Source organism: Cupressus sempervirens, chromosome 7 (genome assembly GCF_028749045.1).
Source record: "Cupressus sempervirens isolate cs-2001-9-10 chromosome 7, ASM2874904v1, whole genome shotgun sequence".
NCBI lineage: Eukaryota > Viridiplantae > Streptophyta > Pinopsida > Cupressales > Cupressaceae > Cupressus > Cupressus sempervirens.
The window spans coordinates 617,225,297-617,297,385 of record NC_143124.1 but is presented as its reverse complement, the minus strand read 5'-3'; positions in this window follow the sequence as shown (position 1 = coordinate 617,297,385).

Sequence of the window (72,089 nt, the reverse complement as noted above, 5' to 3'; positions counted from 1 at the left end):
AGAAAACTTAGTTAGTCTATCCACCACCACAAAAATGTAATCTCTATCTTGGACCATAGGCAACCCTATGTTAAAATCCATGGAGATACTCTTCCACCTCTGAGCTAGAATAAGGAGAGGCTAAAGTAAACTTTCTAGAAAGCCCTATTCTAACTTGTTCTACTGACAAGTCTGGCACTCTCTAACATGCTGCAATACATCATCCTTTAACCCCTTCCAAGAGAATCTCTCCCTAATCTATCTATAAGTTTTGAAAAAACTTGGATGCCCTACTAATGGTGCATCATGTATGGTGTGCATAATATCCCCCTTTAGTTTAGATTCAGGTACTAGGTAGATTCTATTTTTATAATATATAATATCATTCATTACCTTGTACTACTCATCCTAAAGTATACCATCCATAATCTAACATGCATGAGTATTTTTAGAATACTCCACTAATAGTTGAAATCTTAGAAATAGCATAGCACTCTAGCACTGGGGGTCTTTAGGAAAGAGCATTAGTAACTATATTATTTTTTCCTTTGACATACTCAATCTCAAAATCATATTCTTGGATCTTGCTAACCATTTCTACTATCTTTCATTCAATTCCTCCTATTCTAGGAAGTAACATAAACTATTATGATTGATCTTCATTATAAATTTACTTCCCACCAAGTATTGCCTAAACTTGGCTAAGGCATAAATTATGGCTAGCATCTCCTTATCATAAATAGAAGATAGTAGTTCACTACCCCTAAGTTTCTTACTTTCAAAAGTGATGGGACGATGATCCTAAATAAATATTGCCCTAATTTTGCTTCTCGAGGCATCATACTCCAAAACAAAGGGTCTTGAAAAATTTGTAAGTGCTAGAACTAGACATGCACTCATCACCTATTTCAGTCTATCAAAGGCTACCTCTAAATCTTCTATCCACCTAAATGCCCATTTCTATGTTAGATCTATAAGGGATGCTACTACCTGAGAAAAACCTTTGGCGAATCACCAGTAATAGAAACAAAGACCAAGGAAACCTCGCAACTCAGATACATCTCTTGGTAGTGGCTAATCCAAAATTTTCTTGTATCTTTTCCTAATGCACCTTAAATCCCTTGACACCAATCACATGACCCAAATAGAGAATCTTAGTTAACAAAAATTTGCACTTAAACTCTTTTGTGAATAAAAAGTGTCCTTTGATGAGGCTAAGAATCTCATCTAGGTGCTAAAAATGTTCTTCCCAAGTCCTACTAAATATTAATATGTCATAAAAGAAAACCAACACACTCTTCCTTAGCTATTTTTAGAAGATATGGTTCATGCATGACTAGAAAGTGGGTGGTGCATTAATGAGTCCAAATGACATCACCAAGAACTCATAGTGTCCGTAGTGGCATCTAAAAGCTATCTTTTACACATCCTCCTCTCAAACTCATATCTGGTGGTATCCTAATCAAAGATCTATCTTTGAGAAATAAATAGCCCCATAAAACTCATCAATGTGAGGAGTCAGATACCTATTTTTAATGGTTCTCTTGTTCAAGGTGCGATAATCTATACAATCCAAAGGGTGCCATCCTTCTTCTTAACCAACACCACTGAAGAGGAAAAGGGGCTAGAACTGGTTCTGATATGTCCCATATCTAGGAGTTCCTTTATTGTCTTCTCTATCTCTTTCTTGTAGTGCCTAGAGTGATGATAAGGAGTGGTAATGATGGGTTTGGTGCACTCCTCTAGCTCAATAATATGCTCAAACCCTCTATTTGGTAGAATACCTAGGGGAAAATCCTCAAATACCCTTCTGTGCTTGTTTAGGTCCATCTAAATGTCACAATGGTACTGCTGTCTTGTATCTTGTGTCTCTTTGGAAGAGATGGAGCATCGTGTTGCCCATTCTATATCATCATGCCTCAAAATGGCTTCCATCTTGTGAGCTATTATTACCCTGGGTCCACTATCTGGTATGGCTTTTAGGACTACCAACCGATCACCCTATGAGAACTCCAACTATATGGTCTCATGATCAAAGGTGTACCTACAAAGAGTCCTTAACCACTATCTACCTAGAATGGCATCCAACCCATCCAAATCAACAACATAAAAGTTAGTCTCTAAAAGGTAATCATCAAATTGTATCTAAAGACTAGGTACTTTCTTTGTGCAACTCAAAACCTCACCACTTTCTACCTTTACTTTGAACTCAAGTATGTCAATTGTTTGTAACCTTCTCTTAGATACCATCTCTATGCTAATGAATTTATGAGATGCTCTTGTAGCTAAAAGACAAACAATGATCTATCCCCTAACCACACCCTTTACTCTGAAAGGATGACATGTTGGATCACTAGAAAGAGTGGCTATAACAGGAGGTTGTTCTGTAGTGACCTTCTTCTTTTTTTCTTTAAGGGGCTACTCTTTGAATTCTTCCTCCTTGTTGTCCTCAACATCATCACCTTCTTTTTTTGCTCCTTCATCCTTGGAAAAAACCTTAGCATAGTGAATCTTTCCTTTAGCAAGGCATTTGTGATAAGGGGTCCAAGGTTCCCTACAAGTGAAGCACAATTTCTTCCTCCTGAGTTCATTATGAGTCTCAAAATCCAATCTGGAAGGATTTCATTTTTGTTGGATTTTATTTCCTTGGATTGATGTAGACCCTCTATAGGGTTTCTTCAGAGGCTGCAATAGGGATTAAGGTGAATCCAAATCATGGGTGATCTTAATTGCATCATCTAGGGTGTTTAGTTTAAGCACCTTAACCAAACTGTTAAATCTATCCTATAACCCCTCTATGAATAAAATTACCTTGTGTTGCTTTGACATATCTAACACCACAACTAATATACATTGGAACTCATCAATGAACTTACCCACAGATCTACTCTGACATAACTGAGCCAAATCTTTGTAATAAACTTCAATATCTTTCCTATCAAAGTGAGTAACCAACTTGGAACTAAAAATATCATATGAAGTTATGAGGTCATGATCTTGGGTGACTAATCCATGATGCCACCAATCATACATAGATCCTTCTAGGTGCATTGTTGCAAATCTGATGGCTTCTGCTTTAGCCATGGGCTTAACTGTCAAATAAATATCAAGCTTGTGAATCCAAGCTCTAGTGGATGTGTGACCTCTGCCATAAAAGGTGGGGAGAGTTAATTTGTTCATAGCATGTTTTAGGTCCCTATTAGGTGCCCTCAGTCTTCAATCCTACTGCTATCTATCAACCTCTCTTTTTTGATTTAAATACTAGACAAAGGTCAAATTATTTTTAATTGGGTCTAAAAAAAAATTCCATTCATCAAACATTTCCATAACATTATCTAGTAATAAATTTGGAGCTACTAGTGGTACTACTTCTTCTTCTACATTAAACACTAGCATCAAGGGCTTATTAGTGTTATGTGTGGGAGCTCTAGTGGCTTAGGGAGACCCAACTATACTATTGCCTCCACTATGATGGCTTAGAGCTCTTCTATGGATCAGGGCCAACTACTGCATAGTACCTACTAGTTATTAAAGAGCATTAGCAATGTTGTTTTGTCCATCTTTGATAGCTTGCAATGTTTCCCTTACTTCATGTTCCTATTCCATCTCATTATGTACCATTTGAACATTGTTTTCTAGTCCAGCCTGTCCCAATTGATCAACTTGTTGAGTAATATCAGTTTGTTCAACTATTCCAAATGTTATTTCCTCATCCACTATAAAACTATCTTCAATCTCATTTTTATCTAAAGAGTTGTTCTAATTGTAGGTGACTAAATTTATGTTGTCTTTTACTCATTCTTGTCTGTCATTTTGGATAAAAATTGGTTGGCAAGTTTTTTTTAATTTCCCACAAGATGGTAGGTCTTGTGGCTCTGATATCACTATAATAACACTTCTTAATTTGACAAGGAAATTAGAATGTGACTAAAGGAATTTTGTCAAATAGTATGCATTCATCCTAAACTAGAAAGTCATGTCTTCTCATAATCACTTACTAATAGAAGGAGACACCAGATATTTAATAAATGGCTATGCTAGTAATTTGATAGTGTTAAGGCTATTTGAATCCTACTTATTGAATGATAGAATACTATGAATGGAAAATAATACACTTCAGCTATTATAGTCAACATTTTGAATGAAAGAAAGAGTTTGTATTGATGCACCTTAAATGTACCACGATAGTCTTATGTCTTTGTGCTGATGCCTTACACCTGTAGTAGTCAACCAACAATGTTATGTTGGAGTGGAGATGGGTGGCTTGCTATATGACCATGCACGACTGAGAACTCCAACATAAGAGGACTACTAGCCTGCAATATTACTCTACTGGATATTGTATGTTGCAAGACTATGGCATATAATTTTTACTCAAAACATCCTCCCACAACTCGTCTACCTACCAAACTTGAGACTGAGTCTATTGTAGTAATCACACACTACCGGCTACCTTCAACTAGGTTGTTGTAATGTTCAGGTTGTCCTTACAATCTCCCATGCAAACACATTTTGTGAATCCTCTTGCTATTGGCTCGGAGACTCTTGTTATCACTAACAACTAGGAAACTCAATCACATGTAGGGATTTGATATGATAACCCAACAAATTGGAATAACTTGCAGTTAAAATTCCATCCAATTATCCCACTTGGAAATGACTAAGCTTCAAATAATTTAAACTTGGAAATTATGCAACTACTTTATTTGTACTTACTTCCAAGAAATGACATGATTTGCAACAAAATCTCCATTCAATCTATCCATAAAATGAAGTGACCAAAGAGAAGCTAGGGCTACATCTAATGTCTCACATTTACTTCAAGGATTTCCATCCTCAAAGTGACCAGTCACATTTAAGCAACCAAAAATGCCAATATGCCAAGTTCATAAATTTCTTGTGTGTGAATCCCAAGGCAAAATCCCTTATTTATAACCTCAAAGTAAGGCAAAGATATTGAAATAAGGGATGTGGGATAAAACAACAATTTTGTCCTGTAGTCATTTAAGTCATTTTATAAAGTATGCCTTTATAACATAAATTAACTTTATCTACACACTTTAATATTATAACCGATGTACTTAAGATAAAAATTTTGACGTGACTGGTAGGCATCCTAATAGTTAATTCCATTAATCTATCTGGATGTGAAGATAGATTAACTTGGTGCCATAACTCTAGTGCGGAGAAGGGGACATGACAAAGATAAATTATAATAAATTAAAAGAATAATTAATGCTATAAAGCTTGCTATTTTTCCAAAAGATATAACACGTAATCTTGATAGGGTAACACCTCTTGTAATATTTTCTTATGCATGTGAAACAATTCCTTCTAAATTAAAGTGATAAAGGAATATATACTTTTCAAATTTCACCATATAGAAAATATATAAATTTTAAAATATTTTAATTTCAAATAATGCTTTAACCCCAGGGCAATTCAAATATTTTGGGAAAATAATTAAATGAATAAGGTTTCACTATCCCAAGTATAAGACTAAAGAATTCAATTATTAATTACAATAAAAGATAATATTTAAAATTGAAATAAAAATAATACTCTCCCTTCTTCTTACCTCGAAATGACATACTTCACATTTTAAGAATTTTCCAAAATAGGCCTCCTGATTAGGTGATAGATCATTGAATAAATCATTTCCCTTAATATATTTAATGTATCATTTATGCTTAAATATTTACTACTAAAAATATAAGACATAAATATCAAATTAAAGCATTACATGGAACATAGGTTTAGGGATTTGAGAGATTATCACTCCACCATTTCTATTTGTTCACTTAAGTGGATATGTATCATTTGGATGATTTAAAACAAATCTCTTAGGGCCCATTTGGATCACGAGTTTGAGCAGGAATTGGAATTCAGAATTCTTAAAAATTTCAAATCCATTGTTTGGGTTTGCAAAATGAGAATTAGAATTTTGGAAAATGTGGATTTAGTATCCCCATTTGACCCCCAAAATAAGAATTCTATCTCCCTTAAAAATACTTGTTACTTGGAATTCTCATTTTAATTCCCATTTTTTGAAAATGAGGATTTCAGCTAAAGTGAAATTTGATTGGGTTTGACATTTGGATGCCCATTTAGGAGCATCTATTTTTGCACATATTTTTGAAATTTAATTGAGTTGTAACCAAGAGAGTGAGGTGTTTCAAGAAATGACACCCTTTGCATCTACATTGGGCAACCTTTGAATGCTATTTTGTAAAAATTATCAGGTGCCGCTTGAAGAAATTAGAAAGATTATTGCATAAATTTGTACAAATGCAATTTTTTTAGATTGGGGGAAATTTTTGGCTCTTGTCGCACATGCTCATATGTTTGGATTAAATAAAATTACTATAAAATTACTAATGCCTCACATATCCAATTTCTTTCATCTTTCTTTTTAATTTTTCTTTCTTTTTTATTTTGTAATGAACATCGACATTTTTGACATGTGTGGAGTTGGAAGCACCATGAAGAGGTCCTTGAAAAAATTGGAGATAGGAATTGTGTTTCTCACTATAACTTTTGTATTCATTTTTTGAACCACATATTCATATTTTGAACCAAACTGGCTTGGAACAAAAAATTTCAAATATCAAATATGTTTTTGGTTTGAACCAAACAGATTCAAAATAAATTCTAGAAATCGTAATATAGATTTCAAGTTCCACAATCCCAAATCAAGAATTTTAAATTCTAATTCTTTAATCATATTCTAGAAAAAAATGAGCCCTTAATTGATCTCTTTTATTGGTATAAACACTTTTAGTGGAAAATAATCACAAGGATCAATATATATCATGTTCTATCAATGAGAAGTCTGAACTCAACAAGACATTCATAAGAGTGGGTATGACCACTGGCTTGATCATTGAATATGTGCCTCTCCATACCATTTGATATTTGTCAAATGATTTTATATTTTTCCAATGCCTCATTGTTTAATCTAAGTCACTCTTTTAGAGACCTCGACTTAAAGTCCCTGTGATATGGTGAAAAAAGTATATTTAAACTTAAAGATTGAAGTATCATCAAATATAGCATAATGTTATTGATATTTATAAAGTGAGGCACAATATATATAGACATATATACATACACATACACACACACAAAATCAAAAAATGTTTCAATATTCTATGACCATGTAATAAATGTATTGCAATATTTATAATAATAAAGTTTCCAATAATACATGAAGCTAGATAAATAAATCTATATCCTTTTGGATTATAATGGAATAGTGGTACAAGATGAATAAATTAAAATTCATTTCATATATCCACTTATCAACACAATGTATTAACATAATCAATTTATTTGAAAACTAAAATTATGTTTTTATACTTTTTGGAAAAATGGAGCATAATACTTATATGGTGCACACAAGGGTGAAATTAACTTTCAAATATGACCAAATTGAAAATATATTAATGTTCGGGGAAACTAGGGTTCAAGAGAGCATACATGAGATAGATTTGAGTTTTGGAAATGTATACATACTTAGAGTTTGATTTCCTAAGATATGCATTCATGACTGATATGCCTACATATGATTAAGTGCAAAATTTTTTCTTCAAGGTTTTAATAGTGAACGACTTAATATTACAAAAAATTAAGTGTTCCAACAATAGGCATAGAGGTGTCAACACTAGTAGTAGGTGGAACAAGCCTAGATCAAGAGGAAATATGTAGGAGGCTTGACATGAGTATCAATGAGATAAGCAATAGTACACAAAATGTTAATGTCATGTTCATAATTTTTAGCAAATTTCCTTAACCATTCTACAAGACAAATAATCTCAAGATTTTTTATTTTCTTGACCTAATTATTGTCCAAATTTATCAAAGTCATGAGAAAGATTTTGGACTTTTATATGAGGAACCCTTCAGGATTCATCTTCATAATGAGAATAATGAGAAGCATTATTCTCCATGGTAGGATTAATTTAATCAAGATTCATATTTCTCTTGTCAAGATTCCTAGGAAAGAAGGAAGTCTTGGGATTAAAGGAACCCATAAATCTACGAATTCTTCTAACTTGATGCAATAGGCCAAACTTAAAATGATAAAGCTCATGCATAAGGAAAATAAAGGAAATATAAATATAATTCAATTATGGGATTTGAAGGAATTATTTTGTGGGATTTGAAGAAATTATTTTATGAAATGCACATTTAACTATCAAATTGAAACATGCAATGTAAAGTATACAAGTAGAATTAGAAATGTGAAGAATGAATCTATGGATCTAATTGCATATAATCTAAAAAAGGTATAATGCATCCAAGTTAGATCTAGATAGAGAGAAATATAAAACCAAAAAAATAAGAATGAAAATGTTATAAGTTAGGTTCATCAAAATGCATAATATGAAGTGGTGAACAATGCTAGGAATAAATATCACTCACCAAATCATATTACAACATTAGGGAATATCCATAAAAGTTACCCTAGAGAAAACATGATTCGCACAACCCAAAAAGGATGAAGGGATGTGTAATGTAATCTCTAGGTGAGAGAAGGAATTATGATGCAATAAAAAATTAATTATTTTATGAAAAGCACATTTAACTATCAAATTGAAACATGCAATGTAAAGTATACAAGTAGAATTAAAAATGCAATGAATGAATCTATGGATCTAAATACATATAATCTAAAAAATGTATAATGCATACAAGTTAGATCTAGATAGAGAGAAATAGAACACCAAAAAAAAAGAATGTAATGTTATAAGTTAGGTTCATCAAAATGCATAATATAAAATGGTGAACAATGCTAGGAATAAATATCACTCACCAAATCAAATTACAACATTAGGGAACGTAACCAAAAGTTAACCTAGAGAAAATATGATTAGCACAACCCAAAAAGGATGAAGGGATGCATAATGTAATCTCTAAGTGAGAGAAGGAATTATGATTTATCCCTTTAGTCTTAATTTTAACATGATATGTAAAATGATAAATGATAATGTATGATATTAGATGAAAATAGAGGAATGAACTTACCTTGAAGGTTAGAAGAGGAAAAGTGAACTCTATATCTAAATTTTACTATTGTTAGAATGTTAGAATTAGGTGTATGATTGTCCAAGTCAACCTAATCCTAGGAAAGCTCTTCCAATTCTACCTAAGAAAAAAACCCAGTAGCTTCCCAAGATAACTTTTCACACATAGAAATCCTAAACATAAGTTAAATTTCAACTAATTATTTGATGCATCTTTGTATGTGAGTTAATAGCTTAAAGATAAGGTTTATGTTAGGCCCAAAAGGAGTTAAGTGCAGATGGGGGGGGGGGGGGGGTGAATAAGTTGTATATTAACAATTAAAATTTCAAACCACTTAAAAAAAATATAAATTAAAAAATAATGTAAGATCCACACCACATAACATATAACACAATATATATTTTTCAAGGAAACCTAGTTAAGGTTGAAATATTCCTAAATAACTCTCTAGCCTCTCTATCATTGACATTAATCACATTACCTACATTTTTGTCACCCATAGTGCCAAATTGAATTCCTTATTAACCTTCACTAGGGGGTGAATCTCTACCTATTTAGGTAAAAAATGGGGGTTAATGGATTTAACAATATAAACTATATGAGATGGATTCATTAACTAACCACTTTGGCAACAAATACAAGAGAAAGAGGGTCTTCCAAACATAATTCTCAATATAACTCAAGTTAGATTAAAAAACCCCAAATGGATAAAGTGATGCCAATGTCCCAAATTACATCAATAAAGTACACAAGAAAGTCCCTTTTCATGCAATGTTAAGTTTCAATTACAAATATGTAAATGTAAAAATGAAATTGAGCTAATTGATTAGATGAGAAGTGTAAGATATATCCAAGTGCTAAATATATGAATTCAACCCAATTAAGATATGGAAATAGGTCTAGACTAAAATTTGAAATGAATGATAAAGTACTCACCTCAAAATGTGCAATGGAATATGCCCCTTTTCTTTGAAAATTATGGATCTGAATTTGTAATAGAATTTTTGACTACAAATTTCAATCATAATAAAAAGTAGAAATTGTTACTTTTCTAAGGTCTCTAAAAATATTTTGAACTAGTAGTAAAGTGTTTGGACACTTTACATGAATATTGACATGTTCTTGAGATAGAGTAGAAAATTCTACCCAACCTCTTCTAAAATGTTTAAGCAAGTACTCTCTAGATCTATGGTCCCAATTCAGATATCCTACTCTTAGACAATAAAAACTAGTTTTTGTTTTGGTTTGATGAGGGAATATATTAGTGAAGCCATAGATTAAGGAATCAACCTTGAAATTAAAATGTAAAACATGTAAGGAAAGGAAGACATTGTTGAGATATGATTGAAAAGATCATTATTGAGAGATATTATTGAAAGAAGGAGATTGTTGAAGAAGACTAAGTGTTTCAATCATTGTTTTGTCACTAATGTCAAACCTGCTATTTGATGGTAAGACAACTACTTATAAGATTCAAGTACTATCACTTAGTTGATTGATGAAGAGGATTTGATCAATAAGAGGTAACAAAATTAGCTAGAGGAAAGGTTGAATTATAATTATGTAATGAAGTACAATGATCAATTAAGTCAGTGATGACATGATGTATTGATAATCTACTTAAGGTTACAAATGTTGGCTACAATAAGAAAGTTTAGAAGAACAAGTTGCACAAAGTTTATTTGCCAAGCTTGACCGAGTGGATAGTAGGTGCTGACAAAAGTTAGTGCAAGCCGAGCAGAAAGTCAGTTAGAGTTGAGTGTAAGAAAATTCTAGTGGCTGCCAAACAAGATAGTTGATGCCGAGTAAAGTTTAGTTGATGCCAAGCATTAGTAAACTTTAGTTGATGCCGAGTAATTTTACAGTTGATGTTGAGCAACACAATATGTGCTGAGCATCAAAGTATTGATAATGCTGAGCTACTGCATTATGTTAAAGATCAAAGATTCACTGAATCTAAGCTGAGAAGTTTGCTTTCTTGAAACTTGTGAACCAAGAGAAAGATAAGGTTGATGAGATGGTGGCACATAAATTAATGTAAACAATTTTTGAGGTGAACTCAAATGGATTCTAGGAGAAGTTTCTAGAGGAGACAAGATATGGGGTAGATACATTGTATCCTACCTAATCTATCCAAAACCCTAAATTGGATGATGGAAATTGAGAAGGAAAATATCCTAATTTCCTATTTGTAGGAATGTCTGGTCATGAAGAAAAAGAGTCATGTGTGAGAACCAAAGGAAGAGAAGGAGCAAAGGGTTTTACTTCATCAAGTGACCCAAGAGGAGAGTTTGCAATGGCATGTTAAGCAAGAAGGATTAAGGAGATATGTGCTTGAGGGGTGAACAAGCTATCAGAGCAATAAAGGATGAAAGCCAAGTAGAATGTAGGACTGAATAGAGATCTGTAATCTAAAAGAGAAGTTGTAAGTTGTATAAGATCAAAGCTCTACTATAACTCTCTGATAATTGTATCAGTCTAGGGTAAATCCTTTGGATTAAGGTTGACCTAACAATCATTTGTAAATCTTTTAATTGGGTGGTATTCCAAGTGAATGGCCTAAAGTCCTCTAACAAGGCTCACTTCTAATAGGGTGATTGAAATCCCTTAACCAGGTCACATTTAACAGTGTGTATTGTAACCTTTAATAGGGTTGGCCTTTCATAGGGCATCACTTTAGAAGAGTGAAAAGGAGTAGCATGTTACTAGTGGTTTTTTCCAAATTGGGTTTCCATGTAAATCATTGTGTTAAGTATGCTGAAGAATCTATTGTGTTTCATGCTTTACTTTTCCACAAGATTGATTTGACAATAACATACAAGTTTTTAGGGATTGCATAATCTAGTAAGTTGCATGCATGGGTATGAATGTTTTATGGGTCCACTAAGTTTTGAAAAGTTTTATTTGTACATCTAGACCTTGAATAACTGATTCATCCCCCCTCTTAGTTATTCTAAAAAATCCCAAAAGACATATGTAAATATTGACCTTATTTGTAGAAAACCTTTATAATAAGGATTTGTAATGTTTGTGTGTTGCAGATGTTGAATTTTTAATGAAGGATGTAAAAAATCTCCACAAATTCTATGGATATATCAAAAATTCATCATAGAGCCATGGATGTAAATGTGCATCAATGAATAAGATGATGAAATCCTCAATGTAGATCTCCTCACTTGATGGCTAACAAAACAATAGATCTTGAAGAGAAAATATTGACAAAGGATCCTTGAATTTTTGAATGACTTCAATGCTTTATGAAAATATTCTTGCTTGAATGATTGAACCTACACATTTGATTTCTATAATAATTTTGAATTTTTCATGGATGTGAAAATGAGGTGCCTAGGCTTCCTTTTAAGTAGGTTTTAGGTGCAAAAACAAAGAAAGATGATCTAGTCACTCAATTTTCTAATTTGCAACCTTGAAACAAAATTAGCCCTAAGATTCAAAATCCAAAAAGATCAATTTTTTTCAACCTAGTCTAGAATAGGCTAAATTGTGTCAACCTAATCTGGAGTTGTCCAAAAGGAGATAAATATGAGGTTTCAAATATTGCATTGATAAAAATGGAAGATGCATGACAAAATAAGAAAAAGAGCTAATTGAGCACAAGTTCATCCATGGTACATAAGGTCACTAAATGTAGGGGTGTAGATAGTCTTAAATGATGGGTTATTCCATTTTAATATTATACATTTATCTACCACTTTAGTGGGTGTATAAGTTACCTCAAACTCAAGTTAAAGTATATCAAAAGAAAATGATGATCTCATCATGACTAAGGAGATGAATAAACTATCAAACACCTAAATGACTTGGGCCTTCATAACATCCAAAATCAAAAAAAGAGATATGTCACTAACAAGATAAAAAGTGTATTCAATGTTCCAATAAGGTTTGTGTTCCTTATTTTTAGCTATATGAAATATAAATGTGTGTTGTGATAAAATATGACATTGAATGGTCTATCAAGTGTGTGTGGCATGCTAGTTAACCCATCAAAGATAAATTGAATGGCCTAGCATGGGTGGTAAAAAGATTCAATCTCAAGGAAAATTCATGTCCCAAAAGAAGAATAAAAAATAGCTAGGCATAAGGATGTGTGTGTCCTTAAAAGATCAAAAACAAGACTAGGCTCCCTAGACTGTCAATAGTCCAAAGAAGGATCAAATAATGATCAAGACTTATAGACTATTAGTAATACAAAGAAAAAAAGGATTAGGCCTCCTAGGATATGTTAGAATATTTAGGAAAGGTAGGATACTTGGGGTTGAGGGGGTGAATCAATATCCTTTAAAACTTTTATTCTCTTTCAAATTTGACTAGCCCTTAACAATTTGCCCACTTGGTAAACACACACATACATTACTTCAATATTGAAATGAATGTAAATGTAACTAATATAATTCAATATATGCATGCAAACATTAATCATAACACATGACACACAATAAAATGATTTGGTCACACAAAAACCCTTGGTTAGAGGGAAAACTATGGTGGGGATGGTATCCACAAATCCCTCACTATTGTAGTAAGAGATTGCCTTGTTAGGGCTACAATATTTTGTCACTTCTAGTGACTTACTTTTTTAGGAGTAATATGACTAGTTCTACAAGGATCTACCTTTTTCAAGGAATATATCACATAATTACAATGTGTGTACTATGTTAAGATATTTATTGTTGGATACAATTAAATAATTGTGTATTGTCTTTGATGTTACACAAATGTCATATCAGTTATCAGACAGAGTCTACCGAGTTCTATCAACCAAGAAAATAATTTACAGAGTCTACCGAGCTCAGTCGGTCAGTAAAAGCCTTTTGCAGTGTATACCGAGCATTCCTGTATGTCACACGGTGAGTTAGTGTTAACTGAGTTCACTCGGTAAGCTAAGGAAAGTTTAGTTCTTACCGAGATCACTCGGGTATCAAAGGATTTTGTAGCGAACGGTTAGTGTTAACCGAGTTCGCACGGTAAGCTAAGGAAAGCTGAGTTTTCACCGAGCTCACTCGATAGTCGAAGACAACTTTTACCGAGTCCAGTCAGTTTCCAAAGGAAGTGGCAGGTTTACCGAATTCCCCGGTAATTGTAGTTTTTACCGAGTTCTGCCGGTTAACATAGGAAGGAAGTTTTTGTTCTGTATTGATCGAGTAGCGTCGGCCAGTGAAGAATTTTGTTTTTTAGTTCAAGCCGACTTTGGAATATGTTTCGTCAAGTTGGTTGGGCAAGCCGACTTTGGAATTGTTTTGACAAGTTGGTTGGGCCGACCTAGTATTATGAATAATATATAAAGAGGTCCTCAAGATGCGAAAAAATGAGGATAGAAAGTATGTACGGATAGTGCAAGGAAGTGCAAGGAAGAGACTTGCGTGTGCCTAAGCAGAATTGAGCAGAGGGAAATCTTGGAGCTGCAGAGATATATTTGATCAGTAAGGATCTTGTGGAGCTAAACTGAGATCTGTATTCAGCAAGATAAGTTGCATGTATTTTCAGATCATTCATTGTTTCTTTCTAACCATTGTAATAGTGATTCCAAAATCTCCTAACAGAGTTGGTTTAACAGCCATTTCATAAATCCTTTAACAGGGTGGCAATTCAGTTGAATTGTTCAAAAGACCTCTTACAAGGCCACTCCTAACAGGGTGATTAAATCCTCTAACAGGGTCACACCTAATAGTGTGTTTTGTAACCTTTAACAGGGTTGGCTCCTAACAGGGCTCACTTTAGAAGAGTGAAAATTGGTGACTAGTTGCTGGTGGTTTTTCCCATATTGGGTTTCCACGTAAATCTGGTGTCTACTGTGTTAATGATTACTTTCTTTTGCATAGTCGCTTATTTCAGTAAATGCTTCATAAATTAACTAAACATCTATCAAGTTTTAAGCAGTAATTTTTTGAGTAGCAACAGCAACTAAGTTTAAGGCATCTTTGGGACTTTTGAAAATGTTTTTGTGGTAACTGATTCACCCCTCCCCTCTCAGTTACCCCATCTTCATTTTCCAACAATTTATAACGGCTAGAGTGTCAAGTCTATCCTGTTAAAGGATTTAATTGTTAAAATGATAAAAAAATAGTTATGAAATTGATATGTGAATTTATAAATTACTTTGTTGTTTAGATCCCCTTTTTGTTCAATGATTTATCACCTCTAGTGATTGATGTAACAAATCCTTTCTTATGCTACTCAAAACTCAAGTCTACTATAGAACTACCTTCTTAATCCTCTAGTGCAACCATCTCATAACTTCACAATAGCAACAAAAACTTTATCTACAACAATATCAATAGTAGAAACAATATTAAATTGTACAATATAGGTCCTTAAGTAGGTATCTTTTACCTCTTTTGATTATTGACCTAATTAGGATTTGGGAATAATCTCGAATATGCCATAGAGCAAAATCAATAATCTAAAATCATCCTTAACTCTCCATATTCATTTCTTTAATTTTATTGGCCTACTTTCTACCTTGGAATCATAAAAAATCAAATTACATTTATCAATGAATCTTACCAAATCCTTTCCCTAGTCCATGTAAAAATAGTTTCCCACTTAGTAGAATCATTACACATAAGATTTTGTGCCATTCCAAATATTTATGTACTTCCTATATAACTTAGAGTATGCTTTATTCACACTCAGTGGTTATGTTGTCACTTGATGTCCTTCTAACTTGGTGGAACTTGAATTGCTTGGTAAGGTCTATTCTTAGTGTGTATAGAACTACTCAATGTATGTTGTCCTCTAGTATAATTGTTTCATACTTACACTTATGTCTTATATTTTCTTAAGCAATATATTATGGCTCAATAACAATGTTTATCAATCAATAACTCATGTTCTTGTCAGTTACCTATTTGACGCTAATGAAAATATGAATATTCATAGGAGTAACAATCTCCCCCTTTGGTGTTAGTGGAAAAAATATATGCATGATAGCTCAAACTTGACTTAGAAAAAATTGTAGAACTCCTACATACATACTTCCTTCTCATAAAAAATTCATTCTTGGTATAACATGTTTTTTCAATTTTTTTTTCAAAACTCTTTTTATGCATAGTTTCCTTATGACTCCATCATTACATAGACTAAAAAATATATATAAAATGTTCCCCCTATCCATATTCATTGAATATAGACATATATTCATATACATACATACATAATCCCCCTTTTCTGACACTTATGCCAAAAAATTCAAAAATTTGAAATAGTTATCTAAGACGCATGCCGAAGTGATCAAAAAATACTTTATGGTTCTTCATTGTGATGGTCATAGTGGTATGCTAATTTAATTATCTTCAACATCTTTAGATTTTTCTTCTCCACTTTCATATATTCTACAAGATCAATCATACTATTTGTAATTAGCAACCTTGGTGCAATAATTAGGTCATTATCGCTTTGAATATAATGTTTCATGACCTTGAGATGAGGTAGCAACAATTCTTGCATCACATTTATTTATTCGCTTTTTCTAGTTTCTTCATCTAATAATTCTTGTTGTACCCCTATGTAAAATTTCATTTTTGGATAATGAACCATATAAGATTATGGGTCAATGTTTAACCTATCTACACATGACTTCACATCTTATCCAATTGTATACAACTTACCTTTGATGTCTTGTGTGAGTTTGGGGAATCTTATAATTTCTTAAATAAAAAGAGAGGATTTTGAACAATAGTTTCCAATTTAGTGAGTAAAGTGGAAATTTCCATTTATTATAAGGAATTTTTTTGAGCAATCTTCTCTATGTTGATCTTAGATTAGTTTTGACAATTGAGTGTCAACACACTTAACCAATTCTCAAGATGATGTTGAGTATAATATAGAAGCTGAGCTATAGTGTGTGCTGAGCCAGAGAATTCAATATGTGCTGAGTGAACTTAGGTGTTGTTGCCCCACTTTTCACCATATACAAATTTTGCAAAGTGGAAAATGCACTAATGTCATGTTTTGTCAAAGTCTGGTCAATAGGTCTTTCTTCTTCAACACTGAGTTTCTCCATTGGGTTTTCATCTTTTCCCTTCTCCCGTGTCACATATAGCCCGAGTGGGTGTTTCTTGATTGTTGTGAGCCTTAAAGGGTAGTTTAGAACCATACTCAATGGGGATTCTCAAATTATGCTTCATCAATTGATTTTCTTGCAGCTCATTTGATCCGGAAATAGAGAAATTGAATTGGCAGAAAAATAGGTTTCGACTTCTCCTTAGCAAGATTTTTGCACCCCAAAGGTGAAATTCCACAAATACTAGCAAATTCTATTGGTTAGCTTTATTGAAGTAAGAATAACAATTGGTGAAAAATCAAGAAAGAGCTTCTCTGTGGCAGACTCCAAAGTCAGAAGTTAATTTTTTGAAGAGGTGTATGTAAAGGAATTAAGAGAGCCATGGGTCCCACCTCTCACTTGTGAAGTTGGTTTCAATTTTTTTGGAGGCTCAAAATAAAGTGAATAGGGTAGAAGAAGTAAAACAATGGGACTGGGCAAAAAACAAAGTTTCTTCTTCTCCATAGCGGGTTTTCGCACACAGAAGGTGAAACTCCGCAACGATCCATAAATGCTATTTGTAGGCTAAAACAAGGAAAGGTAAGCCATATTATGGTCAAATCATTCAAAATTATCATGTTTTCATAGCAAAAATTACTCAGAACTTATTAAGATGATCAGGATAAACATCATTGAAAAACTCAGAAGTAGCTGCTCCTCTAACAGACTTCAACCCAAGAGGTAAATTTTACGCAAAGGCCTAAATAGAAAGCTAAAGTTACTAGTGGGCCCCATTTTTCACTTGTGAAGCATCTTTTATGTTTCTCAAAGGTTTTTAGTAAAGTACTTAAGGTAGAAAGGTAAAAGTAGAAGCTTAAGAGGAAAATCGAAAATCTGCTTCTTCGCTGCGGGTTTTCTACCCTCGAAGGTCATTTTCTACATTTGAAGGAAAATCATTCCTACAAGCGTGGTAAGTATGTGAATTGATTGAAGATTATTTTGGGCAAGTAAATAGAAGAAAATCAGTGAATTGATAAGGCTTTTGCAAGAAGAATTGAGTTAAGCAAATTTTTCCCTAGGAAGTTCTTCATTCTTAGTTTTTCAGAAGATAGGTGAAAACGAAAAGTAAACTAGTAATTAATGAGAGTTATCATTGAGCCAACAGAAATAGTGAAAAGACAAAGATAAATCTATTAGAACCTTTACATCCACCAATCTAATGGATCTACCCTTAATTTTTCTCGTGTGACACAATTTATGAAATTCAATGGGCAAATCTAGGGTTATTTTATAAAGAGGGAAGTAACAATTTTTTTGAACTACCATTTTACTGTTATACTGTTGTACTGGATAATGCTTTCAAGTAATTTTCAAAGTTACAGAGTTGCTTCTTGTATCATCTACAATTTTTTGAATTTTTTCTATCATACATCAAATAAAATGGCAACAAGATTCACGGGTTTTGATGGATTGGGTGGAGTTAAGTCAGCATGGTCGACTATCACAGATACTTCACTCCATTTTTATGATATGCAAGATTTTCAAAGGAGATTAAGAGCAGAGCTAGTTCATTTCATAATAGAGAAACTTTTGGGAAATGGATCAATGGAAGCAGCTGGGTTCCTTGTAGCAATACAAGCCCTAGAGTTGATTTTAGAATGCATCAATCATTATAACCCGGATACAAAGCAGATTCTATTGCTTGAAAAAATAGTGTTGATTTCAATTAATCGTCAAGCAGTAGTGAATTGCTTGCTAATTCCAAAATGGAAAGATTTCTTTGATTTAATGATGAGTGGAGCCATGTCTGAGTACTCTTTGAAGAATATGGCTTGGAGGAGGGGGATCATGCAGTCCTGGTTTCAAAAGCCAAGGGGAGCTAAGAATAAAGTCCCTAAAAATCTTTTTGGCATAGACCTCAAACCAAAAATTGTTGACATTTTGGTTCTATTGCATCGAATCAAAGGTGAGGTAGAAGCTTTTAATTTTGTAGAGCAGTACTTCTTTTTGGTGCAAGTTATTTGCTCAGGCACACAGTATATTGACTGGGCGTATGAGGTCAGTGAGCATCTTTCTAGGGCTCTTAATGCAACCAAGTTTTATAATTCATTATATATGTCCTCTTTCTTGATATACATGTTGGCTTCTCTTCAATTATGGCTGGGACTCCCTAGAATTGAGAATTTTCTTGATAATGTAAAAAGTTATGAGTTCTATTGATGCTTGCAATTACATAATAGATATGTAGAATACATCCGGGTAAATGATGCATTCACCATGAGGATTTGTAGGGAGCTTTGAGGGTGTCCAGAGCAGAGATTTAGTCCAAAAGCGATGGCGATCATTGGTCAATTTGGTAGTTATTTCATTCAGTTCTCATCATTTTCTTATTTGCATCTTATAGCGTTTGATGGTTTTCCAATGAAGCTTCCCAGGTATCCAGATGATATGATTGTGCTCATAGAGATAGTGAGGCAAGCAATTCAAGTGAACGTGCTGAGCACCAGCTTGAGGAAGAAAGGGTATGAATTCCCTATAAGAGTTGGAGCATACAATTGTGAAACCAGGTCAGATGCAAAGAATATACTCAAAGCATTTGAGAGTAAATACAAATTGAAAGAGAATGAAGTAGTAAGCCCCCTATTTGATCGTAATGGATATGCCAGAGATGTGCTCCAAATTGGAAGCGTAATCAAACATGTGAAAACCATGGAGGATTATTTGGCAGATTGTAAAAATGAACTGGAGAGTTGAGATCATGCCTTTGCCAGATTTACAATTGATTAGGTAAAGACATGGTATAAATTTAGATGTGGAGGGATTGGAAGATGATGGTCAAAATATGTATAGTAATATATATTTGACTAAGTTGAGGAATACTCTCATTAGTTCCAAACCATATGTTGACATAGAAGAAAACTTCGATGTCATGATGGTAAGAATTATCAAAAGGACTGGGAAGTGGGTTGAGTGGACAACTAAGAAAAGCCAAAGCAAGAGAAAAACTACTCAAGCTTCTCCAACTGTAGCTACTCCCGCTTCATCTCAAAGTGCCACACCCTGTGCTACTACTGCACCTGCTCAAGGCCCAACTCAATCTGCAGGTAGAGGTGATCAACCCCTAGAGAAGAATGTTCCAAGAGCCCCAACCTATCAAGGTGGATTACTACTAGTCATTAGAGCTGAAGCTGAAGCTAAAAAAGAAACGAAAAAATAGAAAGATGGATCTCCTACTCTAGTCTCACCTCCACATGTCACTCCAACTCTATCTCCTCATGTTGCCCCTATCTTATTCCCTCATCATAGCCCTACTCCATTTGTAAGTGCTCCTATTCTTAAGCTCACTAGTTCTCCTATTCAAATAGTGGAGATCAGAGATGATAAAAGTAGTAGTAGAGAATCCACTGAGTTTGATGAAGTTGCAAAGAAAACTCAAGAAGAGAAGAAAGCTCCAGGTTCATCCAAGCTTCTTTCTTGATATCCAAAGACCCCCTTTTTTGCAACTACAGTGACAATGACTCCAGTGAAGAAGAAAATGTTTAGCATTGAATCACTTGGAATAGTCTCCAAAGTGATTAGTACAGAGTCTTGGCTCAAAGATACTTTGGAGAAGAAGAGGAAAAGAAAAGATGAAAGTTTTCCTTCAAAGGATGTTGTATCTCAAGCAATTCACTCAGGATCTTCCATAGTAAAAGCTAAAAAGCAGAAGACCTTGTCAATATTGGAAGATCTAGAAATAGGGCACTTAATTATGGAGGTAGCAAAACCAAACAAGGTAGGGAGAATTGAAGATATGACACCAAAGGACTTCACTCTACATTAAATTGATCTCAGGGAAGCTAGGCATGATACAAAAGAGGGCCTATGGAGATCAAGTAATGAGGTGATAGAAGAATAATTGGAGAACCTCAAATTGTCAAAAATTAGAATGAAAGCAGAGATTGAAGAGTTGAAAAGATTTATCAGGCAACTAGTTGTTCCATTGGCAACCATTGCTGGCATACCTACTACTGAGAACCCTATTGTAGAAGAAGTGCAAGCCTTCATCTCGCAGCTCCAAAAAGATAGACATTTTGGCCAGATCAAAAAAGAATGGATTGAGAAGCTCAGTACAGATGGAACCATTTTGATTGATCAAATTGGAAATGTTATCCTTCGACTAGAAATTGAGAAGGATAATATCACTTCTAATCACAACACTTTGGCCACAGAAAAGGCAAGGTGTGATGAATGCATTTCTCTCCTAAATATGGTCATCCAAATGAAGGCAAAAGAGGTAGCTGAAGTGAATATTTTGAAGAAGGGAACTGAGCCTTTGTTCGAATGGCTTCAAAACACGCAATTCAAGCAGGAGATGACTCAAGAGGCAGACAAAGGACTCAAAGAAAGAACGGAAATGGTGAAGAAGATCCAAGATAGAGAATTTGAGCTCATGCAAGGATTACACACTAATCCACAAAATAGTGGGCAAGGAAAGGCTCTCATTGGGGTGGAAGTAATGAAAAATAACTTCTCCACATACTTGAGTAATCTATCTGGGATGACTTCAAGTAGTCCAAACAGAGTGGTAGAGTTGTAGACACTTGGTGGATACGTAAATGTGGCATCTGAAGAGTTGACAAGTTAACTAAATGCAGTAAAGGAGTTGGCTCGAGAGCATTCAAAGTGGCTCTTAAGATTCACCAATGTACATGTGCCTAGTCATGAAGAAATGATCCCAATTATAGTGGCTGCTAGAACATATAGGGAAAAAATTGAAAAAGGAAAGAAATCTAAGTGATTTATTTATCACTCCCTTTTTGTTTCTTGATATAAATTTTGAAAATTTTGTAAATTTTTGTAATTTGACAAATTGGCATCTTGCCATTTGTCATATTTAGAAGATGAACCAATTTAAATTCCTATTGTAATAGTCATTTCTGAACCCTATATGTATGAAGTTAAATGATTAATTAAAGGTTGGAATTTTTTTGGTGTGAAGTACTATTTGTTGTAGAGACAATTGAATGGCACTTTGTTTCAATCATTTTCCATTATAGTAGGCATTGTGATTAGTTAGTATTTCATTTTTGTGTTGCAGAGGACTGATGAAGAACAGAGTTTCATTTCCCCTATTTTACAGAACATGAATGAATGTAATAAGTATTGTTACAATTCATTTGATGAAAGAATGCTGTTAGTTTCTCTTTTTCTGATTCATTAGTTGTAGTTTAGATTTGATTTTCAACTTATTTTAGTTTTGTACGAGTGGATTTATGAATTCATAAGAAATGTGGATGTGTGAATCTATTTCAGTATTGTGAAGTATTCTTGCCTGAATTAAGTTCTAGTTAGGCTTAATTTGGTTTGCCTCTTCTGCTCTCGAGTTAAGAGCATACCCCACATTAGTCTTAGGAATAAAACATAATTCCTTGAACATCATTCACATAGGGAGCTATACCTCAATTCAGAGGGAAACTAGATATTCTTAGAAATGGTTTCCCAACTATTGTGTAAAGTTGTTCTTCATTATAAGTTTGGGCACATAAAAAGAGGAAAAGAAGAAGAACAAATCTGTTTACCAATAGATTTTTGGTGACTCTGTTGGGGAGACAAATAGTCACTTGATCAAAAAGCCTATGTCATGAGGAAAGATGGTACTACCTCATGGAAACATAATCCTAGTGCTCCAACCTAACCTTGGTTTTCAAGATGACCAAGAGGACATAATTTCATCTCTTAACACATTTGTTTGGAGGCACAAAAGGAACACTGAACATTATCAGAATGCTAGCCAGATATTAGAGGAAGAAGAAAGAAGAGCTAAAGCTTTTGAAAGAGCTATTCAAAGGAGAGATATCTAGAGAGAAAAAAGATAATTAAGACAGTAAGCTTAGAGTTAAATCAGACCTAGCATCTTGGAAAAATTTAGGTTCCTCTAAAGTACCAAGAAATAAGGTGGGTAAGATTCCACTTTTGATAAATTAACAGAGCTCAGTTTTCCTATCTTAGAAGTTCCAAAATGGAAAGGTGAAGGTAAAAGTCAGAGTAGACCCCCTTCCCCTATTAGAAGTCAAGACACTAGCACTTCGCATTCCACTTGTCAGGTGTTAGCACTTCACGAAGTTACTGCACCTCTAGTTGTTAAATTTCTGCCATATATTGCTAGAAAAATCATGGCTGCTCCATTGGCCATGACAACAGGGCCATTAGCACTAAATGCTTATCATCCACTTCTAGCTGGTTCAAGGAAGAAATGCCCTAAATTCTTAGGTGATGGGAAAGTCACTACAGATGAACACATTAAAGCATTCTTTGTGGCTACCCATATATTGGGGGTGGGACATGAAGATATCACTGTAAGATTGTTTGTAGAAACCCTTATAGATAATGCAACAGATTGGTTTTATCATTTAGTTGATGGTTCAATAATGGATTGGGACACGATGAGAATTGAATTTGAAGCCAGATTCAAAACTATAGAAGATGAACACACCTTTCTAACACAGTTGACTTCAATTAAGAAGCAACCAACTATGAGCATGAGGGATTTTGTTGCCAACTTCAATAAGATTAATAGCAGAATTCTTATTGCTAATAAACCCATGCCCAGCAATTTAAAAACTTTCTTTATTAGTGCTATTCCTCCAAATATCAACTATGATATGAGAAGAGCATGCCCTATTGATCTAGTTGACACACAAAAGAAAGCTATTGAATGTGAGGATGAATTAATTTCTACAAGAAAATGGAAATGAGAACTTCAAACTAAAGGGAGTTCTAGTAATACCACATCATTAGAAGAAATAATTCAGAAGTTGTCTAATGAATTAGTTGCAATGAAAAAAAAATTACTTAGATTCAATAACTCTTATCAATGAAATTACCAAAACTCACTTAGAAGAAGCAATGAAAGTAGATTTCTGCAGCTTATAGGTTCACAACCTAGGTTGCAAATTAAAGCAACATCGAAAAAGAGAAATATGTGCATCTTTCATTTAACCACGAATCATGACAGCAAAAATTGTTTGGAGACTATTCATATGATGTAATTGCTATCTACAAATAATTAAATATTGTAGTCCCATGTTCAGAACCTGATTCTTGTTCAAATGGGGACTCTGGAAATTTATTTTTTGAATATGAATTGGATTCTAAATCAAAAGGTGAGTGTTATGCAACTATTGATGAAATGTCATACATAGTACTTACCCATGGAAAAAGGATGAAGAATCAAGCCTCAGGTCCTACTCACAAAGACAACTCTAGTCCTTCTATGAGTAAGGTACATACTGATCAAGAAACATCCACTTCACAAATAGGTAAGGACCATACATCTTTTGATTTCATTCAATTTTGTGAAGAGTCAAAGGTTCAAATTTCCACTATTGATCATTTAAAGTCACATCCTTCTGAGCTAACGAGATTAGTGGATAAATGTAAAGGAGGTACCTCAGACTTGAATCATAATGTGATTATTGAAATTGAAGATGAAACCATAACATCTAGCTTGTTTAATCAAGAAGATTCTACTATTTTATCAACCTTCCCTAGGTAGAAGCCTAAACCTTTTTATATTTCATTGTATATTAATGGATGTAATTTCAGTAATTGTATAATAGATTCAAGTGCATCAGATAATGTTATGCCATATTCTGTAGCTAAAGCCTTGGGATTGAATCTTACTAAAGTGTATGGGAGATGTTATTCTATGGATGCAAAACAAGTCCCTTTGCTTGGACAAATTAAAGATGCACAAGTAGCTCTAGCCTCAGATCCAGAAAAGAAACTCAGGACTATTAACCATTCTGGTAGCTGATATTCCTGCAAGTTATGGACTCCTTCTAAGTAGAAGTTTCTACTAAGACTTAGGAGGAGAAATTAAGCTAGACTGGTCCCAAGTTGTGATACCCATTGGTAATAAGAAGGTCAAGTTAGAACCTGAAGAAAAAGAAAAATTCACAGTCTTGAAATTGGATGATCCCAAAGCTCAAATTTTATATCAGAAATTGGAATTCAATAATTATATGTTATTTACTAAAGAAGATTCAGGTAAAAAAAAGAACAAGAATTAGGTTGAGAAGGTTCTTGATGAAAAAAAAGGGGCTTCAAACATCTAGACACTCAAATTTGATGGAAGTTGTGCTTCCTTAGGTTTGGGAACTGGCATAGTATTGATATCTCTAGAACAAAATGCTAAGCCCTTAGATTTCAAATTAGAATTTGGTAACACAAAAAATACAACAGAATATGAAGTTTTAATCTTGGGGATAGTTATTGCAAAAGAAAGAGGGATAAAAGTCTTAAAGGTACAAGGTGAGGCAAAGCTTATTGTGAGACAAATCAAAGGATAATACTTAGTAAAGAATCATAAACTAAAGAATTATAGGAACAAGGTGTGGGATGAGATAGAAAGTTTAGATGCCTTCTCCATTAGAGTTGTGCCAAGAGAAATGAATACAAAGGCTGACTCACTTGCAGTCTCTGCTTTCTTGTTACTCCCACATCCAGATTTTAAGGATAAGAAATATCAAATTGAAATTATATTTCGATCTGCCGTCCCAGTTAATGTAGAATCCTGGTAAGTCTTTAATGATGATAAGAGTTTGTAGTTGTTTCTTGAAAATGATAAAGCTAGCTTTGAACCTGAGTCTCGTGAGGATGATGATCATAAAAAAAGTGGTGAGGTTCAACTGAAAAGCAATATTATTCCTCCATATTTTATAGCTTTGGAAAAGTTATTTAATAGACATGATGCTTATGTTAAGCAAAAAAGAACATAAAAGGGACCTACCACAGGTGAATATGAAGGATTGAACATTGGGGATGTCCACGGTCCCAAAATGATTAATATTGGAAAATGTTGTACTCTCAAAGAGAGAGAAATTGCAAAGAAATTGTTCGAAGAATATAGTGATGTCTTTGCTTGGAGCTATGTAGACTTGAAGAGCTACATAGGAGGAGAGGTGAAACATTAGATTCCCCTCAAACCAGATGCAGTACCTTTCTAGCAAAAGAAAAGAAACTATAATCCAAAGGTTGCAGATGCCATTTTTTGAGAAGTTGATAAAATGTTAAAAGCAAGGATCATTTATCCTATCCATCACTCTACTTGTATAGCCAACATAGCTCCTGTCAGGAAGAAGAATGGAGAGATAAGGATTTGTGTAGATTTTTGTAATTTGAACTAGACATCTCTCAAAGATAATTTTTCTCTCCCAAACATGGACCATTTGTTACAAACAGTTGCTGGATCTGAGATGATGTCTATGCTTGATGACTTTTTAAGATATAACCAGGTCAAAGTAGAAAAGAAAGATCAACATAAAATAGTGCTCACAACTCCTTGGGGTGCATTTACATATCACAAGATGCCTTTTAGACTGATCAATGCTGGGGCTACATTCCAAAGATGTATGAGTGAGGGCTTCATCAATATGAAAGATCGAATAATAGTCATATACCTAGATGATCTCACTGTGTTCTCAAAGAAAAGAAAAGACCATATGGAAGATCTGAGAATAGTGTTACAAAGATGTAGAGAGCATGGGATTTCTCTCAATCCAAAGAAGTCAGTTTTCTATGTAACTGAAGGAAAACTACTTGGACATATAGTGTCACAGGAAGGCATTAAAATTGATCCTGATAGAGTAGAGGCCATCCAAAGACTAAGCCTACCTATAAACAAAATGGGAGTTAAATCTTTCTTTGGCCAGGTGAATTTTCTTAGAAGGTTTGTTCTCGATTTTGCAGAAACTACTAAGCATATAATAGATATGATGAAGGGAAATCCAAGTTTCAAATGGAGTGAGGAGGGAAAGTGAGCTTTTCAGAATATAAAAACTGTTGTTGCTAATGCCCATGTGCTATGTCATCCAAATTACAAGCAAGATTTTATTATTTATTGCTATGCTTTAGAACATACATTATCAGCTATTCTTGTGCAGGAGAATGATGAAGGAATACTAGCTCCCATTGCTTTCATGAGAATACCTTTGAAAAATCACGAACTGAAATATTCACAAATCAAAAAGCATGCTTATGTAGTGGTTAGAGCACTTAAGAATTTCCATTTCTATATCTTACATTCACACTCTATTGTCTTTGTCCCAGACATAGTAGTAAAAGTGTGCTAATGCAATAGGAAGTAGGTTACAATGTCAAAGGAGTGTGGGTGGCAAAGATACAGGAATATGATATTGAGATTAAACCTACTAAGTTGATAAGAGGAAATACTCTATATAGAGCAATTGCAAAAAGAAAAATCACTAAAGGATTAGAAGAATCAGATGAGAAGCAATTGGTGCTAGCAGTCAGTCTCTATAATTCATGGTTCGAAAACATTTCTTACTTTTTAACATATGGTGAATGTCCAAAAGGTTTGAATGAAAAACAAAGAAGAGATCTTAAATTAAAAGTAGCCAAGTATGTGATTTGGGATGGCAAGCTTTTCAAATAGGCTATTGATGGTACATTTCTAAGGTACATAGATAAACCATAGCAAGAAAAGCTGTTGAAAGCATTTCATGATGAGGCCTATGGAGGACACTTCTCTTCTTTAGTTACAGCTTTTAAAATACTAAGGCAATGCTATTACTAGCCTGGGATGTTCAAAGATGCATATGCATGGGTAGCGAACTGTGAAAAGTGTAAAATGTTCTCTACTCACCCTCAATTAGCTCCACTACCACTAAGACCTGTTATCATTGAAGGACCTTTTCAACAATGGGGCCTTGATTTCATTGGTCCAATTACTCCTGCATCCATGACTGGTCATCAATATATCATAACTGCAATCAACTACTTCACTAAGTGGGTAGAAGCTAAGGCCACAAAGAAGACTACTTCTGAGGTGGTGTGTGAATTCATAAAAGAGAACATTTTGGTTAGGTTTAATGTTCCTATTAAGTTAGTAATGGATAATGCGTCCTATTTTTCTTTAATTGAAATTACTAACTTTTGTTTTGAGTATGGGATCACCGTTAGTCATTCATCTAATTATTTCCCTCAAGGGAAAAGATAGGCAGAGTCTAGCAATAAGAATTTAATTAATATTGTTAAGAAGTTAGTCTCAGATAATCAGAAAACCTAGCACAAGAAGATCCATGAGGCGCTCTGGGCAGATAGAGTAACACCTAAGAGGGCAATTAGAATATCTCCTTTTGAGTTGGTTTATGGAACTAAAGCTAATATACCTTTACCATTGGAATTGGCCACAAGCAAACTTAGAATAGTAATTGAAGATGATGTCTATAAGGATGGTCTAGAAAAGAGAATCATGTATCTGAGTAAACTGGAAGAAGAAAGGATGGAAATTGTTGATCATATCACACAACACCAAATGTAAGTAAACAAAATTTTTGACAAGAAAAAAAGACCTCATAAATTTATGGTTGGAGATATAGTGCTACTCTGGGACAAAAGAAAGGCACCAAAAGGAATGCATAAGAAGTTTGATACTCTATGGAAAGGCCCTTTCAGAATTCAACAAACATTTAAAAATAATTCTTTCAAATTGGTGTATGAATATGGTGAAGTACTACCCCTGACTTATAATGGTCAAGATCTCAAGCTCTATCAAGTTACAAATTGAAAATAGGTAACTCCTATAATGTACCATAGTTAGACTTAGTCTTGTGTGTGTCTTAGTTAGCCTTCCCTTTCTGGTGTCTTTTCCTTGTTTTCCTATTTTGTTTTGTTTTTGTTGTGTTGTTACCTTTTATTTTCTTCTATGAAACTAGAGATTCTAAGTCCCTTTGCTTGGGCATATTCTACCCAAGTCCTCAGTCAGAGCCAGCTGTTGCCCCACTTTTCACCATATAAAAATTTTGCAAAGTGGAAAATGCACTAATGTCATGTTTTGTCAAAGTTTGGTCAATAGGTCTTTCCTCTTTAGATGTTGAGTTTTTCCATTGAGTTTTCATCTTTTCCCTTTTCCCGTGTCACATATAGCTCGAGTGGGTATTTCTTGATTTTTGTGAGCCTTAAAGGGTAGTTTAGAACCATACCTGATGGGGATTCTTGAATTATGCTTCATCAATTGATTTTCTTGCAGCTCGTTTGATCTAGAAATAGAGAAATTGAATTAGCAGAAAAATAGGTTCTGGCTTCTCCTTAGCAGGGTTTTTACACCCCAAAGGTGAAATTCCACAAAGACTGGAAAATGCTATTGGTTAGCTTTATTGAAGTAAGAATAATGATTGGCAAAAAATCAGGAAAGAGCTTCTCTGTGGTAGACTTCAAAGTCAGAAGTCAATTTTCTAAAGAGGTGTATGTAAAGGAATTAAGAGAGCCATGGGTCCCACCTCTCACTTGTGAAGTTAGTTTCGAGTTTTTTGGAGGCTTAAAATAAAGTGAATAGTGCAAAAGAAGTAAAACAATGGGCCTGGGTGGAAAACAAAGTTTCTTCTTCTCCATAGCGGGTTTTTGCACACAGAAGGTGAAACTCCGTAGCAATCCATAAATGCTATCTATAGGTTGAAACAAGGAAAGGTAAGCCATATTATGGTCAAATAATTCATAATTATCATGTTTTCATAGTGGAAATTACTCAAAACTTATTAAGATGATCAGGATAAACATCGTTGAAAAACTCAGAAGTAGCTTCTCCTCTGGCAGACTTCGACCCAAGAGGTAAATTTTTCGCAAAGGCCTAAATAGAAAGGTAAAGTTACTAGCAAACCCCATTTTTCACTCACGAAGCCTCTTTTATGTTTCTTGAAGGTTGTTAGTAAAGTGCTTAAGGTAGAAAGGTAAAAGCAAAAGCTTAAGAGGAAAATTGGAAATCTACTTCTTCACTGTGGGTTTTCTACCCTCGAAGGTCATTTTCTACATTTGAAGGAAAATCATTCCTGCAAGCATGGTAAGTATGTGAATTGATTGAAGACTATTTTGGTTAAGTAAATATAATTAAATCAGTGAATTGATAAGGCTTTTGCAAGAAAAATTGAGTTAAGCAGATTTTGCCCTAGGAAGTTCTCTGTTCTTACTTTTCTGGAAGATAGGTGAAAATGAAAAGTAAACCAATAATTAATGAGAGTTACCATTGAGCCAACAAAAATAGTGAAAAGAAAAAGATAAATTTTTTAGAACCTTTACATCCACCAATCCAATGGATTTACCCTTAATTTCTCTTGTGTGGCATGATTTATGAAATTCAATGGGCAAATCTAGGGTTATTTTATAAAGAGGGAAGTAAAATTTTTTTTGAACTACCATTTTACTATTATATTTTTGTATTGGATAGTGCTTTCAAGTAATTTTCAAAGTTACAGAGTTGCTTCTCCTATCATCTGCAATTGTTTGAATTTTTTCTATCATACATCAAATAAAATGGCGAATGGATTCGCAAGTTTTGATGGATTGGGTGGAGTTAAATCAGCATGGTCGACTATCACAAATACTTTACTCTATTTTTATGATATGCAAGATTTTCAAAGGAGATTAAGAGTAGAGCTAGTTCATCCCATAATGGAGAAAGTTTGGGGAAGTGGATTAGTGGAAGCAGCTGTGCTCCTTGTAGTAGTACAAGCCCCAGATTTGATTTTGGAATGCATCAATCATTATAATCTAGATAAAAAGAAAATTCTATTGGTTGACCAAATAGTGTTGATTTCAATTGATTGTCAAGTAGTAGTGAATTGCTTGTGAATTCCAGAACAGGAGGAGTTCTCTGATTTAATGATTAGTGGAGCCATGTCTGAGTACTCTTTGAAGAAGATGGTTTGGAGGAGGGAGATCATGCAGTCTTGGTTTCAAAACCCAAGGGGAGCTAAGAGTAAAGTCCCTAAAACTCTTTTTGGCATAGACCTCAAACCAAAAATTGTTGACATTTTGGTTCTGTTAAATCGACTCAAAGGTGAGGTAGAAGCTTTTAATTTTGAAGAGCAGTACTTCTTTTTGGTGCAAGTTATTTGCTCAAACACATAATATATTGACTGGGCTTATGAGGTCAGTGAGCATCTTTCTAGGGCTCTTAGTGTAGCCAAGATTTATAATTCATTTTATATGTCCTCTTTCTTGATATACATGTTGGCTTCTCTTCAATTATGGCTATGACTCCCTAGAATTGAGAATTTTCCTGATAACGTAAAAAGTTATGAGTTTTATCCATGCTTGCAATTACATAATAGATATGCAGAATAAATTTGGGTAAATGATGCATTCACCATGAGGATTTGCAGGGAGCTCCAAGGGTGTCCAGAGTGGAGATTCAGTCCATCAATCAATTTGGAAGTTATTTCATTTAGTTCTCATCATTTTCTTATTTGTGTTTTGCAACATTTGATAGTTTTCCAATGAAACTACCCAGGTATCCAAATGATATGATTGTGCTCATGGAGATAGTGAGGCAAGCAATTCAAGTGAACATGCTAAGCATCATCTTGAGGAAGAAAGGGTATGAATTCCCTATAAGAGTTGGAGCATACAGTTTTGAAACTAGGTCAGATGCAAAGAATATACTCAAAGCATTTGAGAGTAAATACAAATTGGAAGAGTATGAAGTAGTAAGGCCCTTGTTTGATTGTAATGGATATGCTAGAGATGTGCTCCAAATTGGAAGCGTAATCAAACATGTGAAAACCATGGAGAATTATTTGGCAAATTATAAAAATGAACTAGAGATTCGACATCATGCCTTTGCTAGATTTACAATTGATCAGGTAAAGACATATGGTATAAATTTAGATGTGGAGGGATTGGAAGATGATGGTCAAAATATGTAAAATAATACATATTTGACTAAGTTGAGGAATACTCCCATTAGTTCTGAACCATATGTTGACATAGAAGAAAACTTCGATGTCATGATGGCAAGAATTATCAAAAGGACTGGGAAGTGGGTTGAGTGGAAAACTAAGAAAAGCCAGAGCAAGAGAAAAACTACTCAAGCTTCTCTAGCTGTAGCTACTCCCATTTCATCTCAAAGTACCACACCCAGTGCTACTACTGCACCTGCTCAAGGCCCAACTCAATCTGCAGGCAGAGGTGATCAACCCCCATAGAAAAATGTTCCAAGAGCCCCAACCTGTCAAGGTGGATCACTACCAATCATTGGAGCTGAAGTTGAAGCTAAAAAAGAAATAGAAGAACAAAAAGATGGATCTCCTACTCTAGGCTCACCTCCACATGTCACTCCAACTCTATCTCCTCATGTTGCTCCTGTCTTATCCCCTCATCATAGCCCTACTCGATCTATAAGTGCTCCTATTCTTAAGCTCGCTGGTTCTCCTATTCAAAAAGTGGAGATCAGAGATGATAAAAGTAGTAGTAGTGAATCCACTGAGTCTGATGAAGTTGCAAAGAAAACTCAAGAAGAGAAGAAAGCTCCAAGTTCATCCAAGCTTCTTTCTCGAGATCTAAAGACCCCCTATTTTGCAACTACATCGACAATGACTCTAGTGAAGAAGAAAATGTTCAGCATTAAATCACTTGGAACAGCCTCCAAAGTGATTAGTATAGAGTCTTGGCTCGAAGGTACTTTAGAGAAGAAGAGGAAGAGAAAAGATGAAAGTTTTCCTTCAAAGGATGTTGTATCTCAAGTGGTTCACTCAGGATCTACCATTGTAAAAGCTAAAAAGTAGAAGACCTTCTTAATATTGGGACAAGATCCAAAAATAGGGCACTTAACTATGGATTACACACTGATCGACAAAATAATGGGCAAGGAAAGGATTTCATTAGGGTGGAAGTAATGAAAAATAACTTCTCCACATACTTGAGTAATCTATCTGGGGTTACTTCAAGCATTCTGAATAGAGTGGTAGAGTTGCAGACACTTGGTGGATACATACATGTGGCATCTGAAGAGTTGACAAGTTAGCTGAATGCAGTAAAGGAGTTGGCTAGAGACATTCAAAGTGGCTCTTAAGATTCACCAATGTACATGTGCCTAGTCATGAAGAAATGATCCCAATTATAGTGGCTACCAGAACATATAGGGCAAAAATTGAAAAAGGAAAGAAATCTAAGTGATTTATTTAATACTCCCTTTTCATTTCCTGATATAAATTTTGCAAATTTTGTAAATTTTTGTAATTTGACAAACTGGCATCTTGCCATTTGTTATATTCAAAAGATGAACTGATTGAAATTCCTATTGTAATGGTCATCTCTCAACCCTATATGTATGAAGTTAAATGATTAATGAAAGTTTGACAAAATTTTAGTGTGAAGTACTATTTGTTGCAGAGACAATTGAATGACACTTTGTTTCAATCATTTTCTATTCTAGTAGGTATTGTGATTAGTTAGTATTCCCTTTCTGTGTTGCAGAGAACTGAGGAAGAACAGAGTTTCATTTCCCCTATTTTATAGAACATGAATGAATGTAATAAGCATTGTTACAATTCATTTGATGAAAGAATGTTGTTAGTTTCTCTTTTTCTGATTCATCAGTTGTAGTTTAGATTTGATTTTCAACTTATTTTAGTTTTGTACGAGTGGATTTATGAATTCATAAGAAATGTGGATGCATGAATCTATTTTAGTATTGTGAAGTATTCTTGCTTGAATTAAGTTCTAGTTAGGCTTAATTTGGTTTGCCTCTTCTGCTCTTGGGTTAAGAGCATACCCCACATTAGTCTTAGGAATAAAACATAATTCCTTGAACATCATTCACATAGGGAGTTGTACCTCAATTCAGAGGGAAACTAGATATTCTTAGAAATGGTTTCCCAATTGTTGTGTAAAATTGTTCTTCATTATAAGTTTGGGCACATAAAAAGAGGAAAAGAAGAAGAACAAATCTATTTACCAACAGGTGTCGAGTGATCTTCAGGTACTGAGTGAAGTTCAAGTGTTGAGAAAAGGATAGATGCTGAGTTGCTATAGATGCTGAGTGAAACATAATTGCTATAGGAGCTAAGTGAGACAAAATTTCTATATGTGCCAAGAATCAGCAACTAGTAAGTGCTGAGTAACATAGAATCAACATACTAGTTTTTGCCTTAACAAACTTAGATGTAAACCATTTTTGAAGTTGACAAAGGATGAATCTTGAAGGATCTTGAAGATAAGATCAAATCTTTTGCATTACCTTTGTAATCAACATGCAACAAATAAGAAAAATGGAGAAGGCATGCAACCAATAGGAAATGTGCAAGAATTGAGTGGGAAATGAAGAGTAAATATTGATCATAGATTCATACCTAATCCTAAGTCTATAAAGCCTTTAAAAGAAGGTCAAAACCCCATTGTGTGAGCATGAGTTAGAGTGAATGTGAGAAGTGTATGGGCGAATTATAGAAAAGTGCAAAAGGGTTTAAAAGACTTAGACAAAGTACAGAAACATTGTATAATTTAGCTGATCAAGAATAGAGTATCAAAGCTTTAAGAAAAGTGACATATCAGATCAAGCAAGGATCAGAGTAGATAGAGCTAAACAAGGATTTGGAATAAGCAATTGAGGATTGCAAGTCATCAGGTCAAGACATTCTACTATACTTTCTAACCATTCTATTGTGAATGGAAATCCTATGTTGATAGGTTGGCTTAGCAACTATATTGATTTAGTAGCCACATTGTAGATCCTTAACAGGATTGTAAATCCTTTAACAGGGTAGCATTCCAAGTGAATGTTTATAAATCCTTTAACTAGGTCACTTTTAATAGGGTGTAAAGTCTTTAATAGGACAAGACTTTTATAGGGTAGACCATTGGAAGTGGTCAAACTTTGTAACCTTGAACAGTTACATATTGCTATACTGATACTTTGTGGGTGTCATCCCCACCCCATTTTTACCTTCTCATTTTGGAGGGTTTTTGGGTTACCAAATTGTGTTAACTATTTTCATGCATGTCTTTACTTTTATGTTTATTAGATGAATTAGATGTATGTGAATGATATTAGCTAAAAGGTTTGAAATGGTTAAAGTTAGTTACTTTCGATTCACCCCCCTCTCAGAAGTAAATCTACCCACTTGTAAATTCCAACAATTGGTATCAGAGCCAAGTTCTCACAAGAAGGAGCCTTATAGCTTGGAGAAAATATCTAGAAATGGAAGTCTACAAAATTGGGAAGATCACAGAGAATTAGGCAATTGATATACAACTTGCTCTAAACACTTTTGAAGAAGTTAGGGAGGAACTGAGAAAATCCTTAAAGAGAAGAAGAGACATTGCCATAGCTGAGAATGATACATAGTACAAGGATATTAACACCTTAAACTTATTTACAAATGGAGATTCCAAAGAGTTCGATGCAACAATAGCAGACCTAATGGAGAAGAATAGAGCTCAAGCAAAAGAAATTAGAATACTTAAGCTTGAACAAGAATGACAAGCTATGATGCTTTGTGAGGTAACTGAATAGAAGAAAAGAGCTATTGAAGATAAGGCTATGCTAGAAATAGACAAGAAAAATCTTGCCAATAGACTAGAAGAAAAGTCAATTGAGCTTGCAAGAATTTCAAACATGCAATTAGACACCCTAAGCTAGATGATGAATGCACATCATGAATTGAATGTCAAGGACATTGAGATCTCTACACCAAAGATCCAAAATGAAAAATTTCAAAATGACCTAAAAAGAGAGAAGGAGATTACAAAGAGCTTCAATAAAGCTAATGAGGCCATCAAGTACTTTGAGAAACTACTAAATATCACCAAGGGCTAGCAATGACACTTTAGGACTAGGATACATCAGTACTGAACAAGGAGAGTCATCCAAGATTGCAGAAGAAAGGAGTAACAAAGGTAAGAACATTAAACCTACTTGTCATTTTTGTGGTAAAAGGGGACATACCTCTAATGTATGTAGGAGCAAGAATGCCCATCAGCATGATAAACCTGAGAATGTGAGTCACTGTCATAAGTGCAAAAATTAAGGAAATCAAGCATATAACTACAAAACTAGGACTATTAGAACAACTACAACTACAAGAAGTACAAACATAGAGATTTTGAGTGCATATCAAAGCCTATTTGGACACCTAATCAGTTAGCTAGAGGAAGTAACCATGGAAATCACTACAATTGGGACTACAATACTAGGTATAGCTATCATTACTATTAGGAATATGGACACATTCCTTAAAATTACATAAGAACACATTTTAGAGGGAACTACAGTAGATGGTTGAGTCAAACTACATGTTTTATGTTTTAGTTGCTTAAAGACTAGTCATATTAGTAAGAATTTCTTAACAAGGTCAAAGGCATCCAATTCAAAGAAAAACAAAGGTAAAGAGAAGGTAGATGTTGAACACATCAAAAGAGAAATGAATAAGACATAGAAGAAGAAAGATGAGTGCAACACATCAAATGAAGGGATCACTTCACCTAAAAGGTCAAGTGATCACATTTCATCAAACTAAGCGAAGAGAAGGGATGAGGAAATGATTTACAAAGCTTTATCATACATTAGTTCCTAAACAAAAAAGTAATAAAAAGAAAAGATTAGCATGAACATAGATGCAAAGTTAAATTTTCAAGATTTAATAAGTGTTTTTGAGTTGCCCTTAGAAGCTGAGTAAAATTCCAATGCATGTTGAGTTGATCTCCAAAGACAATAGAAGCTAAGTTGGTAGAGGGAGCCAATTAAAGAGAAATGTCAATTGAAGCCAAGTAAAGTAATCCTCCTATGGAAGTCGAGTAATGTAGAATCCTTTAGAAGCTGAGTGGACAACTATAAATGCACTAAGCATTAAATGTAATGAAAATAGGGTATATTATCACATTTTCAATCACTTTTCTTTATCGTGAATGAAGAGAAAAGACAAAGAAGAGTGTAGAGTGACTTCACAATAGAGAATCTAGTGTTTAGGTAGATTTCAACAACATTTCAGTATAATTTCATCAATTTTGAGGTATTTACATTTGTGCCAAGCTACATAGTTTCATGTTTTCTTTGTGTACAAAACCTAGTTTTCAAAAATGGCTTCTAGCTCTAGGAAGACTTAGGAGAAGGAACCATTTGAAGTCTAGCTTGTGTCTAATGGGGTAAAACAACCCAATTTTTTCCCTATACCAGAAGTAGCATATAAAAATGACCTAGCTCGAGCCATATCTATCATACCCCCTAAGGTAGTTATGGTTCAAGACATTAGAAGATTCTATAATTGCAAGATTAGAGCCATAGGTGACATGGAAATGAGGGAAGCTTATGAGAGACTGTGTGAAAATGGAGTGTTGAAGGAAGAATATCAAATTGTTGAAAAGAAGGGTTTAACGCATGGCCTAGAATTTCCTACAGTATTCACGATTGAATGGATCAGGCTAGTACTCAATTGAATACATGATGGAAACTTATGGATGGAAGATGGCCCTATGAAAATCACAAAGAGAATTGTGCATAGAGTGATAGGGTACCTAACCCTAGATCGACTGAAGACCCTTACGAGTGTTTGTAAGGAGGAAATTGAGAAGAATATTGGTGCCAAGTGGTGTAGACACCTAAAATCCTTTAGAAAATAAAGTATTTTTATTTTCTGAAAAAGTCCTTGATGACATCATCATTTATTAATTAATTAATTAATTAATTTATTTTTATGCCATTAAATCCCCTTGTCTTAATTAAAAATATTTAATTAAGGAATCCGTCCCAAAAATGTTTAAATCTTATTTAAACATTATTTCCTTATTTATTAATTATTTAATTAATAAATTGACCAAAAAACCCAAAATAAATAAAAAAATTATTTTTTGCCCAAAACTTGGCCAATTTCCTTTAGACCACTAACCTCTTCCAAAATCTTCTAATCCTTCTTTAATTTTGATTAAAGGCTAATCCCATCATTTCCTACCCCTAATCACAACTCAAAATATTTAATTAAGATTAAATATTAATCCTCATGTTTATTAAAAAAGTTTTAATAAATATCTCCTCAACCCAAACCCTTGAAATAAATAAAACTTTATTTATTTCTTAAAAATCTAATTTATCCTCATCCTAAGAAGTTCTAGACTCTTCTAGAAAGTCTTCATCCTCCTCCTAGGAAATTCTAGACTATTCTAGAAAGTCTTTATCCTCATCCAAAGTCTAGACTCTTCTAGAAGATGTCTTTAAACCTAATCCTAATCCCCTCATAACCTTGTCACATTCCCTAAAAATGGGTTAAGACTTACTAACCCAAGCCAAAGTTAACAAATATCTCCTCCTTCACCCACCCTCATTAAATGCCATCCACTTGCCTATCCCTAAGATAATCTTAAACCATCCTAATCCATCCCCTAATCATTTGTACAATCCTAAGCAAGCTTAAAAATTTCCTAATCAAGCCCAAGTCGAAATTCCTCTCATCTCCCTCAAAATATCCCAACCATAAAGCTTTATGAAGCCCACTAGGCCATAAATGACTCTTCTAAGCCCTTTCATTGCTCTTACAAGCCATTATGAGGGTCTTTATGAAGATTTTATCCCTTGAGCCTCGTTTGTTGACTCATCCTTCTCCTGTCCTCCATCCTCTCACCTTGTGAAATGTGTCATTCCTTGATTGGCTGTAAGGAAGCACAATCCATGTGCTCTCCTCTCATGTAATCTGAGCCCTCCATGAGCTTTTCCCCATCCTTGCATCTTAGCCTTCAATCCCTCAAGCCTCTTGCCTATAAATTGGATCCTTCCCCTTTGCAAAAGAACACAATCCATGAAGTAAAGTCATAATGCCATTTTAAGAAGCCATTTTACATCAAAACCATACACTCACACCAAAATTCCAACTCCATTTGAAGCCCTTCTTGAAGCATAAGCTTGAGCATACATCCTATCTATTTAGACAAAGCCACTCAAAAAGAGAGCTTCTCATTGAGAGAGCCCATTAATGGCTCATATTCTCAATTAAGAGTTCATCTTAGTCTATCTTGAAGTTTATGAATTTTGTTTAGTTTGTAGAAGCTTTATTTAAATTTGGTTTCTATTAGCATACTAACATTGCTCATATATGTTAGGAATAAGGTGTCTCAACCTTGTATAATTCCTATTCTTATTATTTATTTTGTAAAATGTATTTCTTGCAAATAATGTTGATGTGTTGACATTTTGAATTGTGTGTAAGGAGATCATGACTAAAATGGTTATGACAGATTCCTATGACATGTAAGAGCTATGTTAGGAAGATTCAATGACAGGTGAAGACATGTGGCAACTAAGGTATTTGAGTACTGTACACTCTACCCTAAAGTGAAGTGCATGTTATAAGGATTTTTAGGGTTGTAAATAGATGCAATGCAAAAAAAGTGTATTGTTGGTACTGCGAGTAGCTACTAGAGTCTTCGATTGTTGATGTTGAACTTGCATTGCAAGTGTATTGTAACCTCATGTTGAAGATAATACATTGTGCAGGTTCTGAAGCGGTGGGGTTTTTTTACCAAAAGGTTTTTCTCCACTAGAAAATCCTTGTGTTATGTGTTCCTTTCTCTGTCTATTTTCTATATGCATGGTTGGCTGCAATATTGTTGTTTACATGATATTGAATATGTAAGTGTAGAAGATTTTAATAGAATTTGCATCATACTTTCCTTATGAGATTAGTGTAGGAAGTTGTTTCCGCACTTGAGTTTCCTTACAAGTGGTATCAGAGCTTGATCAACTTTTGATCCTAGTTGTTGGGTAGGGCTTTTTGAGCTAATCTCAAGTTGAGTGGGAGTCTTGTGCAGACCATCTTGAATCTTATTTGTAGATTGAGATGGCGAGTTCATCATATGGAAGAATGGAGGTGGAGAAATTTAATGGCACTAATTTCAAGTTGTCGAAACTCAAGATGGAAGACATGTTGGAAGATCGTGACCTATGGGAAGCGACTACAAGCACTACAAGAACAAAAACTATAGCTCAAGTAGATTGGGATATCAAAGATCGTAAAGCTAAGGGTCTCATAAGACTCTATTTAACCGATGCAATCCTTCTGAATGTTCTAGATGAGAAAACTGCATATAGTTTGTGGGAGAGACTTGGGGCCGTGTATCAGGCCAAATCTTTGGTGAACAAGTTGTTCTTGAGGAAGAAGTTTTATTCTCTATGAATGGAGGAAGGTGGATCCTTAATGGATCATTTAAATGCATTTAATCTACTCGCTGCATAGTTGACATCAGCTAGTGTCAAGTTAGAGGAGGAGGATCGTTGCTAAACACTTTTGTGTTCTTTACCAGATTCATGGGACCATCTTGTGATGGCTCTCAGAAGCACATTAGTCACCTTCAAAATGGATGATGTGGTGTCTTCACTGCTATCAAAGGAGATGTGGAGAAAGGCTTCTGTTTCAAAAAAAGAAGCCCTTGTATTCGTGGGAGATCCATGGAAAGAGGAAAGAAAAATGACAATAAGTCTGACAATAAGGGTAGATCCAAATCCTGTGGGAAGTCAAAGACTTCCAATAAGTCCAAGGCAAAATGTTGGAACTATGATAAGATTGGGAACTTTTGTAAAGACTATAAAGAGCCTAAGAAGAAGAAGAAAGCCTCAGATTTTGGTTTCGAAAAATCTCAAGAAGATGGCGATGCATTCATCGTAGCTTTGGCAGCCCATGCATCTAATGATGTGTGGTTGGTTGACTCAGGTGCATCTTTTCACATGACCTCTCATCAAAACTAGTTCTCAAGATATGAAGAGTTCGATGGTGGAAAGGTGTACTTGGGTGATGATTCTCACCTAAAGATAGTTGGATGCGGAAGGGTCACTATCAAATTTCCTGATGGATGAGTAAAGAGAATCAATGGAGTTATGCACATTCCAGGTTTGGCATGAAACCTATTATCTGTAAGTATGCTGAATGATGTAGGTGTGCAAGTTTTTTTTTCTAAAGATGGATGTAAGATGATGAGAGGAGCTATGGTGCTTGTTAAGGGTACTAGGAGAGATACTTTGTTTCAGCTTGATGCACACATTTCTTAGTGTAATAGTTCTTCTATTTCAAAGAAGAGAGTAGCTATCACTTCATCTCCACCATCTGAATGAGCAGTAAAGAAGACTGTGGTTAGTGGTTCTGATGGTAGTGCAACAAGTGTACCTAAGGATGCAAACACTTTGGAAGGTAAGATTCCTGCAGAAAAGACAATGTTGTGGCATATGAGATTTGGCCACATTGGTGAGAAGGGTCTCAGAACCTTGAAAAATAAAAATCTCGTTGAGGAGTTAAATGATTGCAATCTCGACTTTGACTTCTGTGAACACTGTGTATATGGTAAATAAAATCGTGTTCAATTTTACTCTAGTTCTCACAAATCTTCTGATGTTTTGGATCTTATTCATTCTGATGTATTTGTCCTGTAAAAGTTCCTTCAATCTTGAAGTTTGTATTTTTTGTATCTTTCATAGATGATTATAGTAGAAGGACACAAATTTATTTCCTTAAAAGTAAGACACAAGTCTTTAGTCAATTCAAGGAATTTAAAGCCCTTGTAGAGAATTAGACTAGTAAGAAGATTAAGTGTGTGAGAAATGACAATGGTGGTGAGTTTTGCTCAGCAGAGTTTGAACAGTTCTATAAAGAACAAGGTATCAAGAGGCATAAGAAAACTCTGTATACCCCACAACAAAATGGAGTTGTAGAGTGAATGAATAGGATGCTGATGGAGAAGGCTAGGAGTATGCTTAGTGGAGCTGGTTTAGAACAAAGGTTTTGGGCTGAAGTTGTGGCCACTACTTGCTATTTGGTTAACAGATCTCCTACATTAGCCCTTGTTGGTAAGACACCCATGGAGGTGTGGTCTGGTAAGAAGCCTTCAGTTAGAAATCTTCATGTTTTTGGTTGTGAAGCTTATGCACATGTTCCAATGGAGAAAAGATCTAAGTTGGAAAACAAAGCTGTTAAATGTATTTTCATCGAGTACAGTGCTGGTGTGAAAGGATACAAGCTTTGGGATCTTGTGACTAGTAAGGTGTTGTATAGTAGAAATGTTATTTTTAGAGAGCTAACATCTTCTCCTATTGTGCTACAACCAGATGAAAAAGAAAAGGAAAAAGATGTTGTTCAGTTGCCTCCTACCCCTGAGAAGACTAAACAGAGAGACCATGTTGGGTCTAATGATGAGGAGAGCTCTTACAGCTCTAATAGTTCAGAAGAAGAGGAAGAACAACCTCAACCTCAGCCCTTGAGGAGATCCACAAGAGAAAGAAAGAAACTAGAAAGGTTTGGTTATTCTATGTTAGATTCCAGTTGTGCTTTTGCTTTGATTACTAACACTGATGAGCCAAGATCTGTGAAAGAGGCTTTGGGCATGGAAGATGCAAGTTCCTAGATTGAGGCTATGGATGATGAGATGGCTTCATTAGAGAGAAAAAAAACATGGGATCTTGTACCTTTGCCTAAAGGGAGAAAATCTATTGGCTGTAAATGGGCATTCAAGAAGAAATTCTATGTAGATGGCAGTGTTGAAAAGTACAAAGCTAGATTGGTTGCAAAGGGGTATTCACAAGTAGAGGGAATAGATTATGGTGAAATATTCTCTCTTGTTGCAAAGTTGACACCCATTAGATTTCTGTTATCTCTTGCTACACCATATGATTTAGAGATAGAACAGATGGATGTAAAGATAGCTTTCCTTCATGGTTATTTGGAGGAAGAGATTTATATGTCATAGCTTGAGCACTACATTGTTAAAGATAAATAATCCTTAGTTTGTAGATTAAAGAAATCTCTATATGGTTTGAAGCAATCTCCTAGGATGTGGTACCTTAAGTTTGATGCCTTTGTGTTGTCAATTGGATTTGTAAGATCAAAATCAGATTATTGTGTTTATTTCAGAATTGAAAATGATCGCCTTCTTATTGTTGCATTATATGTTGATGATACGTTGCTGTTTGGGAAGGGTAAGGGTATGATTTCTAATTTTAAATCTCAGTTGTCAGCATAGTTTGAGATGAAAGATCTTGGGGCAGCTAGGTTCATCTTGGGTATGGAAATCAGTAGAGATAGGTCTAACAAAAAACTTTGGTTGAGTCAGAGTAAGTATGTGAAGTCTGTGTTGGATAGGTTCAACATGGCAGATTGTAGACCACTATGTGTTCCTATTCTTATGGGAACAAAGTTATCTGTAGATGATTGTCCAAAATCTCCTAGTGAAGTGGAGGACATGAGTAGAGTACCTTATGCTAGTGCAGTTGGTAGTCTTATGTATGCTATGGTCTATACTAGACCAGACATTGCCCAAGCAGTGGGAGTCCTGAGTCAATTTATGGCTAATCTTGGATGGATACATTGGGATGCAGTTAAGCGAGTATTCAAATATTTGAGGGGTACATTAGATTAATCCATATGTTATCATGGTAACTCTTCTGGATCTCCACATTTAGTTTGTATTCATGGGTTTGTGCATTCAGATTGGGCAGGTGATATTGACTGCAAGAGATCCACCAGTGCTTATGTGTTCACTATGTTTGGTGGTGCCATCAGTTGGATGAGCAAGCGACAACCTGTGGTTGCTTTGTCCACTACAAAAGCTGAGTACATGGCTACTACTCATGCTTGTAAGGAAGCCATTTGGCTTAAGAGATTGTGTTCTAATGTTGGTGTTGATGCAAAATAGATTACTATTTGGTGTGATAGTCAGAGTGCTATTTTCCTTGCAAAGAATCCAACTTTCCATGCCAGAATGAAGCACATTGATGTGCAATATCACTTTGTGAGAGATATGGTGGAAGATGGAAAGGTTAATTTGGAAAAGGTAGATACTGTGAAGAATGTTGCAAATGCATTAACAAAACCAGTGGGCACTGAGAAGTTCAGATGGTGTTCAAAGTCTATGGGCCTTTTCGCCTATAGCGGTTAGTTCCTGTTATGTTCCTGTTGCTCTTACAAGGTGTTCGACAAGTGGGAGAATGTTAAGAATAAGGTGTCTCAACCTTGTATAATTCCTATTCTTATTATTTGTTTTGTAAAATGTATTTCTTGCAAATAATGTTGATGTGTCGACATCTTGAATTGTGTGTAAGGAGATCATGACTAAAATGGTTATGATGGATTCCTATGACACGTAAGAGCTATGTTAGGAAGATTCAATGATAGGTGAAGACATGTGGCAACTAAGGTATTTGAGTAACCCTAAAGTGAAGCGCATGTTATAAGCATTTTTAGGGTTGCGAAGAGATGTGATGCAAAAAAAGTGTATTGTTGGTACTGCGAGTAGCTACTGGAGTCTTCGATTGTTGATGTTGAACTTGCATTGCAAGTGTATTGTAACCTCATGTTGAAGATAATACATTGTGCAAGTTCTGAAGGGGTGGGGTTGTTTTACCGAAAGGTTTTTCTCCACTGGAAAATCCTTGTGTTATGTGTTCCTTTCTCTGTCTATTTTCTATATGCATGGTTGGCTGCAATATTGTTGTTTACATGATATTGAATCTGTAAGTGTAGAAGATTTTAATAGGATTTGCATCATACTTTCCTTATGAGATTAGTGTAGGAAGCTGTTTTTGCACCTAAGTTTCCTTACAATATACAAGTGGAACAAGAGAGGGATGACAATCAATACCATTCAAGACCCTCTTATTGATTTTACTATTAGGGTTATTACACACAAATTCTACCAATCTAGCAGACTTAATAGTGTGCCTTGCATTGCAGTGGATGTTGGTTATAAACTAGTGAAAAATAATCATACTTATGATCTTGCAGAATTGCAATTGCAATGAATAAATGAAAATTTAACAGCAATAAGAAGAACCAAGGGAGCCCAATGAAAATTAGGTGCTATTTTTATTTTTATATTCTTTTATGTACAAAATGAATTTCCTTATTTTGGAAAAGTTGCGTGGAAAATTGATAGGTCAATAATATCTCAAGTTAATGAATACATAGAGAAAATGGGAGCTAATTTTGAGACCTTAATGACTAGATATTTTGAAGACTTCAAGAAGTCAATGAAGTAAAGGAAAAGATTTCCAGTGTCATTAATAGAGAAGCATGTAAATGATGTATTTTTTCTTGTAGATATTGACTATACATAAATTCAAGCTACCATACCAAGAGTGAGATGGTTAAGACCTCTTGGTTATGAAATAAATATAGATGAAGCATCAACAGCAATAATTGCATTATTAGTAGAGGAAGTAGAAAAAAGTGCACCACATTTTGGAACCTATGAAATGGTTAGATCAAAGGTGGATATGTAGCTAAAGACTATCTCCACACTAAAAAAGAAAGATAAACTTGTAAAGAAGTTAAAAGCCAAATTTGGTGAAGGCACATCAGAAGCAAAAGAAGAAGGTGAAGAAGCTAAAGAAGATGAAGAAGAACAAGGTCAAGGACCACTTGCTTTAACCAAAGGTATGGGGGAGGATGCTAAAGAGGAGGAAGGTGCTGAGTAGGAAGCACCAAAGGCTGAGCCAAAGAAAAGAAAAACTCAAAAACAACCAATTGCACAACCAAAGGGGAAGAAGAAAAAGGCAACAAAGCAAAGCCCAACCAAGCCAACTACAGGGGTAGACACTAGGGAAACTACCCAAGTGGAAAAAGAATAGGGGAAACAAAAGGAAAAAAATCAAGGAGGGCCTGCAGAGAAAAATAATAGAAGAAAATATGTTGCACCTTCTAAATCAGATGAAGAAAGGACAAACTCTAATGAAGATCAATTCAGATTGGTAAGATGTTCTACCAAGTCTGAATTGCAAAATTTTTGCAATAACATTGGAGATAATGCAGATCTAACTGGTCTAAAGACTATTTATTTCAATAATTTGTCAAGGGAACAACAAAACATAGTGGAAGAGTCTATCTACACCATGATGGCTAAGTTCAAGACCATGCCACTTGAACTAGACAATTCAATGCCTAAGGAGCTAAGCTCCATTGTAGAGAATAAATGGCATTACTACCTTAATATGGAAAAGGATATAAGGGAGTCAACATTGGATCATGTAATGCTAGACCTAACTAAAGGTCAAATAACTAAGGCTAGAAAGAAACATGGGAGCAAATTTGCACCCAAGTAGAGCTTTCAAAATTTTACAAAACTAAATTAAAGATGTTGTGCAAAAGTACACATAGATGTGGAAACTAATTTATGGATTGAAAACTATGAAAGAAGGGAAAGAAGACCCATTTGAAGGGATAAATGATGAAGAAGAAGAAGAAAATGAGAAAGAGGAAGAGGTAGAGAAAGAAAAAGAAGAAGAAATAGTGGAGAAGACACAGGGTGAAGAGACAATAACTCAAGAGAAGCAAAAAGAATAGAGTGTCCAAGACACCCAAATGCCACCATCAAGTCCTCCACACATAACACTTATAGAAATAGTAATTGTCAAGGATGTTCATGACACCTCAATTCAAAACATCAATCCACTCACTATAGGGGATCTCAAAAATATCCTTCACCAAACTACATTACAATCATAACTATGAACAAATCTAGTTTTGGTGAGTGTGGAAGAATTACAAAAAGCTATAGAAGAAATCACAAGGGAGAAGGAAAACAAACAAGCCAAATTCACAACCTCCTAGAGCTATAATAGATCAACCTAAAGAGAAAGAAGCATAGGATACAACTGCTAAAGTTGATCTTATAGTCAAAATAACAACTACCAAGGAGCCAACAAAGGAACAAATAGGACAAGATGTTCCTACAACACAAAGCCAAGGTGCACCTCCTCAAATCATCATTATTGGTCAAGGTTGTAGGAAAGAAGAAAAGGAAGAGGAGAAAACCCCTAAATAAAAGGAGAATGAGGCAATACAAACATTGGCCAACTTGCCTACCTCAGGGACTCCTACAAAGCAGCCAAGCATTGATGTAGTACCATTGCAGATTTAAGCACCAGGCTTGAGCTCCACCAAGGTAGCAATTGTACTTCACTATGGAGACCTTTCAATTGATGAGGAAATAGTCATACCTAGTTATAAATACAAAACTATGAATTTGGCACAAATTAATGAAGTGCAAGAGGCACTGGAGAGAAGGAAGAAATAAGAGATACCAAGAAATGAGTATAGACAGAAGCAAGCACTTGTGGAAATCAAGATATATTCCTTGTTGCATTTAGCTTTCTAGTACTTGATGAAACCTAGTCCATCATGGAGAAATTGTCCAACATAGTGGACTAGGTACAAAATGAAGACCTTGATACAAATGATAAATTATTAGAGTGGTCAGAAAAAAAGTTTCAAATGAAAGTCAATGAGAAGATATCTAGTGAGATAACACTTTCACAAGTAGAATTGGCTAAGAAAGTTGAAAAAGTGAAAAAAGTACTTGAGAATATGTTCTCATTGTACTCAAAATTGTGTGATTTATCTCTCTTCACACAAGAAACTAGCTAGAGGATATTGAGCTTGGAATGAAATCTCACGATTTCTAGCACACAACTACCCAAAGATCTAGCTCAAAGTGAGAAGCATTCTGCAACTACACTTCACATATAGAAGGAGTTAGTTGTACTGACAGTAGAAGAGGCCAATATTAAGGCCAAATTAATATAGATTCAATCCTCTATTAGTCCACATCTAGAAGTACTCCATAAGGAACAAGCCTATGAAAAAAATGTCTTAAAGAAAGACCCTAATCTTTCTACTTTAAACGGTCTTGTACATCTTGCAGTAGAATAACCATCCAACACAAATCATTGGAAATTGTCTTGAACAACTAGGATGCTTCTCTGAAGATGATCATGGAGGTAAATAATTTTTTTTTGGCTAAATATTCTATTCATTCTTAGGACCCTTTGACATAAGTGTCAAAAAGGGGGAGATATACATTTTTGATATGGAGATAGAGATATTTGCATAAATACGAATGGGGGAGATACTAAATTATTTGAAGGTAATAAAGGATATCCAAAGGGGGACATATTCAAATTTTGAGGAAGTAATAAGGATATATAGCCAAAAGGATGCAAAAACTACAAGAAGATGTGTGAAAGAGTATTAGTAGAAACAAAGATGAGTACAAACAAAGCAAAAATAGGGTACACAAGACACAAAGGCAAAGGAATAAGAAGGAAAATATAGGAACTAGAATGAGACAAATTCAATGTAGGAATTTTGGATACAAAAAAGGCACATTAGCTTAGGGGGAGTTATAAATTTTTGAAGGTATATAGTCTACTATAAAGTTTTAAAAGAATTGTATACATGCCAAACAAAATGTGTAGTATACTCATAGAGATTAGATTTATAAAGCTGAGTTAAGTTTTTTTGCCACTCATATCAAAGGGGGAGATTTTTGATCTTAGATTAGTTTTGACAATTGAGTGTCAACACACTTAACCAATTCTCAAGATGATGCTAACTATAATATAGAAGTTGAGCTATACTATGTGTTAAGCTAGAGAATTCAATAGGTGTTGAGTGAACTTCAGGTGCCGAGTGATCTTTAGGTACTGAGCGAAGTTCAAGTGTTGAGCAAAGTATAGATGTCAAGTCACTATAGATGCCAAGTGAAATATAATTTCTATAGGAGCTGAGTGAGACAAAATTTCTATATGTGCTGAGCATCAACAACTAGTAAGTGTCAAGTAACATAGAATCAACATATGAGTTTATGCCTTCACAAACTCATATGTAAACCATTTTTGAATCAGACAAAGGATGATCTCAAAGGATCTTTAAGATAAGATCAAATATTTTGCATTACCTATGTAATCAACATGAAACCAATAAGAAAAATGGAGAAGGCATGCAACCAATAGGAAATGTGTAGGAATTGATCAAGAAATAAAGAGTAAATATTGATTGTAGATTCATACCTAACCCTAAGTCTATGAAGCCTTTAAAAGGAGGTCAAAACTCCATTGTGTGAGCATGAGTAAGAGTGAATGTGAGAGGTGTATGGGTAAATTATAGAAAAGTTCAAAAGGGTATAAAGACTTAGACAAAGCATAGAAACATTGCAAAAATTTAGTTGATCAAGAATAGAGTATCAAAGCTTTGAGAAGAGTGACATATCAGATCAAGCAAGGATTAGAGCAGACAGAGCTGAACAAGGATCTAGAATTAGCAATTGAGGATTGCAAGTCATCAAGTCAAGACATTCTACTATACTTTCTAACCATTGTATTATGAATGGAAATCCTATGTTGATAGGTTGGGTTAGCAGCTATATTGGTTTAGTAGCCACATTGTAGATCCTTAACAGGATTGTAAATCCTTTAATAGGGTAGCATTCCAACTATATGTTTAACTAGGTCACTTTTTATAGGGTGTAAAGTCTTTAACAAGATAGGCCTTTCATAGAGCAGACCATTGGAAGTGGTCAAACTTTGCAACCTTGAATAGTTACATATTGTTGTAGTGATACTTTGTGGGTGTCATCCCCACCCCAGTTTTACCTTCTCATTTTGGAGAGTTTCTGGGTTACCAAATCTTGTCTTAACTATTTTCATGCATGTCTTTACTTTTATGTTTATTAGATTATTTAGATGCATGTGTATGATATTAGCTAAAAGGTTTAAAATGGTTAAAGTTAGTTACTTTTGATTCACCCCCCTACCCCCCCACCTCAGAAGTAAATCTTCTCACTTTTAAATTCCAACACTCTAACAGTTTATTCTCAAATTTTTTTTCTAATATTTCCATCAAATGTTCTTATGCATCCACATTAGCATCATTCAAATTTTAAAGTATATGTACAAGTTTTTCTAGTATGGGAATCTTCTCATCAAGTGTAACATCATGAAGAACATTCAGACAGATATCCTTGATATCATATAGAGCTTTTTTATTCTTGTGCTCCTTCCTTAACTAATCTTTCTCTGGCTTCCTACTACATAATTTACAATATTTAGCTAGAACATCTAGATATAATGTATCCTTGATATCATATAGAGCTTTTTTATTCTTGTGCTCCTTCCTTAACTAATCTTTCTCTGCCTTCCTACTACATAATTTACAATATTTAGCTAGAACATCTAGATATAATGTGTTTGGGTTCCAATCTAGAATGATAATTACCTCATCAATAGTAACTAGATTAGACCTAACTATTGTTGTAATTTTCTTCTTTAACTTCTTACCTTTAGAACTAACTTTGCTAGTACTTGGAGATGTCTTTGTTGGAAAAGTAGCCTTTAGCTCTTGGTTTGTTTTGCTAGTCTTATTCTCTTTATTTTTTTCTTCCTCCTTGTTTCCTTGATCAATTATTGTTTATGGAATTGATTGTGTCTACGAAACATGAGGCTTTATCTTTGATTGTTTCATTGCATCCTTGTTTTTCCTAATAGCCCTTTAATTCCATCACTAGGAGGTCCCTAGGCTTGTGGCCTATTGCTAGTAGAAGGATCATCTGCTTTATTATTTATTTTATCTCCTCCTATTAGTGTGTTTTCATCATTAACATTTTTAGTCTATTGTTTAGTATTTGTGTCTCCCCATTGAGTAGTTTGAGTTTATTTGTTAGTTTTCTTTGCATTTGTATGCATTGGAATAATAGTAATAATAGGATTAGCATTAAAATTTGAGATTTATTTAGTGTTTGAGACTTCTTTTATTCTTTGATTTTTACATTGATAAGTTTGTATCGCAATATATGTGCATGTTTTTGACTTGGTAATTGGCTTCTCTTCAATGTTATGCTCAATACTAGTCATCACATATTCATCCCTTTTCACTTCATCTCTAGGGTCTTCACCAATAATATCTTTGACAATGACATTATCTTCTTTGTCAATGATATCTTTCACCATATTGTGTACTTTATCTTCTAAATTTTGAACAAAGTCATCACTAGTACAAAAACAACAATGTGACTAAAAAACCCACTAAAATTTGTATATATGTGACTAAATTTAGTCATGTGACTAATAGTAGTTAATATCTAGTCATTTATAACACTACTAAATTTACTACTACGAAATTTTAGTCATTTATTTGATCACTAATTTTGATCAGTGATTTAGTGATATATTTAGTAGTATATAGAGTGGTATATTTAGTAATTGATTTAGTAGTTGATTTAGAAGTATATTTAATCATGTGGCTAGTCATATATTAAGTAGTGTATTTAATCACATATTTAGTTGTATATTTGATAGTTGATTTAGCCACATATTTAGTAGCATATTTAATCATATATTTGATCACATATTTAGTATATTTAGTCACATGCTTAGTAGTATATTTAGTAGCATATCTAGTAGTATATTTGATCAAATATTTAGTAGCATATTTAATAGTGTATTTGGCCATAATAGGGCATGATGGAATTGAACCACCATCCATCTACTTTTAAAGAAATTTCTCTTCCATTGAGCTAGCACCCTTTAAAGAATAATCATACAATGTGTTTTCAATTGATACGTAGAAGGTATTTTCCATAGCAAGTCAAATTGCGCTAATGGGATATTTCCATAAATGGAAAATATAAACATGCAATAGATCAACTAAAGTTATCTTGTGATCTATGGATTAAAAGAAAATAAATTTTTTGATCTTTCTAAGATATAGTTATAAATATCAATAATGTGAAAATTGGAACCAATAGAAAATAATCATTCTAATTAGTAAGAGTGTTTGTTAAAATATTCACCTTGGTAATTGATAAAACTACACCATTAAAAAAGATGTGGAAAATGTATATTTCACCTCATAATGTACCACAAGTAGTTAATATTATCTCTTGTAGTGTTTATCTACTCTAGCAAACCTACTATAGTGAGAGAGCTATCTGCATTAGTGGCAACATATTCCTAGAATGATTCCCAAGAAAATCCCTTAATGGATGTCATTTTCATTTGGGTTGTTTTGACAATGACGTATCATAGAGCACAAGAATTTATCAGTGTCATAAATTCTGTAACTAGTATAAAATGAAAGATATTTAAATACATTCTATCCATGGATAGAATAAATATAATGCATTCTAGAAGAGAGCTTATTTTAATAAAGAAATTTTCATTGTGAAGATAAGAAAATATAGTAAATCCTTCCATATTGCTCCTTTCAGATAAGCATTGAGATTAAATGGTAACAAAAGTTTCATAGGTAGGTATGAACATTTCTTTTAAACAAAGTACTGGCACCCCTACACCTATTATTGGGAGAGCCTATCATTTAACAAAGAAGCATCACATGAACCAATAAACTAAAATAATGTATAGAAAAATCCTCCACATTGCTTAGTTATGATAAGCATCAAGGTTAAACAACAATACGAGTAGCAATAATCATTCTAAAATATTCATACTTAATAATGAAACTCTCAACTTGTTATTCCTTGATCAAATAAGAACATGCAGATTACAATATAATAATAAAGCACATAGATAATCTTAATTTGTAAGCATGCTGGCATTTAAAAGAAATTAACTATCACCTTGGTAATATTAAACATTGAGTTTCTACAATTAGCGATAATTCTAATAGACCAAGAAGGGATGTGATAGTGCCAATTATTAAAAATTATTGTTACATTAGAGTTTGCATCAAAATTTTCCTAAGAAGCCCTGCAAAACAAGAAAAAGAACAAAGTTAAGCCATGAAATCAACTTGTAAGAGGTAGGTTTTGAATTGATTCATTTGGTCCATTTATAAAAATAATCTATCTAAGAGTAAAAAGGTTTTAAAATTTCATTATTTGTCCATTTTAACATTCTAGGAAGCTTTTTACAAAATTGGGAGTCATTTGTGTTGAAGATGCAAACATTGCATAAAAGTTGCAAAATGCAATGTTGAACCCAAAAGTTGTAATGAAGGTTGCAAAAGTTAGTTGGTTGGTCTTGCAAGTAATTAACTAGTTTGAAACTACCATGGACATTATAAATTCCATTAAGAGGTTAAGATTTAGGTGTGGTGATCAAATTAGAGGTGTGAGAGCAGAGCAAAAACAAAAAACCTCTGATTGTCATCCTATTTCCTATAGGAAAAATAGAACCATCTATTTGGAATGCATATATTCCAAATGAAGATTGTAAAGAGGATTGAAGGTAAAGAAATAACATTTAGAATCAATCAAAATTGACTGAAATATATTCTATATATTGATCTAAGAAGCAGACATAATTTTTGATCAAATTTTGTTATTGATTCCATGTGATCAGTCAAGTTATTCTTTGTTCATGAGCATTTTATTATATGCATATAGATTAATTCATGTGTTAAACCTATTTATAATTTAATCACAGTGAATTTTCTTTGTTTTAATACAAATTAGAAGATTAGTCTTGAAGTATGTGTTGGAAATATTATGATAGGCTAAGTTACCAAGAGGGGAGGGGTGAATCAGTAACTTGTAAAATTTTAGTCCTTAAATACAAATTAATCCTTTATATGTATTCTAATCTAGTTGCATGTATGGGAAATTGAAAACATGAAAGTACACATAACACTTTTAACACACAATTTGGTGACCCAAAAACCTTCCAAATAGAAATAAAATTGGGGTGGGGATGACACCTACAAGCTTTAGTATGTAGTATAAAGTTGGCCTATTAATGCTTATAATGATCACTTTTGATGATCTACCCCATTAGGAGCAATAAGGACTAATAGGTCCACCTTGCTAAAGGATTTACAAACATACAATAAAGTATGCACTCGATAAAGAGATTTACATAAGACTGTTAGGTCTACCTTGTTAAAGGATTTGACTAATCCACCTGTTAGGATGAAACAATAGCTTGATCTCTAATCAACAACTTGGTTTACTGAGTGAGATACCTTTGAGTATAAAATCACCTTGCTATGATAGATGAATCTTTGCTACTCCTTATACTACTTATGGCCTTGTACTTTTCTTCTTTTGCTCTTTTCTTCTTATTGCATTCTTTCCATATTTCTTACATACTTTGGATGTGATACAATGCATTACATATATTCTAATCTAATTAATCAAATTATAAAGTTGGTCAAAATAAAAATTTACACAAGATGCACAAAGTTGGCCCATACTACAAGAACTCATGTTGTGAAGACTGACTCAGTGGGGTTTTGAAACTCAACATCCACTATCAATTCTTGGTATCATCATGCACTCGGTAGACATATAATCTCAATCCATACTAATCACTTCCAAGTAGTCTTGAACTTGGTATGCACCAGTGACTTAATAAATACTATGAAACCTAGCATATAAACTAAATCACTTGGTTAACACTCAGTCAACATTGGATTCTCACTATTGTAGCTGGGAACTCAATAGCAACTGTAGAGCTCTGTTTACACTAAGATGCTTGAAGTAAAGTAAAACTATCCAATGGACTCAGTAGCAACTAAAATGCTTGGTTAAAATTGTTAACTATACAATATGATTGGTAGATGCTTACAATCTAAATAAGTGTATGTCACTAATAAAAAACATGACTATAATGTCAACAATCTCCCCCTTTGGCATTAGTGAAAAAAACACTTATCAATTAAAACTAAATTCAAAAAGTTCATTAACACCTTTATCCATCACCTTATGACTCCAACTTGGTAGAGTATACTATTTTTGAGATTTTTCAAAATTGGTTTTGTAAAGAGATGTATTTTTGTACATGAATAACATTATAATGCTCCCCCATACATAATATACAATATACTTTTCATCTTTTCACATCTGATATATACATCTTATCTATAGTCTTCAATATTCTCCCCCTTTATACAATATACATCTTTAATGTTCAATATTCTCCAATGTTCTCCCTCTTTTTGACATTAATGCCAAAGATTTATGCTATATATTCTATACAATAATGCCAAAATTTGACAAGAAATCTAAATTTACCTTCAAGATGAGTGCCAAAGTCTTGTTCCAATTCTCTTGCAACACCTTGCATGTGTATAATGAAATCTACACTTCTACTGATAGCTCAATCATATGGTCTGCAATAGAGAAGTTATTGTCATGGATGAGTGTTTTTGCATGTGTAATGTGTTTCTACAATGCATCCATGTTTAGGAGAATCATGTTCTAAATATCTATCAATGTAGCCATTATTCTTGCCTCTTCTCTCAAAAATTCTACTTGCTTATTAGTTAGAAATCTAATCTTGTTGAAGTGGGTAGAGCATGAACTTGGGTCAAGGTGCATTTTTTATGTGCTTTCCTTAAGATCCTCATCAATTTTTGATAATTTATCTTTTATTTCCTTAGTGGAAATTGATATATCACAAATTTTACCAAGTAGAGAAGATACATTGTTGTAAGAGGTCTCTAGTGAGCCTATAATAGTAGATAATTCTACTTGATGAATAACAATTTGTTGAGCAATAAGTTCCAAAACTTTATTCTCAAATTTCTTTTCAACTCTTTGCAAAAACTTCTCTTGTCCTTTCAGATCTTCTTTGTATCTTTGGACTACCTCTGCTAACTGATTCAAATTTGGTTGAGAAGTATCAACCTCTATGTTTATAGCCTCTATAATTATATTCTTGGCATCTTCTATTATTTGGAATTCCTTATTCCTTTCCTCTCTAAGCCTCTACTTCTTGGCTTTCTTCTAAATAAGTTCTTTGAATGTTTGCATCTGATCAAGATTGAGATTGGAGATATCCCAATTAGGAATGAAAATTTCCTCATCAAGATCTATGTCTTCTTCCTTCTATTTTCCTTTACCCAAAAAAATTATTCTTAGTTGAGGCTTGGTCTCAACTATCCTTGCACTTATTAATTGCATGCTAGGAATAGAATCAATTGTAGAAATGGTAGGGCTTTCCAAAAAAGTAGATAAAGTACTTATTGCCAAAGTAGAAATAGTAGAAATAGAAGGAGTTAACAAAACTGATGTAGAAGGAAGTGTTTTTTTCTCGGTAGATGAAATGCTTGACACTTTAGTCAATGTGGTGTTGAGTTGGACAGGTGTAAAGATTGATTGAGTGCTTGTGCTAGTTGTATTTGCCATAATCAATCCTACTGAAGCTTTCTCTAAGCTAGATGTTTTCATAACTTTTCTTGGAGAATGAGGAAGTGAGGCTATGACCACTACAACAATTTTTATGGGGTTGGTCTCCTTAGTATCTTATAAGTCTTCCTTGGTAGCTTCCTACCCCTATTCCTCTTCATTATCAACATTGTCAAAATGAGTGACTTCTTCATCATTGATCTCTTCATCTTTCTTTCTTTCATCATCATCATCCTCATCCTTGTCACTGACACTAACTACAAAATCACTCGGCTTGTGAAGAAGATAGATGTTCTTCCAAGTGTTTGTAGCATTCCTTACTATATGCTCAATATCATTTAACAATACAAGACAAGTGTTGAATCTCAAAGTAAATTTTTCTTCATTTTTCTTTTAGAGATTCCTTTACCTCCTTGTCATTTAAACTTGGCATGAGTTGCCTCAGGGTTTTCTCATATGTTTCTCTTGTTGTTTTCATAGCATTCTCCCATCCTGGCTTAATTTTATCCATTAAAACATTAGGAATCTAAAGAGCTAGCTAGTCTAGTGAGTACTTCCACTTACCAATTTTGGATATTACCAAATCTTCTATTTTCTTTTGCTCCTCTTTAGTCCTTGTTTCATATTTTAATGCTTTGAAGTTTGTTATTCTAGCCCTTGATTCTAATTCCTTCAATCTTTCTTGGAAGGTGGATGGAGGCCTCTTGAAGATTAAATCTCCTTCTTCTTTGTCTGCTTTCTTCTTGGATGATCTTTTGGTGAACACAACAATAGATGTCTTGGAAAGCTTGGTAATGATTACCTTTCCTTTCTTCTTCAATGGTTCTTCATCCTCTAATTTCTCTTCATTTTCTACTTCTTCATCTTCTCCTTTTCCTTTAGTCAATAGAAGAGGGGTGCTGGTTTTCTATTTGGCAATTCTCTTCTTGCCCTTGTTGATTGCCTGAGGGAGTTTGATCTCCAGTTCTATTCTGGGTTTTTCCTCATCATTGGTGCCAAAGTATGCAACTTTAGGATCAATAGGTTCATTGATCAATGCCTCAATTATGTCTTTGGTTTCATCAATGTTTACTTCATAATCGAGAGGTTTTACCCAAACTATCCTTGGCTTGATTGCTTAAATGTATACTTTGTCACTATCAACAATGAAACAAATATCATATTTATAATCATCAACCAGTTTCTTTAGAATCTTGTACCTATTGTTCATCTTTTCTTTGAATGCATCAAAGTATTTGTCCATGATAATTACATAGTTCTCTCCCATTGTGGCAATATATTTATTAATTTGATAAAGAATGGGCCCATCCTTCCTCCAAACTATGTACCTTTTGATGGGAAGAAATTTTGAACATAGAAGAATAAACAAGTCAAGAATGAATCAAATTTACATGGATTTTTCTTGGAAGTTTAGATGCTTTCCATGTTTTTGTTGAACTAGTTTAGTAGTAACTCAACAAGGTCAAGTGACAGGTTATTCTTGACCACGTTGTATGCCAGGTCTACTGGTTCACATGATACATTGTTCAATCTGCTTGAACTATAAAATGTGTGAGGAATTATATGTATGCCAAACTTAAGTTCCATATCAATCACACTACTAATTTTCATTCCCCTTCCATCCCACGTGGCAAGGGTTTTCTTCTCTAGTTCAACCTGACTTAGGGTTTTTGTCGTTTTTGCTTTTGTCAACATGGGAAGACTAGTAATCTAGTGGATCATCTTTTTTGTTATCAAGACTAGTTGATCTAACCATAGCTAACTATTATGCACATGACTAAGAATATATCTTATCCATTTTATTTGGAACTCTTGTGGCATAAGTGGAATATGGGTTGAACCTTTTGCTTCAAGATGTTGATGTTTTAGTTTCAACATACAATTGACGCATAGCTTTTCAAGGGTTTCATCCATTTCTAATGTACCAATATCTTGAATATCACACTTGAAATGCAAATGGATATAATTGACTAATAGTACCTTTGGTGGTATTTGCAATTGTGCTCTACTCAGATCTAGGGTTTCTGCAATGGCAAGAGTCAACTTGAAATTTAGTGCCTTCCATTCCATGCCTTGAACCAATATATCTGATCCTTTCTTTGACTTGCTACTAGTAGATGCCATTTTCACTTTGTAGGTTTGGGAGAACATGAAAATCTTCAATAACAATTTGCTCAAATTTCTTGAATGCTCAAAAGATTGCTCTACATAGATAGCTTTTGAGAATTTGTGATGAAAAATGACTTCACCCTTTTTATCAAATTTTTTCATAAATGCCCAATACAATTATTGACTCAAACAATAGACTATCATCCACTTCACTTGCATTGAATGCTTGAAAAAGTCTTTCATGACTTGGTAACCACAAAAAACTTTAGTTACTCCCAAACTTTCTTGATAGAGTCTACAACCTGACCTCACTTGGTAAGATAGTAACTCAGTAATGACTGATATCTTTTACTTAGTGATCCCTTTGCATCTTGAATGCTGATTTGGATCTTTCATTCTATCAAATGGAATTTATATTAGATATTTTCTTCAATATCCTAGTTCTAGTTCTCCTTTGAGAAATCAATTGGAAATTTTGGAGTCATCCAATTCTTGAGTGACTTGTTCATTATAGCTTGGACTTGCATTCTTAGAAGATTTTGGAACCCATTGCTATCTCATTTTCTTTCTAATGTTATCAGCTTTTGCCTTCTTTTCATCTTCAATTCTTCCAATATTCATACAATTCTTGGCAAGATGACCAAGTTTTGTACAAATGAAACATCTTTTGGTAGTATCTTTTTTCCTCATGTGATGCTTTACACAATTCATTCCAATGTGTCCAAATTCTCCACAGTAATGATATCTACACCAAGTGTTATAGTCCCAACCAAATATAGGTTTGAAAATCTATTCTATTGGGTTTAGTATCTTAGTTTTTCATTCTAATGACTTTTTCCCACGCTTCTTACATTTGTGACATTTTCCTTCAAACTTAGGTTTCTCTTTGTAGTCATTAGCCTTATGACCATGCTGATTGCAATTGTAGCACTTTCCATTGAATTTTTCTTTCCCATTGCTCTAACATTTTTTTGTTGTATGACCTATCTTACCATAGTGACTACAAATAGGTCTTTGATTCTTTTGAGATCCTTGCTTGGATCATTCACCTTATTTTTGTATCCAATTCTTTCTTTTCCCTTTTGTCTGTAATGACTTTGCTCATTTAGCTGATTTATGTCTACTTGAGATTTCATCATCCTTTCATTGATTTTCCTTTTAATGTTTAGATCATTCTACAACCTTTCATTCTCTGATCTTAGATTCATGATTTCTTCATTTACATTGGTGAGATAATTAATGAAGTCAACTTACTAAAGGGATAAATGTTGAATCTCATTCTTCTTTCCTTCTATTTCTTCTTTTATCTTGTTTTTCTCTTCCATAACTTCACATAGTCTTACTAACTAAATTTTTTTCTCTCTTCCTAGTTTTCTTACTTCTTGAAGTGAACCATAGTTTTCTAATAGTTCTTTGATTTCTTCATTGGCTTCATCTGGGTTGCTTGCTGAATGGATGTCTTCATTTTTCTTTAGTGTAGAGATGGTCATTCATCTAGATTGCAAGATCTTTTTTTCTTTTTAGGGATTGAGAAAGTTGCTCCTTTTCTTTCTTGAGTCATGTAATAGCCATTTCAAAATTTAGCTTCTCATTATCAATAGCCTTATCAAGTTTGAATATTTCCATAGCCTTTGATCTTTGCTCAAGCTATTAAACTTTTCTTTGAGAACCACAAAAACTTTGATACCAATTGTTGGAAATATTATGATAGGCTAAGTTACTAAAAGGGGAGGGGTGAATTAGTAACTTGTAAAATTTTAATCCTTAAATACCAATTAATCCTTTATATGTATTTTGATCTTGTTGCATGCATGAGAAATTGAAAACATGAAAATACACATAACACTTTTGACACACAATTTGGTGATGCAGAAACATTCCAAATAGAAAGTAAAACTGGGGTGGGGATGATACCCACAAGTTTTAGTACTGCAATATAAAGTTGGCCTGTTAAGGCTTATAATAATTACTTCTGATGATCTGCCCTGTTAGGGGCAATAAGGATTTCTAGGTCCACCTTGCTAAAGGATTTACATACACACAATGAAATATGTACCTGATAAAGAGATTTATATAAGACTGTCAGGTCTACCTTATTAAAGGATTTGACTCATCCACCTATTAGGATGAAACAATAGTTTGATCTCTTATCTACAACTTGGTTTGCTGAATGAGATACCTTTGAGTATAAAATCACCTTGCTATGATAGATGAATCTTTTCTACTCCTTATACTACTTATGGCCTTGTACTTCACTTCTTTTTCTCTTTTTTTCTTATTGCCTTCCTTTCATATTACTTACACACTTTGAATGTGATACAATACATTACATATATACTAATCTAATTAATCAAATTATGAATTCGACCAAAATACAAGTTTACACAAAATGCACAAAGTTGACCCATACTAGAGGAACTCAAGTTTTGAAGACTGACTTGGTGAGGTTTTGATACTTGGCATCCATTGTCAATTCTCAACATCATCATGCACTCACTGATCACTTCCAAGTAGTCTTGAACTTGGTCTACATTGGTGACTTAGTGAATACTGTGAAACTCATCTTATAAACTAAATCACTTAGTTAACACTTGGTCAACACTGGATTCTCACTATTCTAACTAAGAACTTAGTAGCAACTATAAAGCTCAATTTACACTAAGATGCTTAGTGCAAACTAAAACTATTTATGGGACTTGGTAGCAAATGAAATTCTTGGTTAACACTATTAACTATACAATATGCTTGAGAGATGCTTACAATCTGAATAAATGTATGTCACTAACAACAAACATAACTTTAATGTCAATAGTATGAAGGAAGATCGATTTGAATTTCATAAAATTGGTTCAAAACCTTCAATAAGAGCTCCATATGTAGGACTTTATCATAGATCTATTTATACCCAATAAAAATTTAATTTCTTGTCATTCTAACATAGATTTTGAGTTCTCTCATTTGAATTTTTTTTGGATTGAATGTATTACTATTCCATGAGAAATTTGATGTGCTAGCAAGTAGGAGAATGAGTTTTTTGAGGTTTTTTGATAGTATACTTGAGGTTCATTGTGGGAGGCATAAGTTTAAATTAAACCATTAGATTTGGTGCAGTTTTGGATATGTTTTCGCAAACCTAGTTATCTACAATATCAATGGTGAGATTCTCATAATTCACTATAATGTAAAAGATATTCATGTCTGTGTACAAGTCTATAAAACTATTAACATATTAAAAAGTCACTATTTTGTGGGAAGCCAATCACTATATGATTTGATCTTATTTATGATATAATGCTAAGAAGGTGAGTAGAATTTGATTGTGGTTTGAGAATCATGAACATGATTTTTACTTGTAGCTAATTTAACAAGGGTTGCATGCAACACTAGTCCCTACTTTTGGTAGGCTTGGCTAGAGAGGCATCCATTAGCGGAGCACAATGAGTGAATAGAAGAGAGGAGAAGTACTATTGTATAGAATACAACAAGACTATCAAACTCTAATTGACCCCACTAGAGTATGTTGATGAACACTATTAGAGTCTAAGATGTAGTACATAGTCAATTGAGTTATCCCCAATGGAGTATGTTAACAAAAATGGAAGTGAAAGATCATGTATGGAAATAAGCTATCATGCCCATAGCAAAGACACAAACAATAAATCCCACTTCACCATCTTTCTACAACAACAAATATCAAGCATCAATTTTTGTTCATGTTCAAAGTTTCAATTTTTTTCTAATTGGCAATACATAGGATTTCCTATATGATATAATTAATTTCTAAATTGAATTAAATTCTCACCAAATGATATGGATGTCCACAATGACCAAGTATGACTCTTTCTTATGGTGTGCTTAGCTGAAACTATGTGATTCCCTTTAGGCAACTTATAGCATTCTCAAAAGAATTACACAATTTTCCTAAAATAAATATCTTTTAAAATCTTATGCAACCTCTTTAGTGTATTTTTTTGGCATGGATTGTTGGAAGAAAGAATGAGAATGTCATGCCAATATTTGGTACAAAAAGATCTATTACAAATTTTGAATATGAGTGTTGGTCTCAGCTTGTATTGATGTTGTGAAAATCATATAAACTCTACTAGACTCTCCAAAAACATCCATCAAGGGCCCGCGTTGAGAATATATAGGTAAAATGCTCCCCAACATCAAACTTAGTTTGCATGAGAAGACAATGTAATCTACATAAGAAAATTCTCTGAAGTATGAATCAAATTTATAAACTATTATTATGAATTTGATCTATACACTACTATTATATGGTAGTCACCCTACACTATGAAAAAAATAGTAGAGAGGAAATAGTTGGTTCAAGAATTTTTTTGTGAAAAAAGTTGTTGCCCCTTCAAACATGGCATAAAATGTACAAAGGTAATATTTTTATGTAAGATTAAAGCATCAACATCTATAGACTCAATTAGAGTAATCTTTTAGATACTAAAAACCTTATGATCTAATCTTGAAGGAAAGGAAAAGCTATTTGTTAGAACAAATAGCCTTCATAATTGGGTATCTAAAATGAAAAAATAAAGGTTATCTAATTATATCATGAGGTTAGGTTCTTTTCATTATTTTCAAAGCACAACAATATTAGTGTAAGGCTTTAACTTCAAATAGATAAAAGAGCCAAAAGATACATAATGAAAAAATTCTCAATAAACAAGACTTTTTGTGAAAAAACTCAATCAAGAATATGTTTCCATTATATTGTATTTGTCATTAGTGACAACACTTATTTGATTCTGAATGATTACTGAGTTCATCACTTAGTCTACATTGTATATTGAGCATTCAATGGTTACCTTGTAGATTCATCACTTAAGTAGTTCATACCGAGCATTCCTGAAGCTACCAAGTGAGTGTGCAGTCCAGCAATATCTACCAAGCATATAGTGTTTACCAAGCTTCACAGTGTCTACCAAGTCATTAGTTTGTGTGATGGAAGCTAGTATTTATCGAGTGATGGAAGTATAGTGTTTATTGAGGTAAACAAAGGATTCAATTTTTACCAAGTGATACTATATCTACCAAGTCTCCAATGGTTATCAAGTTCCAAGCTACCTTGTGCAATTAGTATGGACTGAGCTTCTACTTCTATCGAGTGCATGAAAATGCTGAGTAATGTAGTGGATGTTGTGTATTAGAAGGTTACCGAGTCAGCTTGAAGAACCTAAGTTTTCTACTGTTTGGCTAACTCAGTAATATTTTGTTCACTTGTGTTTTGGCCAACCTTGCGATTGTAATTATTGGAATGGTATATATGTAATATATTATATCATTTTCAATGAATGATTATGTTAAGGAATGGACATGTAATGTTTTAAGAAGAATAAAAGTGAATGAGCAACAGAGCAGAGTATTCAGCAAGGTCTACAAGGAGCAATAAAGATTCATCAGCCACAAGAGGTGATCTATACTTCAAGGATCTAATCAGCAATCAAGTTGTAAGTAGATCCACTATTTCATCCTAATAGGTGAATCCGTTTTGTAAATCCTTTAACAAGGTAGAGTTAACAGTCTTTGTATAAATATCCTAATAGAGTGCATACTTCATTGTATGTTTGTTGCATCTCTTACAACATGCTCAATGTCCTTAATTAAAATCAAACATGTGTGAAATCTAATCATCATTTTACCTTGGTTGTTCTTCATTTTTGCCTTTATTTCTACCTCAGTAAGATTCGGTAGAAGATTCTTCAAGGATTGCTCATATATGTCCTTAGTCATTTGGGTGGCTAACTCCCACCTTGGTTTCAATCTTACCAACAACTCTTTGGAGATTTGAGGGGCAAGCTAGTCTAGGGATTATTTCCATTCTCCCATCTTGTTAAGTACCAATTCCTCAATCTGCATTTTCTCTGCATCAGTCATTTTTTCAAATTTAAATGCCTTGAAATTTGTGATGCCAACTCCCCCTTCCAATTATTTCAATCTTTCTTCGAAGGATAGTTGGGGCTTGCTGAATACTACTTCACCTTTGTTCTTACCTTTGTTATTGCCTTGTGAAAACAACTATGGAGACTTTTGGTGTCTTTGTATAAGTATGATTACCTTTGGCATTATTGTCAAAAAGGGGGAGATTATTGAGTAAGAGATAGTAAAAGTCAAAGAAGGAGTAAAAGATAATGGAGAAAATAAGAGAGAATATATTGATATATGTATATTGATAAGCTATGTATATACCATGCCATATGTATGGGGGAGATATGTAAAGACATGTAAGAAATGTATATACAACAGGTTTACAAAGATCAATTTTGAAAAATCAAATCCAGTATGTCAGTGTACACAATGTTTGGCTCATAAGTTTTTTTGCCACTAATGCCAAAGGGGGAGATTGTTGGCATTATATTGTATTTTTTCATTAGTGAAAACACTTATTTGATTCTAAATGATTATCAATTTCATCACTCAGTCTATAGTGTATATTGAGCATTCAGTGGTTACCTTGTAGATTCATCACTTAAGCAGTTCATACCGAGCATTCTTGAAGCTACCGAGTGAGTGTGTCGTCCAATAGTTCATACCAAGCATACAATGTTAACTGATATTTACAGTGTCTATTGAGTCATTAGTTTGTGTGATGGAATCTAGTGTTTATCGAGTGATGGAAGTATAGCATTTACCGAGTGAGAACAAGGTAAACGAAGGATTCAGTTTTTGTCGAGTGATACTATATCTACCAAGTTTCCAATGGTTACCGAGTTCCAAGCTATGTTGTGTGATTAGTATGGACTAAGCTTCTACTTCTATTGAGTGCATGATGATGCCGAGTAATGCAGTGGATGCCATGTATTAGAAGGTTACCAAGTCAGCTTGAAGAACCTGAGTTTTCTACTGTTTGGCTGACTCGATAATATTTTGTTCACTTGTGTTTTGATCAACCTTGCAATTGTAATTATTGGAATGGTATATATGTAATGTATTATATCATTTTCAATGAATGAGTATGTTAAGGAATGGAAATATAGTATTTTAAGAAGAATAAAAGCGAATCAACAACAGAATAGAGTATTCAGCAAGGTCTACAAGGAGCAGTAAAGATTCATTAGTCACAAGAGGTGATCTATACTTCAAGGATCTAATCAGCAATAAAGTTGTAAGTAGATCCACTATTTCATCCTAATAGGTGAATCAATTTTGTAAATCCTTTAACAAGGTAGACTTAACAGTCTTTGTATAAATCTCCTAACAGAGTGCATACTTCATTGTATGTTTGTAAATCTTCTAACAAGGTGGATCTAGCAGTCCATATTGCTCTTAATAGGGAAGATCATCAAAAGTGATCAATGTAAGCCCTAATAGGCTAACTTCATACTATAGTAATGAAGTTTTGTGGGTATCATCCCCACTCCATTTTTACTTTCTATTTGGAAGGTTTCTGGGTCACCAAAATTTTGTGTTCATGTGTTATAAATGTTTATCTTTCTCATGCATATAGTAGATTAGATGAATCCTCATAGTTTAGATGTCTCTATAAAAAAAAACCAATAGGAAGAATTTTTTTTGAGATGCTAGCCTACAAATATATCTTTTCCAAAAGAAGCTAGCTATGAATGAGGAAACCCTAGAGCCAACTTGATGTATAACTAATGGTAATGCTCATATGCAGAAACCTTAGAGCCATCTGCACATATGGCTAATGTTAATTGATGAGTCCTAATAGTGCTATATTTTTATTAACCTTTTATCTCCTACACTTCTCACTTCTTTAGCATGAAATTCCCTTTTTCCTAAACTATTGATAGGAAGATAGAATATTTAGTACTTCTTTAAAGAGGAAATAATAGTTAATAAAAAATTTATTAATTAGATGAAAATGATATATTTTGATTGATACTACTACAAGAACTAAGGACGTGTGAGCATGTAGCCAGTCATTTAGTTGGAAGAGTGGGTTGAAGGCTATAATTTTGCTATGTTATTTTGGGAAAATAGTTCTGAATGTTTAAACAGATCAATTTTGGGCTATATGTTATCTTGGCCAAGTTGTTTTGTAATTAGTTATGTGTGGCTAGTAGCCAAAATAGATAATTACCTATATTTAGGGAGAAGGTCATTGGCCATTCTAGCTTAGTTATTACTTTGGTTAAACATTCTAAGCCTATATAAGCAAATGTTGATCACAAGAGAAGGGACATATATGATATATGATTTTTTTTTTTTTAATACTATCTCTGAAGTTTCTAATATTAAAAACATGGAGTTTCTAAAGCAGCTAGTTTTAGAACATCTCCCTCCTTGTGAACTAGAGAAGGGGCCCCCTCTCAGGAAAGTTGGTGAGATTACTTTAGTTTGTTTTTTGAATATTTAAGTATTGATTGATTTTGTGTATTTTCTATAGATTGAATCGAATGTGTGCATTTATATACTAATTAATTGTCTATTCCTATTAGGAAGTTTATTGCATATACATTTTTCAATTAAGTAAGATCAATACAATGCTTGATGTTGTTAATCAAGGATTTAATTGTTCAATGAAGTAATTAGTTGAGGCATTCTTATCCTATTCAGACTTGCTATATATCATTATTTTGCTGCTGCATAAATCTATTACAGAATACTATCCACTACATTCTTCCTATCACTTCCATCCATTCATTGAACCACCTCTTGTCGCTATTTATAATACTTCCTATTGCCATTTATTATACTTCCTATCACACTCTATACTTAGAACTAGATTGTTGCAAACAACCTCCTGCTGCCACTAAATCTCCTATCATAATCAAAGTAGATTTCAATTCCTAATTGAAAAAAACTTTTTAATAGCATTCATAAAAACATTGTGCTTAGTTTTTTAGAGGTGTGTTAATGAGAATCCAAACTTTAGATTAGAATCCATTTGTAGTAGTAATCTTAGATGTGTGGTAATTTGAATAGTCTAATTTATTAGAACGTAGTAATTTTCATTCATAAACCCCTTGATTTATTAGTTTCATCCCTTGAGCAAATAACTGTTATATCTCTCACAAGTTTATGATAAAAATATAAGTCCCTGCCTAAGGTAGTAGGGACTAATAATATTGGGTGCTTCCTAATATTTCATGGATAGTAGGAACATGATTTTATTGAGCCCTTGAGTTGGACATTTAAAGGTGATCCTATAAAGTTGTGACAAAGTAATGATTCCATAATGCTAGTTAATTGGGTGATACCTCTAATAATAAGTATTGAACTTGGATAGAGTATTGTTTCCTAAAGGATGAGTTTGAAATGAACCTTGAAGATGGTTAATTATCACATTTATTAAGTAATTTAGTTGATGGGTATGTAAGATCTATTTGAATTTGGATTGAGAAACCAAATATATTAATCTTATGGTTATTTGTTGATGTTTTATCCCAATTGCTGATTGATCAAATATATTCTAAGGTTTAATTATTGGAATGATATGTTCTTTGAATGAGGATTATCTAATTGGATTAACAAGATCATATGAGATTGTTTTAGTTATGATTGACATTGAAAAAGACAATGATCTAAAAAATTAAAACCTTTTATTATCAAAGATGCACAAAACACATACCTAGTTTAAAGTTTATACTTCACAATAACCTTGGTGAGCTTCTTTGCTCTTTCCAAGCTATGGTGGGAGTGGTTCACTTGCTACTTTCTTCATTTTACAATGAAAAAAAAAAGAATCACATTATGTTTTTTTTAATAATTAAAAATGAAGCACAATCTAATGAAATATAATCAACAATTCAAATGCAAATATAATCTAATGAAATGTTTCTTTTCACTTTTTAGTAATCAATATGAAGCACCTCAAAATTATTCATCCATCTTAGGAGTTGTGCAGGGACATGTAAACTTATCTAGTCCATCACAAGTCAAGTCATGGGCTTAAGGTGGTTATTCATCTTCAATGTCAACTTATTCAAACCAGAATGTGGGTGGTGTTGGACTTGCATCATATTCAAACTAGCATGTTGTTGGAGTTAGAACCACACCATATTTGAACTGGCAACATCATGCATTTGCTCAAAACCAAGTGAGATCATATTGATTATTAAGGGATGGAGACATATCCATCTCACCCTAACTATAAAATGATGGAGACATGTCAATCCATTTCTTATCCAAGGAAAAACAATCTACAAATGGAAACATCTCTTCTTGAAAATTTAAGGATCAGTGGACCACCTTTGGACATGAAGATGAACTTAGAAAAGAGAAGGCCCCTTTTTAAAACTCCATAAGGAGGAAATCTTGATCTTCATGTGAATGGATATGTAGAAGCATCATCATCTAGGCAACATGAATCCACTTTTTTGACTTCATAAGGAGGAAATATATATCATGGTATGAATGAATATGCATCAACATCTTGATGCAAAGGTTACGATATTCCCACCTAACTTGGTTTCAACACAAGCCTAGGTTTGATTCAAAAAAAAATTCTAACCCCCAACTTGGGATACTCAACCAAAAAAATTTTATGACCTCAATTTTTCACTCTTATCTTAACAACTCATCTTATTGCATTCCCCATAACCCTTGCTATGTTGTTCTCAAACATCTAGATTCCTTGTACTGATGCACTCTTGTTCTCCTAGAGTCCCTATTTCCCCTCCTTTTCTAGAGTCAATCCCATATATTCTCCAATCTCAAGATGTATTCCAAGGTCAAAAAATCCTTAGTTCACTCCTTAAGACATCCAAACCTTTCTTTGGTCTCAAATTCATCCACTATCCAAAACGTGTTGATCAAGCTAGTTCCAAGTAGCCTTGTCTACACACCTTTTGTGGGTTTGTGTCAAAACTTCTAAGTTACCTACACATATGATTAAACATTCCTCTATAACAAGGTGATACAAAACTTTTCCTAGAAATATGTCCCTTGAATCCTTGAAAAACTCCACAAAATGACAAACCCTCATCTAGGTTATGGAGACCTAATTGGAGCCCTCACCAAAGGAAGTATCAATTAAACTTATATTTCAATCAAAAAAATCATTGCAAAATCTAGAGACATATAAAACAACACAAATTCTCCAATTCTAGACTTTGAACTAGTGCCCATCAAAACTTATGGGGGATTGTTGCTTCCTTTTTACTTAACTCTGCCAGTCACATTGAGATGCCTAGATAGGGTTTCAATCATATCTCACCAAAAATGAAACCATTCAAATTGAAACAAAAATAAAAATAAAATACACTCTCCTACCTCTCATTTGAACTAAATTTGAGATTTTTCCAATGTAACAATAGTTACATTGGAAAATATGAAGATTTGAAACTAAAAAACCTAGTTTATTGCCAAATAACGACTTTTAAGTGGTTGTATTGGGATTCCTTCCTTGATTATTCACATTAGGACCTTTGGTTTGTTTCAAAAGAAAACTAAGAATATTTCCCAATTCCCTATGAATTTATTTGTCATATTTGAATCCATACATGAGCGTACCAAGTGAAAAACCAATTAATTTTGTAGCAAAAATGTAGTTTTCTGTATTGAAATATGGTTCTTTGCAATCAGTTCTTCTTCCACCCCGTTCCATCAATTTTTCTCAACAATTTAATGGTTATCCTTGAATAAAACCAATTTTAAAGTTTATGAACATTGGATAGCTAAATTTTTAACAAAAGCCAAATAATAACTTTTGTAACAACATTGTTGCTGACAACATAGTTAAGCAAAAATTGAAAACTACCTTCCTAGACCTCCTAAGAACCTACCAAGGGTGAATTATACCCTACATAAGTATTCTAGTGATCAATACAACCCCTCTTACACAAAGTTACCAAACCCTTTTCCATTTGACCATAGCAGACCTCAAATTTATAACCCATCCTAAGTCACTGAGCCTTACAAAATAGGACTTATTACAAAATCTAAGACCTTTTGATCCTCGTAGGCACTTGGCCATACAAACATATGTTTTTTTTATCTTATTGGGGTTGTGTACCCTTATTTCATTCATCAAATTCTTTGCCAATGTGTGCCCCTACACCACATCTAAGCAACAACAATCCTCTTTCTAAACTTCACAAGGAGGAAATCTAGATCTTCATGTCAATGGATATGGAGTAGTATCATTATTTGAGCATCGACAACCCACTTTTCCAACTTCAAAAGGAGGAAATAAAAATCATGGTTTGAATAAAGGAGGTCAAATCATATTCATTGGTAGAGAAGAAGGCTTCTGGTAAACAATAATGTGCAACAACCATGAGATCTATTGCTATTAGATCTATTGCAGAGACATATGAAAGCTTACTAGCTTCCATTCTAGAGTTTGCAGCATTTGGAAAAATTTCAAGGTTATTTTCCACGTCTATCTCTTAAATACCTTTGTTTAATTAATCAAATATACTTTGTATTAAACCTTGTCCCATTTTTGTTTTTCACTTATGTTCTTAGCCATTTATATTTTAACCACTCAACTTCTTATCTTTTGTAGTCTTAGCACTTGTGGAACTCACTGAAGTAGAGACAAAGTATTTTGTGAATGTTGTTAAGCATATTTATTCAAATCACATGGTGTTCTAGTACAACTACACAAACACTATATCAGGACAAGTATTGGAAAATGTAGGTGTCTCAATTAATTGATTTTGTATACTTTTGTGAAGCATTCTACTCATTCTGCAGGCTTCATGCACACTTTACTTTGATTGAAAATATTTCAAATAATCTGGTTAGATGTGGGAAATTTTGAACTTTAGGATGATGTTTACCATAATTAGTTTTGAAATACTTCAACATTTAATTGTCTTAATATTTTTCTCTTTATTAACAGGTACGTGTAGAAGTGGATCCATCTAATCCTAATGATTTTACATAAGTGGTATCAAAACCTTTGAGGTCATTTCCATATGATTCACCTAGTAGGTCTTTGTGGCTTTTAAAATATAAGAATGAGCTCACCCTACTGGAAAATTTGTAAACTTGTTGAAATTTATAGTGAAAGAGGTACTTTTTGAAACTTGATGTTAAGAAACAAGGATGTGAAGCTTTAGTCTAGTCTATTTAAAGTGAAGTAATTTGGAAGGAATATCAAAAGTAAAGACTAAACTATAAAATAGTTAATAATTTTAATAGCATAATAATCAGTCCCTATGTCTCACCAACTCCTCATTTGTGGTTGAGGGAGAAACACATGAATTCCTACAACTTCTCCCAAAATCTTTTAAATAATGTTCAAATAGGAAAATGGCATGGATGTATGTTAGTAGTTGGGATGCTTTTCATTTTTATGCCTTCTAAACAAATGTATGGGAAAGTGACCCATGTAGGACTATTGGCCAAAAACAACCTCTCATTATAGTTAAGTTCACACTATCTTGGAGTGGGAGAGAAAGGTGAACAATCATGATGTGGGTGGGAATTTTGTAGAGGCTTTGAAAGCAATTTTCATTCAAAAAATAGTTAAAGTTGATGCTTAATAAACATGACTAGTAGGGAGAATTGGAAAGAGGTTAAATACTATAGGTTATGATCTAAAGATAGATGGTAGAGATGTTTTAATTCTTTGGTGGTTATTGGATGGAGTTGGATGAGTTTGATGGGACCTTAGTCCTTACCATACATTCCCAATATGATTTTTCTCCTCATTTTATAGATCAAACACTTTCTTTCTAGTCTACTTTGAGTTTGAAAGTTAATCAACAAAGTGGATCTTATCTAAGGTACCCTTATACACTTATTTGCATATAACATTAAAATTGAGGCTTATAATCTCCTAGAAGGAACTTAATAATTGTATGTCTAATTTTTTCCATTAATATATAAAGAGAGAACCCATCATGCTTGGAAAAGTATTTTCTAAAGGAGCTAACACATCAAATAGTGCCAACCAAATATTGTGTATTTGTACGTACCAATAGTGATTAGAGTAGACTGTGGTGCCCATTTATAATTAATTTTAGTGTAAACAATTAAATAAAGTTACAATCTATCACTAGATATATTGTTTAATTGGTTTGACTTTACTTAACCTTTCAGGAAATCCAAAATTTACAATATATAATACAACTGGTTATTCTTAGAGGGAAACTTAACTAAGATTATTTTTCAAGTTAATCCTACTACCAAAGATGTAGAAGAAGAGGGAGTTGAAGATGAATACCAACTAGAAGACTTGGAGGTTTTACCTTCTGATGATAATCTATTACATACATGCATACAAATAAACATAATTTATTTACATGTATAGAAATACTCATAATTTATAATTTGTATATCTTTTGTTTATCGAGGTGAATCTAGCAGATTACATGTTGAAGGTGGGGGTTTCAAATTTTAAAAATGCATGGGAATCATTAGGGATAGACAATGAACA